General features: G+C 39.6%; 6 protein-coding genes and 1 pseudogene across 7 annotated transcripts in view; 2 read left to right on the forward strand and 5 right to left on the reverse strand.

Moving 5' to 3' along the window:
- The window catches only part of LOC126783244 (probable mitochondrial import inner membrane translocase subunit TIM21), a 3,572-nt gene extending 2,784 nt beyond the window's left edge, over positions 1–788 (reverse strand). The window contains exons 1-4 of the mRNA XM_050508674.1: positions 646–788; positions 448–557; positions 288–353; positions 172–190 (exon numbers count right to left, since the gene is read on the reverse strand). Of these exons, the coding sequence (XP_050364631.1) occupies positions 172–190; positions 288–353; positions 448–557; positions 646–649 (199 nt within the window). The 5' untranslated portion in view covers positions 650–788. The remainder of the gene's footprint in view (positions 1–171; positions 191–287; positions 354–447; positions 558–645) is intronic.
- Positions 789–5,322: 4,534 nt separating this feature from the next.
- LOC126784091 (protein FAR1-RELATED SEQUENCE 5-like) lies at positions 5,323–8,546 on the forward strand. The gene is made up of 2 exons (XM_050509588.1): positions 5,323–6,908; positions 7,379–8,546. Exons 1-2 carry the CDS (start codon positions 5,323–5,325, stop codon positions 8,544–8,546), a joined length of 2,754 nt encoding a protein of 917 aa, XP_050365545.1.
- A 19,669-nt stretch (positions 8,547–28,215) lies between these two features.
- Positions 28,216–32,539, reverse strand: LOC126782250 (uncharacterized). Of its 2 annotated transcripts, XM_050507465.1 has the most exons (11): positions 32,300–32,539; positions 31,935–32,044; positions 31,763–31,823; positions 30,463–31,611; positions 30,168–30,343; positions 29,702–29,786; positions 29,513–29,584; positions 29,320–29,430; positions 29,066–29,206; positions 28,751–28,930; positions 28,216–28,662 (listed from the first exon to the last, which is right to left on the reverse strand). In XM_050507465.1, exons 2-11 carry the CDS (start codon positions 32,039–32,041, stop codon positions 28,471–28,473), a joined length of 2,274 nt encoding a protein of 757 aa, XP_050363422.1. In that variant the 5' UTR covers positions 32,042–32,044; positions 32,300–32,539; the 3' UTR covers positions 28,216–28,470. The 2 variants fall into 2 exon arrangements, with proteins under 2 accessions (XP_050363422.1, XP_050363423.1); XM_050507466.1 differs by lacking the exon at positions 32,300–32,539 and having other exon boundaries at positions 30,463–31,649; positions 31,935–31,947.
- Positions 32,540–33,226: 687 nt separating this feature from the next.
- On the forward strand, positions 33,227–36,283 carry LOC126782249 (FT-interacting protein 4). Its single transcript, XM_050507464.1, has one exon. The coding sequence runs from the start codon at positions 33,227–33,229 to the stop codon at positions 36,281–36,283; it is 3,057 nt and encodes a 1,018-aa protein (XP_050363421.1).
- A 487-nt stretch (positions 36,284–36,770) lies between these two features.
- On the reverse strand, positions 36,771–37,502 carry LOC126784092 (probable ribonuclease P/MRP protein subunit POP5; annotated as a pseudogene).
- A 395-nt stretch (positions 37,503–37,897) lies between these two features.
- LOC126782173 (uncharacterized) lies at positions 37,898–44,354 on the reverse strand. Its single transcript, XM_050507363.1, has 13 exons — positions 44,242–44,354; positions 44,104–44,161; positions 43,904–43,993; positions 43,731–43,808; positions 43,556–43,630; positions 43,080–43,132; positions 42,536–42,686; positions 42,295–42,405; positions 41,907–42,033; positions 41,669–41,766; positions 41,285–41,423; positions 40,701–40,753; positions 37,898–38,171 (listed from the first exon to the last, which is right to left on the reverse strand). The coding sequence occupies exons 1-13, from the start codon at positions 44,346–44,348 to the stop codon at positions 38,088–38,090; spliced, it is 1,224 nt and encodes a 407-aa protein (XP_050363320.1). The 5' UTR covers positions 44,349–44,354; the 3' UTR covers positions 37,898–38,087.
- A 514-nt stretch (positions 44,355–44,868) lies between these two features.
- On the reverse strand, positions 44,869–50,461 carry LOC126782172 (receptor-like serine/threonine-protein kinase ALE2). The gene is made up of 9 exons (XM_050507362.1): positions 50,025–50,461; positions 49,797–49,856; positions 49,453–49,563; positions 49,262–49,369; positions 48,369–48,737; positions 48,035–48,289; positions 46,853–47,245; positions 46,123–46,363; positions 44,869–45,904 (listed from the first exon to the last, which is right to left on the reverse strand). The coding sequence occupies exons 1-9, from the start codon at positions 50,098–50,100 to the stop codon at positions 45,196–45,198; spliced, it is 2,322 nt and encodes a 773-aa protein (XP_050363319.1). The 5' UTR covers positions 50,101–50,461; the 3' UTR covers positions 44,869–45,195.
- Between the last annotated feature and the right edge of the window lie 10,184 nt (positions 50,462–60,645).

Consider the following 60,645-nt stretch of genomic DNA (forward strand, 5'->3'; position numbering starts at 1 on the left):
GAGGAAAGAAATCAACCCACCATCACACACAAATTTCCTAATTCATTCAAAGTATTACAGGATCAACATTCACCAGCAAAAAACTCTCTAACAAGAGCGAAAACAAATTGTCTAATATATAATCTGATTTTAATTGGATAAAGAACAAATGCATAGATAGTAATCACTCACCATTGGCTCCAACTACGCCCTGCAGAATCGAAAAGCAAAGAAAGCCATAACAAAAAATCAGCTCACAATGCGCAAGAGCAAGAGAGGTGAAAACCAACATATCACAATTACCTCACCCTGGTCAAATGACTTGAGTCAGCAGCAGACTGCCTTGTCACACCAGATTGCACCATTCCCAGTAGCTGCACCATTGCCAATACAAACTCCAGTTCACAAAGTTGAAGCCTTTAAAAAGCCATAGAACACTAGTGAAAGAAAAGTAAATACCATACAGACCTGATCTGAATTCGCCTTCTGGGTGTGAAAAACCCTCGAAATCTTCGGCAAAATCCCAACGAAATCTGATTGCTTCCTCCTCCATAGATGCAGAGCACACTTGTACGACCCTGAGAATCAAAAAAGAGCATGGAGTCAACTAAACCCTTTCAACAAAACAAAACAGAAAGTCGAAACCCTTTGAGATTTAAAACATACCCATGGCTGAGAGTCTGGTGGTTCGGTCTGGGTGGTTTGAGACTTGAGACAGTCTAGGTTTTGTACTCTTGTTCAATCTCAGATCAATCTTTCTAAAACCCTCAACTGGTTGCGCTTATGGTCTCGGGTCGGTTTTGATTCTTTTAGCATTTATATGGGCCTGGTTTCCTTCAAAACTTGATCTTCATAGTGGCTTGTGCAGTTGTGCTTGTGGGTGTACTCTTATTTGATATTTTATTTAACAAACAAAATGTATTTTGTATGAGAAATTACTCTTTATAATCTTCACGTGTCTTTTATCTTAATTTATATAGGTTAGTCTAGTTTTACGGAATACTTGATGTAATACTTATGTAAAAGTCTTTTTATCAATGAATAAAGATGATGTTTTTCCCATTCTAATGCATATTACATTATTTTTCTTCACTTCTCCCCATTTCCTTCATTTCTGGAGTTTTTTTTTCTTCAGTTTCTTAGTAAAAATCAAGGTTCTAAAAAGCGCTAGGCGGTATGCAGGCGGACAGCCACCTCCTAGCGCCTAGACGGTTAGGCGGCCTCCTAGGCGGCGCCTAGGCGGTTTTGAATTATTAAATATTTATTTATTTTTATACATATATTTAAACAATTTTAATGATTAAAATATTTAATAATGTTTAATATTAATTTTAAAAATACTTAAAATAGTCTAAATTCACATAACTTAAATAGAAAGTCCATAAAAAAGTATTTGAAGAAAAGATAAATAATGAAACAAATGTAATAATATTAAATCTCAATTTCTTTCTCTCCAAATTGTTTCCTAACTTATTCAGTATCGGACTCAAACTTAATATTCATATTTCTTTCCTCTTCTTTTGTTGATGAGATGATGAGATTCAATTTTCAGAAAATAGACAGAGTGAGAGCTGCAGCATCTTTTAGTTTTTTTTTTAATGTCAAGTGATGGTTGACCGCCTATGACTAAATATGCCTGATTAGACCGCCTATGACTGAATAGGGCCGCCTATGACTGAATAGGGCTGCCTAGGACCGCCTAGGCGGCTGCTTAATTCACAAAACGCCACAGATGACCGCCGAGGCAAAAAGCGTGGCGGTGGGTGACCTCCTAGCGCCTAGACGCCGCCTAGGCGGTCTAGGCGGCCGCTTTTTAGAACATTGGTAAAAATAAGTGACGGTATTCTACCTAAATAGTGCATAGGTAATAAATAAGAGAATACTAAAGATTCGAGCCATAAAATTTCTCAATTCCAACACAAGGTACTTAATCGATCTAATAAGTACATTAGATCTAATAGAATTATTTTGTTGTATCCAGCCTAATACCAATCCAACCCATTTCACGAATAAAATGTGCCAAATTAACCAACCTACAAAACTACTTGTTACAAAAAAACAACTTGTTATTGCATCGAAACATATAAATGTTAGTTACGGTGGAAAATGAAATAAATCATTTATTGATCAAAAAAAGCTTGGAAAAGTATTATAGATTCTAGAGACTTGATCATCGCTCGTATGTGTTGGATTCTTGGAAATAACATTAAATTTGGATCTTTAATTGGGTTTTCGATTATCCTTTTCTTGAAGTTGTTTTGCCTTTTTTCCTTTCAGGTGATTAATGTGAATGATTATGTTGCTGATTTTATTTGTAATGGTCAAGGGAATGTAGATAAACTCAATGTTATGTTGGATACGGATATTGTAGAGGAGATAACGGTAATTAATATTCCTCTAAATGAATATGAGGATGAATTTGTTTGGAGTCCTGTTCCTAATGGAGTTTTCTCTATGAAATCTACTACTGATATGCAATATGATGTTCCTGCTCATTTGAAGACTTGTCATTTGAAAAGGATTTGGAAACTGAATATTCCCCCTAAGGCTAAAAACTTTGCTTGGCTTCTTATTAGGGGAAGATTGAAAACTCAAGCTTTTCTTGCTTGTTTTATGAATATCGATAACTCATGTGCTCTTTGTGGTTCAAGGATTGAAGACTTGGACCATCTCTTTTGTTCTTGCACCATTTTCTCAGTTGTGCGGAATAACATCAGTCATCTCCCAAAACTTGCCTCTTTTACTACCTTGGAGGATTGGTCCGATGTTATCTTCAACTCAAACCAAAGTCAGATTGTTGAAGATTGTATTCTTCTTTGTTGGTATATCTATAAAGCAAGGAACGACGCTGTTTTCCGATCTATTACCCCTACTTCTCCATCTATTGTCATTTTCCGTTGTTGCTCTAGGTTTGGCCTACTATATTGCCAACAAGAAAGAGAAATTGTGTGCCCTGAAGAATCAACATGCCATTAAGTGGATTTCTCCTGCCCCCAACTGGCTCAAGCTCAACTTCAACGGCTTAGTTTCGTCGGATTATGCTGTTGTTGGTTTTGTTCTTAGAGATCACAATGGTTCTCTGATAGTTTCCAGTGCCCGTAAGCTTGTTTTGAACTTAGTTCCTGAAGCTGAATGTTCTACTTTACGGGATGGTTTGGTTGCGACTTTGTCCACTGATTGTTGTTTTTTGGAAGTTGAGGGATATTATTCCCTCATAATTAGATGTGTCAATGGCTCTTGTGTTGTTCTTTAGAAGCTCAAGTCCTCGGTGAGAGATGTAAAATCGCTCGCGGAGTCGTTTAGTGAGATCTCCTTCAAGCATGTCTTCAGAGAAACAATCTTTTTAGCTAATGTTGTTACTTTTATGAGTCATTCCCACATTATCGATTTAAATAGTCACCAACGAGAAATATCGATCAAAGGATAATATCCCTCTTCAGTAGTCATTTTCACCGGTTGATTATGCCGTGTTGGACAAATTATGCATCTTGCATATGGAGCACACGATCAAGATTTCGTTTTGTATATATAACGCAAGGCAAAGGTAACTTGTGTATTGAGAAATTTGACAACAACAACTTGTTAACGTATTTAGACCTTAACATGACAAATGCGCTAGCTAATTAACATATCTATATCAATTGATGTGTTGGTTAAATGTTACATTTTGGATTTTAACGATGAGTTTCCATCGAAAGCTCTCAAATATTTTGGGGTATAATCAGAGAGAACCCTACCTCTTATTTTGGGGACAAATGAAGGTCGCAGTGATGCTCAACGGATTTGTAAGATGACAAAAACGAAATCCCCACCAATCTATGGTGTCATCATTCTCCAAAATCCAACCAAATCAAAGGCATTTCTTCAATGCATGCTTGCCACGCGTTGTGCCTGAAGCCCTAACGGCAGTTAAACCCTAAGCCCAAAGACCAGACCAAGGAATTTAATAATACCAAAAACAGTACCATTGTGAATATCCACGCGTGTGAAACTAATGGACCCGACTGCACCACCACCGGACCAGTGCGCCACCGGGGACCGTGTCACACCCGCCTCTCCCGACGACCAAACTCTTAGATTTACTCAAAATACTGAAAATTACAAAAAAAATAATAATATATATATATATATATGGGATGAAAGCGAAGAGACAAAAGTTGTTAGTTCAGAAACCTCGGACTTCGAGACTTTGTTTATTATATTTGTCGCAGTTGCTATTCTGACACACATTTCTCTTCCTATCTGCTCCGTCGCGTGTGGCAGTGGACAACCCGACCCGTTTCCTATTTCAAATCTTCCGGTCACTTACCATGATGCTATCATTTTTTTTTTAATTTTCAAAATAAAGTTTAGGTATTTAACTCATCTGCATCAATTCTCGCACAGAAATGACTGTTTTCAGTAGCCCAAACTCTAATTACTTTCTGCAGGCTCCCAATAACAGAAATGACGGTAAAGATTAGGATTTAGCAAGGGGAACGTCTATTTCGCGCCGGGCGCGAAGATTGCCGGATGGAAAATTGAGGTGGCATGTGTTCATTGGCGGGGAGAAAACGGAGGGGCCCACAGTCTGTTTATGGTTGAAAATCCAAAAAATTGGCCAAGGCGCACGTGTGGGAGGGTTAAACGGAAAATTTAATTGGGGTGGGTGAAACAGTAAAGTTGGGCGGTAAGTTGTTTTAATCGATGTTTGTTGAGGTGTGTTGGGGAAGCTAGGGAATTTTTCCTTCAATTACAGTAGAGGAATGCAGATAACAGCGGAGGTCGTCGGGAAAAATACTGTGATTATCGACGTTTTGGAAAGTTTGGTATGTTGATTTATACAGTTCATCCTTAATTTTCGTAGTTCGTTATGGTTTTATGCCATAGATTCTCCTAGATCCAAACCTCGTAGATTTGCGTCGATTATATTGATTTCGTTGGATGCAGGTGTTATATGTCGCATACGATATCAGCGCAGGATGTAGGATATTGGGCTGGGTTGTGAAGTTGTAATGTATCAACGATTCGTATTTTGAAGATTGAAGAGATTGGTAATTGGTAATTCTGGCATTCAAATTCCTTCTGTGTTTTGTACCGTATTTTGTGCTAGTGTTGGAGTTCTTGTGTAGACGTATCTGTGGAAGTGAATGTGCGTGTTATTGTTTTGAAAAATTGTGAATCGATGGGTTTAATGTCTCCCTCAATTGTGTGACATTCCATGTGTTGTGTTATTTATGTAGAATTTCTCTACCAAAGAGTGAGAGAGTGAGGGTTGGGTAATGATATTGTGTTAACACCATGATTTGATACGTGGAATGGTTAATTGATTTGGTATTTATGACTTTGTTGTTGTAAGGTTAGATGGAGTTCTTTGAAGGGCTGGAGAAGGAGATAGATGACGGTGGTTTACGATTCAGCGAGAGATGTTACTCGACTTCGGAGGAATTGCAGTTTGGTGACAGTGTTAATTGCAACGTTGTTGAGGAGGCGAAAAGTGTTGGACATGGTGGTTGTAATGGGAGTGGAATTGGTTTGAATGGAATATATAGCAGTGATGGCAGCGGTGAAAATGAAATTGGTAGGATGGTCCGGGAGTTGATAGACAAACCCGGAGAAGACAATTATTTGGAAGAAGTACGTCCAGATAAACACAACAGCGAGTGGATTAATCATTTGAAAGGGAAGGATTTGACGAAGGTATCTGTATCAGACCTACATAACATTTTATTTAAAAGTGTGGATGAGGCGGAAGAGTTCTATGCTTATTACTCCTTCGTAGTTGGTTTCAGCTGGAAAAGGGGGAGAAGTGAGCGGAAAACCTTAAATGGCGATGAGATACTGTGGAGGAGGTGTTGGTTGTGTTCGAAAGAGCGCATGTACAGGGGGGAACGAAATGGTACTAAGAAAGGTTCAACTTGTGATGACATTACATGTGATGATGCTGACAATGATACGTTCCAGGTATTTGGGAAGAAGAAGAGAAAGGGCATTAAAAGGGGACAAAAATACAGTGGGACAGATTGTAAAGCCCATTTGAACATAAAGTATGATAAAGGCAGTGGAAAGTACGTTGTACTGTCGTTTGAACCCGCTCACAACCATGGACTGGCCGAGGTTCACGAGAGGCATGTGCTGCGGTCGAATAGGTATGTTGATAGGCAGGATATAGAAGAGGTGAAAGCCCTACTGTCGGCTAATGTGTCTATTAGCGGTGCTTTTGATTTTATGGTGAGGGAAATGGGTGGCTCAGCATTTGTAGGATTCAGTCAGAAGGATTTGTATAACGCACTTCAAAGAGAGAAAAGACGAACTGCAGTACTTGGCGATGCTGAAACTGCAATCAATTGGCTGCGTATGAAAGGCGCAGAGGAAGAACACTTTTTCTCTAGATTCTGTAGGGATGAAGAAAGAAGGTTGGCTCGTCTATTCTGGAGGGATCATGTATCTCTAGTGGACTACCGTAATTTTGGCGATGTGTTAGTATTGGACAGCACATACAAAACCAATGTATATGGGATGCCTTTGTTGGTGTTTGTGGGTGCTAACAACCACCGAGCTAGTGTTGTATTTGGATGTGCACTGTTGGCTGATGAGAGGGAAGAAAGTTTTTGCTGGGCCATTCAGACATTCCTACAGTCAATGGAAGGAGTTGATATGCCGAAATCAGTTGTGACTGATGGCGACGAACGATTAATCAATGCCGTAGAGATCCACATTCCAGAAGCCAGACACCGGCTATGTTCATGGCACATTGGCAGAAATGTTACTCAGAATGTGAAGAACGCGGACGTTCAAAAATTGTTGGGGAAGATGATATTTGCATCGTATACTGTTCACGAGTGGGAGGATGCATGGAATACTATGGTCGCGAAATACAATTTGGAGGACAATTCATGGATCAGTTCTCTCTATGGAAGGCGTAAGAAGTGGGCGGAGGCTCATATGAGGTAACTGTGTATTACAAGTTAATTTATCTAAGTTGTAAATAATAATTTATCATTTAGGGCAGTCTGTCTATGAAATGGTGAGCCCAAAAACGTATATTAATGTACAGTAGATCACACATGATACCTTGTTGCATTTGTTAGTATGTTTTATTGCAGCAGGTGGTCTCCCCGTACGTTGTCATTGACAACATACCAAATTTACATAGAATACACTATTTAAACTACTAGTTGCCGTAGATTGGATAGAAGATACCTAATAGTTTCCATGTATAATGGTATATGCGAGGGTAACTACGCTTTTTGTGTACTCTTGTATGCCTGATAGAGTGAAAGTAGTAATGTTAATAATGAGTTGTTTGAGATGAGGCAGAGCCCCCATGTTTTAATTAATGGTGATGGATTTATTATTTTCCTTTACCTTGTTAGTTGTTTGGAAGTTTGATAATAAATCGGTGTTTTTTGAACTTTAGGGGAATCTTCTTTGGAGGGATGTGTAGTACACAACGTTGTGAATCGATGAACCGAGTTGTGAAGCTAAGTGTCGGGAAATACACTACTCTGACTGATTATGTACCTAGACTGTACCATGGTCTTTCTCGACTTAGAGACCGGGTAATTCTTGACAATTACAAGTCGCGAGACCATGCAAGGGATTACCGTACTCAGTTCAAGTCAATGGAGGAACAAGTGTTTAATATCTTCACAGATGATGTATATCTTGTCATCCGTGGGCAGATGAAGTTTGAATCGAGTTTTATTTTTTCACACCGTGTTGATCTGGATGATAGCTGTAGTCATTCATACATAACACAGTACGAAAAAGAGGGAAGGTGCTGGATTGTTTCATCTATCCGTGATAGCACAGATTCGGACAGTACGTACTCTTGTTCATGTAAGTTATTTGAATCTGATGGAATAGCCTGCAGTCACATTTTTTGTGTTCTTAAAAAGCAGAAAGTTACGGATTATCCTAAATCCCTCATTTGTAAGCGATGGACCAAATCAGTGGGCACCAATACAAGCGTCCACACAGCATGTACTGGAAACAGAGATGGATCCGAATCATGTAGGTTTTTAACTCTGATGAGCATTGCGAAGAAAGCCTGCGCAAATTTGGCTAAATCCGACGAAGGTTACGAGAAAGGACTGTGGGATCTAAATAAGCTTACAGAGGAGTCACTGAAGTTTAGAGCTGTCAAAAAGCGAAGGCTGAACACGGGATGTAGCGATAATGTTGTTCTCAACCCTGTGAAAGCGAGAACTAAAGGCATGCATGGGCATACTGTAGAGGGTGGTAATAAAGGTGGAACTTTCAAAGGTAATTGCTGTGGGCATTGCCAAACTCCTGGTCACAATAAAAGAACATGTCCAATGTTACATCCGGAACTGCAAAATGGCAATAGGAAATTAACAATGTCCGGTTCCAAGTCAGCAAACAACGGTCAACAAGGCAACAATGAAGTGGACGAATGTTTTATTCCGAGCGGCACAGGCGAACAGCCAACAGGTAATTTGGGTTATCCTTCTTCATCTGATTTGCTGCCTGATATGTCGGTAGGGGATTCGTTTGCAACCGAGAGGAACATGTTCATAAATCAGGGTTATGATGCAATTGTTGATATGAGCTCCCAGGTATAATAGATATGGCATAAAGCGGTGGGACAGATGGGATAATTAAATTCGTGACAAAAAATTGCTGAAATGGTTATGAACTTGTTTTGTCATCCCTCCCCCTGCCTGGGATCCTTTTGCGTATGATGAATATGATGTCTCCTGGCTCTATAATTGTTGTAATTTATACACATACCTTTATGAACACTGAACTGCCCCTTCCGTGCAATGTACTGCATATATACATTAATGTACTTATGATCGATGTCATTTATTTTGCGTAAGGAACATGGTGAATTCTCCACAGAATTGATGGTCATCCCGACAGTTAAATGGTAGCTAACCTATGTTTAATGTCTCCTTTCGTAATACTCGCTAATAAAGATGTTAACATATGTCTTGTTTGTTTCACAATCTCTATAAGAGTAGAGTTCTATTACATAGGACTTACCGACATATATGAAGCATAATTCAACCTGGGGGACGATAAGCAAGGGATTCAGATAACCAAATATTTCCAACACGGCGGACCAAAATATATTACACTTTTTTTTTGTTCAAGGGCGGTCCATATGAGCATAAACTGTTGCTCTTTAGTAAATGCCTATGTAACGGCACCTCATAGTCAAAAATATACACGAACAACAGTTTTTGCTCAAAAGACTTGATTCAGAGACCCTAATTCAAAAAGTACCAAGCCACTAACGATAACAGTTTTACGAAGGGATGTAAATTGTGTCCAAAAAGACAACCCTTTCGTGACGGTTGAAGTTTGGCCCAACATGTTTTTAACAGTTTGAAGCCGCATAGTCCACAATTCTCCAACATTGTACTATCCACGGACATTCCTACGAGTTGGACTTCTCCCAAAGTGAAAATCTTCCGCCCGCTTCATCACTTCCAAATGAATGCTACTTACGGGCGACTTCATGCATTGCAACAGTATTGTTGATCTATGTTCGTCGGAATCGTACTGCGTAGAACGATTGAGAAATTTACAATGTAATCATACATTTGATGGTTTAACATGTAAGCTGATGTCGTATTTGAAAATATGATAGTTTAATTGGCTGATTTCTTGTACCTGGTTCCACCAAACTGTCCCATAGTACTGCATGTGTTGCATGACATACACAGCGCAGTCGTCCACTCCTCGCTGATCAGGGACATTCGGTGGTATGACTATTTTGAAGTCCTCAAACGGGTGGTAGCAGTATTCACCATCTTCCATTGTCATGTATATTGTGTTTCTTATGTGTTTCAGCTGCAGTTAGAGAAAATAAAACATAACTGTCAATTATTTTTTAAGAACTCTTGTACTTCCTATAATCAGCCGAAGTAATACGACTTTCTTGCTTACCGCATTTCTTGCTGTTGTTTTTGAATCATCATAACTTGTGTAGCCTGGGATACTGTCCCACATTTCAGCAGTTTGTTCCTTAACATTAACTACCAGTAGCCACCAATGCCCTCGACCCTTGTCCACATGGATTGGAATCAAAATCTGAACGGTTTTCGGGTAGACAACAAAAGGCTTGTACCTCAATAAATCGGTGTTAGAAAATTTACATAATTGAAAGAATTTATTGAAGACAATGGAAACCAGTACCTGATTGCAGCTGTCCATGCGTCGATCAAACCTGTGTAGGTTGCAAACACTCCTTGTTTGCTGCATGATATCGAGCTCATCTTCAATACTCTTTGCAACCCGATTGGCCATTGTCTGGACATAGTTAAAACGTAAATGGTATAAACAACTTAAGATTCTAATTTTACAGTTCAGAGTCATACCGCAAAATGTGTGGGAAGGTACCACACATTTCTATTTTGTGCACTAAGAAATTCGGCAAAGAAGTTTATGACCTGGACAGACACAATTACAAGGAATTTAATGTTGGTGCCTGCGTTTAGCGGATGAATTCACGCGAAAGTGTATATAACAAGAGGACTGAAATGAATATGTACGTTGCAACTGAATGGTATTGTCATTTACACAATGCGGTTATGCACTGACGGTGAAACTTACTTCCATGTCCACTCTCAATCCCGGAGCGAGACAGCGAACGTCTCTTCTATGTAAAATTTCCCTGCCTTCACCACACTCCGCCACTCGGCATCTGTATTACAGATACACACCGTTGGCATGTTTGATGGAGAAACAAAATACGGACAGACAAATTGTTAGCTTAATTGTAATGATTCCGCTTACCCGGCTTCCTCATTGGTCTGAACTTTCCCGTACATGTACGCATAGTTGATCAACATGGCATCTGATGTTGGGAGGGGTCTTCTCAGCTTGAAAGGCCCATATTTGAAGCCTAAATCACTAGGCAGAGGGTTATGGACATTTATTGGTACTTTTCTGGCCGCCCGTGCTGCTGCAGCCCGGATGGAAGCTGTGTTATGCATTAACTTCACATGGGACCTTGGAATTTTAGCCCTACTAAACCTTGTTGGCCTCTCTACGGAAGACCTAATATTCGGTTCCGCCGAGTATCCACTCGGACTGCTCGAGGCTTCTGAAATAGGTTGGCAGTTTTTTACAGGCGTTGGACCTCCCTTCTGAGATTCCATCTACAAAGAAAGCCATTATCATGGGGTGAGAAAAAAACCCTTGCTCATTTAAGCAACAAAACATTTTCAATCGTATATACATAACTGTCCATGATTAACGAAAGAAAAATTAAAATACAAATGATATTCCGAGGTTTTCTTACCGAAAGCCGTCTAGCACAATTAGGCTTGTTCTTGTCCTGTGGTGTTTTTTTCATTAGATGTTGTGACCCATCATTAAAGGATGTTCTCACACCACCAGCCACCCCGGTATCTGTTCTCATTTCACGGTTTCCTCCTTCCAATATAGTGGCTGATTTTCTCTTTCTACCTTGGGGAAAACTACTTCCCGGACCAGCCTGTTTAAGTTCTGCCACCACCCTCTTGACGACATCATCCATTTGATTTTCACGTTTTTTTCCCAATTCCCGTACAACTCTTGTTGCCTCACTGCAATCAGGCAAATAATCATTTAGTATTCCTGCAATTTGTGTAAGCATACTGAGAACGGCTGACATTGTCATTTTTGTATCGTATATGTCCTCATGAACTCCCCTCCCCAATCCTATTGCAAAGTTATCTTCACCGTACTCCGCCCAAGAGGCTCTGTTGCTTCCCCGTTCCGGGCCTACAAGAACTAGAGGAGCTCTAAATCCCCCAAGTTTGCTTATACCATTGACAATTTTTTCCACGGCACTATTTTTCCACGCCATTATAGGGGGAACACCTTTATCGACGAAACCGAATCCCTTACTGACCACATCTAGGTATAACAGCTTCAAGAATAACATGCTTCCCGCGACGCAGTCAGTTTCGCCAGCCTTGAACCTGGCCACACCCTGTAAAATTGACTTGATGCAATAAGAGGCCCAATTCTTATTCTTAATATGGTCCGCCATATCCAGACATTCTAGTACTGTGGTGTCGACAACACTGTCATCCCGGGGAGACAATATGGTTGTCAAAGCAAACACTGCGTACGCAATCCGGAACTGCCAATCAGCCTCCGGTCTAGTTTTGATTATATAGATTAGGCCTTCAATTAACAAGTTTCCCCTATCGTCGCAGTAATCCGGTGTGAGTAACCCTGCCCCATACTCTGCAGGGGCATGGATGACCTCCGAGCCTCCATCCCTTATTCCAAGTACTCGGGAGAATTGGGCCGCATCGATCTTGTGTTCCTCATTAAGTATCGTAACAGATTGTTTGTCCACGTCGAGCGATCGAACCATGTATGTCCAAATTGGTTGGCTCAGGTAATCTATGCCTAGCTGCTGGAGACTTCCCATCCCTATCTCTTGAACTTCGTGAACCTTGTGTGCGGGCAAGCCGGATACGACGTTGCAGAACATCAGGGGGTTGCAGTTTGTTTTTGGAGTAATACGTTCCTGCATCCAAAGAAGACAAAGATGTTTTCAGTGTTCAACATGGAATGAAAATCGATCAAATAAATGGCGGGAGGGACTCCATATTTGGTTAATATGTAAAATAATGGAGGCAAACGAGATGGGCCAATATCAAATAAAGGAGACCGGTGGGCCATTCCATCTGGCCCAAACAATCTTGTTCGGTCATCCTCACCTCATGTCTGCAATAACTTGCGTACGATCCAGTCCCCCTGCACCATAAATATTGGTTCAGTGAGCAGAAGCATATTTGGTTGCGTTAATAGTAGGTGAAAATAAAGTCCAGGCCCTCATTTCAATTCTTTAACTCACCTTGGGACTTCAGTGGGTATTGTTCGATCGGCCTCGTAACCCAACGAATCCGTCTGTTCATCCATCTGCGGTTCGACAATGTCAAACCCCATTAGCGACTATTAAGGACATGCGACTATTATGTTAAACCCCCCTGCAACATAAAATTTTTGTATGTAACTATGAGGATATCCTGAAATCGGTCTTTTATATGGAGATGTTGTTGGGAAATATAAGAAAAAAAACTTATTTGTGTAAATATAAGGATTAGGAAGGCACGAAGGTCCTATGTGGGTTTATAATGTGTGGAGCTTTCAGCTCCTACTGTGTGTACAATGTCATCTCCCCTAAACAACAATCAAAGTTGGAGACAGTGACCGAGATTGATGCAATCCTAATGAGCCCCCATCCTAAAACATATGACAGAAGAAAGTTTTCAAGGTCCCCCTAGAGCAAAAGCAAACCGATATTTGAGGTTGATTAGAAACTGCAACCCTTAACCCCCGGCCTCCCTTCAATCGGGTCATTCGAACTGAATCCCCTGCCCTGTCTTTATTTGTTCATATTCAGATTGCCACTCACTTGTCTAACAGTGAAAGAACAAACAAATTGGAATCACACAACAGGCCAAGGACAATAACAACAAGAAGAAAATTGAATCCCGGAAATCGATTCCCTTACCTTTTACTCGCTTTTACCAGTAACTGTACCTGAAAGGCTGAAACACCCAATCTAATTAGATAATAATCTTTTCTGAATATCTTCGTCTTCTTCTCTTACAGGATCTAAACGGATTGAATCGAGTAATGGATTCCAATATTAACACTGACAGCCCTGTAAACACTGGCCTCTTCCTTCATGCGTTTGTTGAACGGAGCTTCAATGACGTTTTAGTCTTCATATCTCCATGACCAGTTGGCAGTGCTCATTAGTTCAGGGTTTAGCAATGCAAACTTCCCAATCACTGAACGGTATGGTTAGTATCATACATCCCAGTGATCCCACCTCCTTTTGTCCCTCTACAGTACCAATTATAATAACTATTTGTTCCCATTCTCCATTACCTCTTCATCCCATCCGTCCACTTGTTTCTACAGTGTTCATTTCCCCCCATCTAAAATGTAGTCCGTACCCACTACCCTGCCATGGAAAAGGTGATGTGACGTGAGTCGGGATGTCTTCGTCGGAGCCATGTCCATTTGCTGAATTCCTATAATTATAGTTGTTGGGTAATGGGGTTCTGGTAGTTCTGCCTCTTTCGGTTGTGTTAACTGAACTGGATGCACTCCCCACTGTGAATTACTCGTATCGTTATGAAATCTGGTTACACCAATATTAAATAACGGCCTCCCTTTCAGTGGCCTTTCCAACCTCTGTACTAGGATATAGTTGTCCATCTTCACACTCTGTTATGGCCCAATCATTTTCCTTGTTATGGTCGATTGAAGGAATTAATCAACAATTAAACAACGCATCCTTAAGCATAATAGTTTTTACACTTCAACAAAATAAACAACTCTGCCCCCATATGCTAAGCATGTGTAAATATGATTGTAATTTTTTTCTGGTAACAATTCCTAAAAATAAAACAATATTCTTAGTAAACAACAAAATAGTAAATCACATTTTTATAAATGAACAAAAAATTAATTGCATTAATTTTAATTACATAATATACTAAAGAAGGCAATGTTTACATCAACGTTTTGAAACACACAATGATTATTTATGTCATGTAAATAAATAAATTAGAAACAATATTTGTTTATGCTAAGACAAAGAAAGAGTTTGTCGATGATAGTTTATGTGTATCATTCTACTACGAGTTCTTCTGTATAATAGTTTATGCATGTAAGTCGACCTCCTACGCTAATTGTTTTCATGTCAATACATGGCATCCCTAAATACATATAGGGAAAAAAGTTGAGGAACCCGGGCTTCATTTAGATATATATAATCAACTTCGTTATTTTATAATAACCCATATTCAATTACCGTTTCCTTTTTCATGATCGGAACTACTGAGTTTTTGTATATGGCCCAATGAAAAAAACGCCACACACACTGAATCTTCTCTCTCTCTTTCTCTCCTTTCTCCTTTCTCTTTATACTCAACACATACAGTCTGTCTATAGAACCCAATAGCGCTGGCACATTTTTGTTCGATATGTTCATTATGATCCCTAACTTCATTCTTTTGCTCCATTTTGCTCCGCGGTGAGGCTTCATCTTACACGACCTTTGTTGTCGGTCCCAGACGCCTCTTGCGACCAAGGTTAGATATTCCCTTAGTGAGAGGTAAACATATACAAATATTGTACTTCTTCAACATTGTCCACCCACGGCCCACGTTATGGCTAACACCTTTGTATCATGGCTTGTATCATGTAGAATAGAATAGGATCCTTCGGTCTTCGGTTCCGGACTATAGGGTTGGCAACGTGAGAATGGCCCATGTACGGCTATTTGCTTGTCCTCTCTAGCGTCGTAACACGTTATCATGTTGGGCTCGAATCTTTCTGTCATGATACCACAATCTTGTTAAAAACCGACATTGCCCTTACAATAGTTCATGCCAATAATTCATGAACGGTAACTGGATATTGCCGGTCGGACTCTAGATCCATATTAACCAATGACGTGTGTTCTATATATTAAACTAGACCATCTTCCCACTTTTACAAAACAATATGTCCGGGCAATGAACAAATGGAGACAAGTACTCCGCCACATTCGGTGAAACTATAGACTACAGCCATATCCATCTTGTTGAGGTTCACAATACATCTACCAGCCTTGTACCGGATACATTGAAATCGCAGGCAATTCGAGGTATGTGTGGGTGGTTTTATCCGCCCGTTTTTACCTATTGAACTACTCATTTCATGCATCCGTTGATTTATGTAATAATCTAATTATCCCATCATCATGGGTGTAGTGTTGTTATATGAAATTTCTGGTTGTCTGAAAATCCTCTATGGTCACAAGGAATGGGATTTGCATACTACGTTGTTTGGGTGGGGAAAAAACCAGGAATATATTGTACTTGGGTCGATTGCAAAAAAAACATTGAAGGGTTTAATGGTCGTTCTGTCTACAAGGGATATCATTGTTTGAGCGGGGCAGTCGAAGCAATCCGACGACCACCCCCCCATGCAGTGGGCGTCTCACCCCCAACTTGGCCGTTTCATTTTCCACCTGAGGCTGCTCTATTGTTATCCGGATGCATGGAATTGACAGCGGACGACACAACGTCTCCTTCATCGTCCACAGTTAAAGCAACGTACGAGGGTAATGGAAAAAAGTTGACTCTCGAGGGGAAGGCCGATGACATTTCAAAACTTCTCTGCCGGCTACAGTTATGAATTATAAATGTCAACAACATTTAACTACAAAAAAACAACTCCAGCGATCCAGCGATGTACAACGATTCATATGTTGTATTCCCACCTTGTTAGTTGACACAATTCTATTAATCATGTATTTTCAATTATATTTTGTTCAATCCATGTAGTGTATAAATGGTCTGTTAGGTACGAAGGTGAATATTACGTTACTCAATGATTAAATCGAATAACATTTAACAATTTTTTCGTACAAGGAAAACAAGTTCAAAGAATGTGATAAATCGAACAAGATTTTTTTTTAAAATTTGGACAAAATATTTTCCTCCCTTATCAGGTGGTAATATAATATTATAATACATACCGGCATAATGAAAAAAAAAATGGAAACACTGTGACTAGTTGAATAAAAACTTATTTTGTTCAACTAAGGTGACGGTCAAAATGTCTCCGTCTTCATAACCACTTGCATCGTTAAACCCACTGCCCTCGGTTATTAGGCACATTGTGTTCATCGAAGGCACTACTTGTAAGAGGTGCTACTGACGGTCCTTGGAGAGCATTTATGTCCTCCGGTCAATAATGTGTTCCCTCAATAATGCTATTGTTAGACATGTCACCCGGACACAGTCACCAACCCTCATCACAGTAAGTCTGTGACCATGATTCCCATCAAGTTTCAATATTCCCACATATCACAAGATGAATCTTATTTTCACGCTTCATGTATCAGTGATTAGACAAGTGATACACAGACTGATGTTTTATTTCAAAGGCAACTGATTCGAAAAGACAAATCAAAGCCCCTGACATGAATACATACTTTTGTCTTTTCCCCGGATTCTCCGCCATTAACCCGATGTGATTTTCAGCCTAGAATCTTCTGATACGTGGGAAAATTAAGGACGAAGTAGAATTCTTCTCTGTTTCTATATATTATGTTGGGAAATGTCACGCTCCCAAGTTATTATGTCCCACTTGTTTATACAACTTAATCTAAAATCAAATATTAAAAAAAATTACATATTGTTTGGGTTCATAAGCGGAAACACTAATTACACTAACAAACTTTAGAAAGGGTCAAAAGTTTCAAAATAAAATGAATCTCATTAATATCAATCAATTCGCGATATGAAAGAAAATTAAAATGATAAATAAATAAAACAACACAAGGTTAAATAAAAAATTAATATGAAATATACAATACCACGCGGACTAAATCAGAACTGGTAATAAGGTAAGAATGGTGGTCGTCGGGACGAGGAATGAAAATATTGCGGACAATTGTAGACGAGTGGGAGAAGGTTATTTGTGTGATTTTCGTCGGCGGATGTAAATATACATATGTATATATATATATATATAAATGTGTTTATATAACTGATTGCCTGAATAACAAAAATTTATCTTTCATTCAATTAAAACACAATCACTCGCTACATGTTACCCCACTGAAAAAAGCATGTGGCAGAAAATTCATCGGTATTAAAAAAACACACTATATAAATAAGTACAACCCCGTCAAATACGTGGGAGATATACAATCAAAAAATATATGTGGGACATAATCTTTTGTTTATTTGAAGGGGAATAACTTCGCATGAAATGTGGTAATTCTTCGCTAACCAATGACTTTTGCTTTCACGTGTCTATATACGGTCATTCTGACATTGTCATTCTAGTAAAGGGATTATTCCATTATATAAATTAATCCCTTGATGGTTGAAGTAAGGATGGCATCATAGATATAAATTATGCCATTTACGTTTTGTAACAACACAAAGTAAGTATTTACTACGTATAAAAAAAGAAACATTTATAGTTACGCTCGATATTATTTAATTATTATAAGAAATTAGAATAAAAACCAGTTCAAATACTAAAAAAACACTTCATTATGTTAACATGAGCACAACGATGTATTACAACATTTGTACTTGAAACACATATGACCTGCCTTAGGAATAGCTTCTAAAGTTCTTGACTATGTTACCAAAATGAAAAGGCCTGAGTCATTTCTACAGCACAATGCATGGTGAAATTGGGAGTTTATTGTGAAGCAAGCATAGTCACGAACTGCCGTTAGAACTCCGTCAACGGGGAATTTTAGTAATACTAAAAGTCAACGGCCCGACAACCTTCATTTCAAATCTATCACCCTTCTTTATGTTGTACGTTTGCTTGAATTCTCCCCAACCATTCCCAAATCTCGCACTAGTGCCGTTCCGAAAAGTGGTGACGCAGAACGGTACCCCGTCAACTCCGACAATGGTGATTTCTCCGTTCGCCCTTCTGATATGACGCACAAAGAACTCTTTTGGAATGGTCTGGAAAATAAACTCAAATTTAATTTGACAACACATCGATTTTATAATATATGAACATAATTTATGCAACGTTTATTGTGACACACTTCATTAGGGGTTAATACGTATAAATATAGAGGAAAACCAATGACAAATACGAACCCCATCAACTCGGTTAACAACTCTTCCCAACCTAATTCAACACATTACTGACATAACATGCATATATCATTTACTTCCATTAATTACTAGTAATACTTCAATCAGGCAGTTCGGGCTTTCGAATACAAAGGCAACTATTTTCTAGACACGTAACGTACCGGGATGCTGTTTGAATGTCTCGGAATTGCCATGATGCATGAATCCAACGGTCCGCCCTGCACATTGTGGAAGGCGATGTCTGTAGCCGCATACTCCAATTCAACGTGTTCCCCGGCCTCTTCTTTCACTTCTTCCTCACCACCGTCTTCGTCACTTGATATGGTGATAGGGGAAATTGGGAGTCCACTGCTTGTGCCCGCACGAGAGGTAGTCTGAAGCTCTTCGTTCTTCAACACCTCGACATGCAATTTAAGGTGACCAGTATGATACCACATGACTGTCTCACCTTCCTGCATGGCTGTTTCTTGCACAAATGATTTCCATCCCGGTCCAAATTTGAAATGTGAACCATCTCTAATTACGAACAGTGTGAAATTTCTACCTTCAACTCGTCCCCCGGTGACAGTAACAAACCCACAAATATAGGAGTCATCTGTCTTCATACTGCATTTAAAACAACGCGCCAAGTCTCTAGGTATTGCCTAGAAAATCAACCACAACTTAATTAACTGATATGTCTGTAATGTTTATGATGTGGTACAACAAACACATACAATTGACAGTATTATTACTGGGTATTATGCGTCATTACACGTGTGTGGTTTTAAAGATAATTTCTAATCGGTTATATGTTGAGAAAATACCCATTCTCTTCTCATGTAACTGCTGTGGACAACCTCGGAGTAAACCGGAACATGCACGTAAGTCATGGTTCACTAAATGAGAGAAAAGAAGATGTATCCCTACAAAAAATGGTTTACAACAGGTCATTACAGCTAAACGTAAATTGCAACATGAAACATATGTTATCAGCGTCCCCTCCCAAATGCGGACAGTTAGACATTCATACCCACCATTGACATCCATGTGTTTTAGTGCAATCACACTGTTTTCATGCACCTTCATTTTGATGTAAATAACATAAAAGAAACGTAATGAGAGTGCGATATTTGTACCTGCTTAGACAGAAAACCTATCAAAAGTTTCTCTGGGGCGGTGGTTTGAATTGCAGGGCGGATTTTCGATTTATAGTTGGAACCTTCGTTTATGTGTTAAGTGATGAAGAAATGGGGTCACCGAAGAAAGGGATGGGTTTTAGTAGTGGTTGGGGAAGGGAAGCCGTGTGAATGGATGAGAGAGATATAAAAGCATAGATGCCTCCACATTTAAATTACTTTCTGACAACCCTTTGTAAAACCGGTCCTCCCTATTTCCCTTTTCATGTCTTCTTCTGGCTAAACTAAACGTCCTATCAAGGAAAACAGGATCTGTTAGCTTTCACTGACGTTGACTACATCTGTTAGCTTAAAATAACAATGTAATGCAAAATAACGGCCACACAACATATTCTGTAATGAAGGAAGGAATGGGTGATTTTAGTTTACGTTGTATTTTTTATGTTGTTGCCAAGGAGTGTGTGTAGCGCCCTAAAGTCATAATTGTCATTAAAATTTATATTATTGGTGGGTATGATAACATAATCAAACAGTTGGTACAAATCTTATCTATTCATATTACTAAGGATTGATAGGTGATAATATACTCTTTGTTTGGAAAAAACTAATTCCCGCGACCTATCGTAACTACTCTTTCAAACGTGTGCAAGACTTACAGTAGGGTACTGTTAAGTACTACTTATTATCTATATTTAACGTGTCATGTGATTTTCCAATTACTGGTCTTGTATTCGTACACCATATGATTACTATGTATTTGGTATTCATTACATTTATACCAAATTTGACAATGTCCCTTGCACCACCAAATGTTGGAATCCAAATAACTATATCAGGGGCGGAGGCATGGTACGCCATGTCCCTTGCACCACATAGATTAAACTTCGATATATTACCATTAAAATGAGTACAAATACTTTGCCTACTCGCCATTACTCAGTAACAACATAGAGGATATTTTAAGAGGTGCTACTATTCCCAGTATCATCTCCTCCCTCCGTCTTCTTCAGAGCATTGACCAACGCGCTGATTACGTCTATGGTTCGATTCATCCGTCGGAATCTTTGTAACATCTCGATGTGTCTGTCGGAGTAATCGGATTCATATTCTTCATCCACCAACTCTGGCCCGGGATGACGCTGTCGTGTTGGAACGCCGGGTCGAAGTTCGATCTTCCTCTTTCGTGCCGGAGGCGTTGGTTTGGCAGGCAGTTGTTGTTGAGCACGTCGAATTTCCTCTGCATTATTGGACGAAGAAGAGCCCTCCATATGAAAACTTCAATTGAAAAACTAGAGAATGAGGACTACCTTCTATATAGTGCAGCAAAACACCAGGAAGAGTGGGTTTGCAACGTGGTATGTGGATACGGGATTTATATACCCGTTCACACCCTCCATCCTTCCAACCGGGTTTGTTTTCACATGTGGTGAGGGATGTCAATGTTTGGAATATGTTGAATTTTTGAATTAACAATAGCTTCATGGATTCCCGTGAATTGATTGAAGAAGAAGCAGCCGGTCAAGTACGACACAGGGAACAAACACATGCATGCCTTGAAATATACAACGCCGAATGACCCATGATGGACAATTCACTTAAAAAGGGGTTGATGGGAATGCATTTCCCAACGTTACTTATTAACTTACATACCTCTCTAATTTCCCATCGTCAATTACCACCTCCACTGGATAGGAAACAACGAAATCGGCCCCACCCACCGATCCATTGTGTAAAGATGTGCCTCCTCTGTACTGAACTCTGCGCATTTCGGAAAGCTTCCGAATTAATTCTTGTTTGAAGTCCGGCCGACATCGGGTGAGAGACAATAAGGGATAACAACAAAGATTTTTTCTCCTACTAATTAATCAACATCACCAGGAGCATACACAATTCTAATTGTAGGAGTCTTCTCAACCCATTTGGGGTGGGAAGCAAATTAATTTTTCCCCTTGCTTGTGCACATTACATGCAAATCGTTTTCCGTAACGTTATGTACAACAGTCAATTTGTAAATTGGAAATAGTTTATGAGCCCACCATAAGCAGAAATAACCGGTATTCAAAAAACCCACCGGACCTTAAAAACACTATCTGACAGAAATGTTTAGTTTGATTTTCATTTTTTGGTGTTAAGTTACGTGATGCCGAACAAAGAAACCTATAAAAAGAACTACATTATAATCTCATTAAATTAGTCCTCCCGATTAATTTTACGTGATGCCGAAATAATACTTCTTGCCGGTCCCGACTCGGATGTAACGTGCTAAATGAATATTTTGCTAAATTTGTAAGATAATAAAAATTAGATAATGTATATAGACCTCATCGAATATATAAATTAATAATTATATAATTTATATACATTTACGAAGATGTCGTTGAAGACATTTATTGATTCATTTCTCATTAAAAAAAGACAATATATCGATTTTCAAAATTATATGATTATACAATTATAGTTATATATAATTATAAATGAATATGATTATACAAAATATATATATTTCATTTATGTAGTATGTAGTATGTACGGTGTAAAAATTAAAAAGTTAAACCGAATACCGTAAACCTAATAACCCATTGCATGGTACATATATATACATTATAAACTAGCTTATGCAATCTTGTTCGGTTATTTGAAACAAATTTGAAATTTAACAATCTTTAGGATAACTTAGATGTCGAAGAAAATATACAGTTAAAAGCTAAATATAGGTTTTAGTAAATAGTCTAGCTAAATCTAGTTATACACTGAAGGAAAACTATGTAAAAGCTAAATATAGTTTTTGCTAAAGTACACATCTGAAAAGTGATATTTAGACATGGTAAAGTCAAGATATGTTTTTATTAGTCTCGCGCAGGCGATTGCTCCGCAGTTGCTGATAAATCTCTAAAGTTCGAATTACTTATATACAACCGGAGTTGCTAGGTACTTTTCACTCCACCTCAAGTAGATGACCGATCTTACTTTTGACCGCTTGGAGTAAAGCAGAGCTTATACTGTGTCGTTAATAGCAGGACTCTCTCGCGAATTAAATTTGTTGACTAGTGCAGGCTTTGGGTTTGCTATAAGGTAGGGTAGCGACTCGAATTGACGAAGTTAATCGGACTTGTTGATACATGCAGCGCGAGGCGTGCATCTGGGTAGCTCCGCTCCGATGGAAGACTTCGTTGCCGAAGTTAATCGGATTGTTGCTCCGTTGGGAGACTTTGACTATGCGGTTGCGCAATAGTTTGTTTGATGTTGACGTTGCCTTTTTATAATTTATCCAAGCCGGTTGTTTATAAGGGGGTTCAATCATTTATTCACTACAAAGATTTAATTTTATAGCCGAAACTTTGTGACACAAAATTATCGTTTCGTGTAGTGAATGTGGTATGTATGCAAACCTCTTTTGGTCATGTGAGGAATTAATCAACGATATTACCTTAATAAACGTTAAAGGACACGTTTGAGGTGAAACCGAAATTGAAAACAACAGTGAAAGGGATAGGTTTGTTGTTGACCAAGACATTATAAAACGATACTAATTGTGGACATTACCGCCGCCTCTGAGAACCACCATAGTAGTAACCCAGATAGAGTTCGGTCTGCAAACAAACGGATCTGGCCATCACCACGTTGCCGGCCAACAAGCCATCGCCTGACATCAGTTTGCTTTTCGGTCGGAAATCGGTATTGTTCAGTTGTTGCAGTCGGATCCGGGTTCATCTTACCGTTATCCTGATATCGGACGACATCGACGGTGCATTGCACCATCAAGGGTAGCCACCACCGACATATTACCAGGTAAAGAGAAAATGTTGTCATCATTCGTAATGCAACTGTATTCATCACTTTTTCCATATTGGGGACATATTTTGGAATCATTAGTCGCCACATTGTTCGTTGGTAATTGCTTAAAAACTGGGTTATCCAAATAGAATACAGGGGACAATCTGTTATTTGTACTTACCAGAATCAGTTTTATTAATATAGTACAATATCTTTTACGAATTAATATCACGTTCTTTGCATATCGACATGATAATCGAATAATGTAGGAAGTGCCGCCATTGTATAGCGAAAACTAACATTGAAAATCTCCTCCTGGATCCTGTGACAACTTTGTCTATCAGTGCCAACTGCGTCTTCGTGGTGGAGTCCATATCAGTATATGTTCTTGGACCACATACCCAGAACCAGGTTGTAACAATATTTCCTTACATCGTGATGGAAATGGTACTGCAATACATTTAATTAGTAACCGCCAGATGTGCTCGAAACACGGCCAAATTTTATAACTGGTTCTTCCAAATAACGGTGTTTTCAGTATCTTATTTGATTATTGTCTGTAGGAAAATGAAAATGAATTCAATATAAACCGACTGTAGACTGACTATTGAAATTATGTGGGATTCTTTGCAGATATATATTACGCGGATAATTATACTGTAATGGCAGGTCGGAAGGATTATGTTCATGCAATGACTATAGAGCGGAGTTCGATGGGAGAGTATATGGTATTATTTGAATATTTGAAATAGTACCATATCATTCCTCACATGTTATAGTATGTATTGTTATGTTCACTATTACTGTCTTGGTTACCACGTACAAGCAATGGAATGTGGCTGTTCAAAGTACAACTTCACTATTGTGCAGGACATTCCTGACTGTTTTGCGGAAAAATTTCGGAGAGGCCTCATGGCATCAGAGGACAAATTCGCTCAGGTCATAGAAGTGAGTCGCGAGGGCGACCATTGGTACTTCCATATAGTGCAGCAAAGAAATGGCCTCCGTTTCGAAGAAGGTTGGGGGAGGTTCAGAAGATTCCACAAAATTAAAGAAGGGGATGTGCTATATTGGTATTACGACGGGAAACTTGAATTTCATGTTCAGATTGTACGTGGGAGGAACCAGTCAAGTAATAACCCTGGGCAAAAATCACCTATAATCATATCATCTGACGAGGAGGAGACACACATTGAGAGTGGAGCACAAGAATTGGAGGAAGCCATTTCAAGTGACGGAGAAGAATCGGGTGACGAACCCGAAACTGAGGAAGAAGAATCGGGTGATTACACCCAGAGTGAGGAAGCAGAGGTGCACGATGACTCTGGTCAACAAGGACACAATTTCCTTGATTATTGCACAATGAAGGTACCGCGAACAGGGAGGACTAACCCCGTAAGTGACGAAGTCTCAATTATTTATAACTTATTTGAAAATTGTGGTTTGTTACGGGTTATGGATAAAACATCGTCCGCCTTATGGGTTTAAAATTATGAATTGTTGGACATGGATGTATGATCTGATTCACTACAAAATGTGGATTAATCATTGTCTTCTTATGAACTGAAGGTGGGGTGCGTTACATATGTTTTCTCCCTGCTTTTTGACCTAACACATATGTTCTGTGTGTTGTACATCTTGCAGAACATACCGACCTTTTTCTTTGACAAACACATCAAGGAAAAATATACTGTACTGCGGTTGTTCGGGGACATTACGTCACGTAATGTTTCGACTCACGGAAACGGGCACAGCGCGAGATTTGGAACAGGCTGGGCGGAATTTAAGAGGGCAAATAATTTGAACAAGGGGTGTACATTTTTGGTTAAGGTGATTGGCCCCCTTACGTTTAGGATTACTAAAATTAGTGACTGAAAGGAAAGAGGAGGTAATTGCAGTGAATGGTTGCGGAGGGATCATGTGAACTATGATTGCGGAATGTTGGTTTTGGCTCACCGAACCCGATCGTGATGTTAAATGTGTTCACTTACGAAAATATTTCAATCAAACAAACCTTTCAATTACATGTATGCTTCATTTTGTTAAACAAGAAGTTGTTGTGGATGTATTCAGGGAATATTGAAACAGAACTTGGACCTGGATGTCTTCTTAATGCTTTCAGCCATTGTTTAAGCAAGCATCGTAAGCTTTATTTATTGAAATTTATGTGGATAGAGTTAATAGTCGTACACTTTTGTTTCATGTAATAAGATTAGTTTCAATTTCATTTTATTCTCTGGAAGCCATAACTACAATGAACTCACAAGTAAAGTAATATATTCGGGATACCGAATTTTTAAATTTGGCTATGTGTTTATATATCGATAAAGTTTTCATTTATTAATTTATCTATTAATTAAAAATTTATTAATTTACAAAGGTATAAAATATATTTTGTTTCAATTTTACAAAAAAGTCAAGTTTTTACTTGGTTTATGCAATATATTGTTTAATTTATTATGTATACCCATATTAAATTTACTATTTTTTCTAATGTGTTAGAGCAACTCCAGTAGCCTTGTTATTTGCAAGATGGAGGGCCAACAGCTACAAAAGACACCCCAAGCATTTGTCAGACCCGTGTGTTATATCTACGTGGATACATCATATATTTGACATTCGCTGAGACACTGTCAAATTTGACAGCCATACAAAATATTGTCTTTTGTGTTTCACTTGCTCATTCACTGTAAATTTCACCCATCTCGCATCCTCACTTTCTCGCCAAAAAATTTCCTGAAACAAGAACTCTTCCACCTCTAATCTGTTTTTCAAGTTTAATACCCTCAGTAGAAGAAGTTTACTAGAGGTAGTAAACTGTAGTTAATTTTGACTACCCCCAGTAAACTTTATTTGTTTGCAACTAAGTTGATTTTCTCCGTTTTAAGGTGTGTTATGGCTTTTAGAAATACTGTTTTTCAAGTTTAATACCCCCAGGTATCAGAGTTATTAATCATATTTCTTAAAACTAGGAAAAGCTATTAAACTTGCCAAGTGTACAAACTCAAACTTCATTTATGAAGATGGAGGACAATATGTAACATAGTAGCAATATATAACAGCAGCTCATATCTATTCAATTGTTATCTTTACTTATTTACATGTCTTATTGAATCCCTTATTCCATGATAAATATTTCAAATTTAACATCTCCCTTGGAGATGAGATTTGTTAAATTAACTTCTTGTCATATTTGACATGTCACATGTCAAAATTCAAAATTAACAACAAAATTTGACCTCTGTATTGGAGTTGCTCTTACTGTTAAAATATAAAAAAATTTATGATTATATTTATAAAATTATTTGTCTAGTATATATGGTTTTGTAACGTTGTCCATTTAGTTGTAATAAGATACTTAGTTGTAGATTAGTACTACATAAAAAAACGAACTACACACATCTAAGAAATTCACATATACCTTACGAATTCTATTTAATACTTTTTATGTTTATATCCAATTGTCAATATTAGGTTCATAGATTGAATATTTGTTTTTCCATATTCATGTTCAAATGTTATTTGTGATTTGGGTTTTACAATATATGTAGTGTCATCGATGTATGGAACAAAAGTACAACGATATTTCAAAAGGACGTCGGACGGTTTACTGACAGTGAGGCATGACAGAGAGAAGCAAAGGTTATGGGTTGGTTTAAAAGGGATTGGTGTTGCTGGGCTGTTATGGCCCAGAATGTTTGTGGCTCGTAATGTACCATTGTTAAAGGTCTGGATCAACCTAGGAACTAAAGTGTCCCAAACACCACAAGTAAACTGTTTCCTGGGTGAAGTTGAATCCCCACGAGAGCTCTTGTGAAAATTGCCGAAAGGTAACCACTTCGAAATTGAGACATCGGTCCGACGTCAAAACAACCCGGCCCTCCGCTTTTAGTCCTGGTTTAAGAAGGTGTTTACACATTCCAAATGCAAAGTTTTGAATATGTGGCTAAAGATGCAATAGGACGGGGGAAAATGTACAATGACGTAGAGACAAGTTATGAAATGGTGCTCTAAAGGACATGGTACCCCAGCGGTAATGAATCCCATAATTTTGTATATGTTATAGGACTATGGGGGAGGGGTTGGGGTGAAAGGGTTCGGTGATTTTGACCCACCTTTGAAACGGTTCTTTATTAGCCTAGGTTTCCTTTTCAAATGCAAGGCTGAAAATTCGGTCCCAGAGGAAGCAGACGAGTAATAGGCACTGTGCTTATTCAAAGCAAGATTTTTGGGAGGAACAATTCCAGCTAACAGTAATATATATTCTAGATTTATATATATAGGCCTCGTGGGCAGGCCGACCTATGTATAATTTAGTGTACTTAGAAAATAATTACAATAATAAATTCAAGGCCCATCATATTGTTGCGGTGGTCCATACAAAAAACGAAACACTTTTCATTTTGGATGAATTTGGTTATCTATCCACCATTTCTGTCTACTTATTCACCTTGTTCATCTTAGTCAGCCTTCTTTTATGAAGCCTTCTCCTAGCTAGTACAAAGACATACCATAAATCGGTTAACCACATCCGGAGACGTGGAGATCCAAGGCTTCTGCCAGCATGAGGTTCTGCAAAACTTCATAACATAACGGGAAATGGACACTTTAGGCACTTTGTATTTTTATGAATTATGCATAACAACACCTAATATCTATAAATAGGGTACTGCTAGATCAAACCCTCTGAATAAATAACCCCTAACATAATATTAACATAACTTGGCAGTAAACTCAGAGTCTAGCATTACCAAATATTACAGGCAAATGGGGTTTCCCCGTTAATGTGTTGGACAACTATATTGGTTATAAGATGGTCAGGTTACAACTGATCACCCGATTTTACACAACACTTCATTCCTCCACGGGAATTGTTGAAACTGTCCATAACGTCAGTAATAAAACAAACGAGTGATGAAATACTTGGCCCGTTATTACACCGAAACAGGAAAACAATCAGGTCAAAGTAGAACAGTTCAAAAGTCATTTGCCAATAATGATCAATTGCGCCGAGCAACGCGGGGTTTAAACTTGATTCCCCCAGCAGGGATAGATGACGTTACTACTCCAGTGTCATTTATTTTCTCTTTTAGTTCGCGGTACACCGAGTCCCACACTGATTTTGCCCGGTCGTTCAATGGGTGGTTAACAATTTCAAGGCCAAGCCTAACCCTTTGATCCCCTGAGTTAAACTGCATATAATATATAACAATAAATTTCCATTCTATCTCGTTAAAAGAATCGTAATCAACACCAAAAGTAACATCATAAAGTACTCACCCCTTCATACCAGCACTCCCTGTAGTATTGGATATTCCTAATAGTAAATATCCCAGAATCATAGTTGTGAATCTGAGTGGGGTTGTCTTCAGGATAGATTACAGAAAAACTGGCAAATTTTTTAACCAAGATGGGATCGCACCGTATGTCGCCCTGAAATACCTTGGCAACAAAATTGATCTGCAATAATCAAACAAACAAACAAACCTTGGTGACATTAAACTCTAAAACAAAAAGACAACTGATCTAAACAAACTAAATTTTTAACATTTTTCTAGTTAACATATCTTATGTCTGTTTACAAATATAACATACACATGAGTGGGCATATCCCAGCCTGCGCTGTTCGACCCGAGGGTCAGGTACACTGTCCCATATCTCACATTCACCGTCCTGCACTTTAAGCACAACAAGAAACCAGTGATCCGCGGCGACATCCTCAACAGGGATGAAAATCTGCAACATGGGATAATATTTTTTTACATGTATGTACTTAGCCACACTACACATTGTATCAGAAACAACCATAAAACAACAACTATTTCTAAAAAAAACAAAACTAAACATACATTGCTGCATTCGTGTAGTTGGCCCTTCAATGTCCGCAAACCACATACGGTGATGGTGCTGGAAATATGACTCTCCTTATTATGGCCGCTGGAAAATTCCACGGCACGCTCCTGCATGAACAACAAATAAAGTGATTGGCCAATTATATGCCAAAACTTTATAATTTATCTATTCATCAATTTCTACACTTACAGCAAAATAAGTTGGCAGGAACCAGAATGTACGGCTAGATCCAACAGAATAGCCTCCCATGATGTTGATTATCTGAAACAGGTTACAGAACAGAGTCCGGCATTATGGTCACAATTTTGAAACAAAAGCCATACTATAGATTTGAACAAAATTTACAACTGTCTGTTAGTTATAAAAAATCACACATACCTCGCTACTAATGGACTGTTTTGCAGAGAGGCACTTTAAATCCCAACGAGTTACACTATACAGACCATATCGACCTATTTCATCGCTGCATGATGTATTAACGAAATTTGAGCTTTTACAATCCACTTTTAGTATGGAAACTTAACAACGGATCCATTCAATCACTAATCCTAGTAAACTATTTGACAGATCCCGGGCAATAAAAATAATGAACATAGACCCGAACTTAGGGTACATCCGATTTCCCTATAAAAAAATTATATCCTCAACTACCCCATCATAAATCTTTGTCATATTATAAAAAACTACTCAATTACCACGTTTGAAATAGTATTGTTTTCAAATGGCCTACAGAATAACGTCAGTCAATATAATATTTCCTGAGCAAGTCCAGTAACTATGATCATTCCAAAAAACAAGATAAAACAAAAAATTCTAAAATGTTAATACAAAATCTACCACCAACCTCTCTAGAATCCCTTCGCTCCGGCCTTTGCGGCTGAATAAGTAGGACAACAGGTCTGATTCTTTTGCTGACAGGTCAGCTATGCCATGGTACTTCCTCCCTCCCGGTTTTTTCAGTGGCTGGGTTCTATCATCTGCATCCTTATTTGCTTCATCATACCCTTGTCTCATTTCCCTCTGAATAACATCAAAACATCTCATCACGGTAAAAAACTAATGTCTCATAGAACACTGCACAAAAGTATTGACAACAAATTCCACGAAACTCTAAATATGAATAATTGTCATTTACTTACATTAGGCGATTGCTCAACTCCTAAATCATCCCCCATGTCGTCCGCTCTCAGACAACCACCTCCTTTAGCAACAACAGCTTCATTTACCTTCCTCACTAGCACGGTAATCTCGTCCTCAGATAACTCCTTACAGGCTGACCCTTTTAATGTGCAGAGGGCCTCCCTTAGCTGCAAAATTTCTGGCCCTAGTACACACACGGCGGACTGCAACTTCACAATTAATTGTTGTATGTAGTTCATGTCAGACCTCAGGTCAGCCATATCATCAACAACGTTGGCTTTAAGACCCGTGCTACTATCATAGGAACCTCCAAAATCAGTTGATCCGGTGCCCATGTACCTCTTCGACACCCACACACCTTTCGGTGCATAAAACCCACCTAACTCTTCTACCCTCTCATACATCCTGCAACACATCTTCTCATCCCATGACCTTACTGGCAATGGCATAGTGGGAAATAAACATGTTCTTTCGCGCAATACAGTGAGATAAAAGAGTTGGAGAAACAATACACATCCCTCTACATAAGTGGATTCGCAGCTCTGGTACATCCTGACTCCATCAACCATCTTTCTGTAGCCAAACTCAGCCCAGTTATGCTTCCTTATGGCAGTTGGGTGGGTCAGCGGCACCAACAGTGACATATCAACATACCCTAGCCGCGAGGGACATAACACAGTTGATAACATAAACAGTGCAAAACATACCATCCACAGTTCTTCATCATTGTATGTGCCCACCACCATGTGCCTAAGCTGCTGCAGACTAATATCACCATCCACGCCACATAATTGTTTTTTCCAGTGATTAATCTCTAATTCCTTTGTTGACGAGTTCGTATCAACTATAGTCCCCCAACACTTCACGCCCATCACACGATGGAAGTCCTTGTACGTGATAGACAGGTTCCGACCATGTATGTTAATGGTTGAGTTCTTCACATCAAAATTTTCTACCAGCATTTTGCACAGCGAAGGGTTCACCTCAATGCCACGCCACCCTAGGACACAACCAAAACCCATCTCTTCTATCGCAACTATGCGATCATTCGGAATGCGTGCGGCTACACGTTCTAACTGTTTTGTATCACATGCTGATATTTTATTCATCTCCATTTCAACATCATTCGTCCTACGACTCCCATCAACCTTATACAAAAAAAATCACCATCCATCACAACTATACACTATAAAAACCAAAGAACTACATATAAAATTGACATATGATATAATCGAATTCAATTCACTGTCTCAAATGAAATATACTACTTATCAAATTCACGTCTCGCGATACTGGTACCTGATCATCATGTGCGGAGGTCATGCTGTGCGATTGGAGTGCATAATCATCACCAGAAACCCTGTTAATTCATAAGAACACGATTAATACGATTGTTCTTCAATTATCGATAACATCTTCCTTCTGTACGAGTTTCCTCAGTTCAAAACCAACTACATTTTTCGACACTTACGAACGCCTTCCAGGTGTGCCGTCCGATCCATCTGCCTGTTCCACGCACATTCTCTTCCCACCAGAAGAAATACAGCTTCTTTGTCGTTCATGTTTGCTCCCCAACATCTCCTGCAGAAATAATAAACCGGTACAAAATCAGGATCTAACCACACAGGACCCTGATCACGGGATTTCTACCCGTTCATTTTCCAATTCCATTCATCGCTTCCCTTCGCTTGTTTATCAAATTAACAGTCTATCACTAAAGCCCAAACCAAAATAACATAAACATTATAGAGTTTGGGAATCTACAAAATTGAGATGCGACCTAACCTACACCTCCACCGCTTCAAATCTACATAACTTATTAATACAGGTGTTTACCTTGCTCGTCTCCGATATAAGAAAAATCTTCTTCTTCAATCCTCAGATATTGTCCTCGTTAGACCACCAGTTGCGAAATATGTCGATTGCAATATTAACAGATCGACATCAATAATCCGCTCCAAATAGAATCTCAACACGCCGCCAATCTCACACCAATGATTTGGGAGTCGGTCCTTTCTTTCTACGTGCTAGATCTCCGAATTTTCAGAGGACAGATAAAAGGAGGATTCCACGAAATATAACCTGCAAAATCATTCGAACATTCGCACGTGAGAGAAATTCAATCGGCTGTAAGAAAATATTCACAGGCCAGCTGGCGAATAGGACAACTAACGTTTTCCATCCGGCAATCTTCGCGCCGGGCGCGAAGTAGAATTCTCCTTAGCAAGTGCTTTAATTTTTCACCAAGACAATTTGTAGCTATTTAATTAAGGGAAGACAAAGCTGGTCTTGGTTATGCTCGACCCGAGAAAAAGGTCCGTTTATCTTCCCCAACGTATTCAAACCCCATTTAACAAGGGTGAGTTAAACGTTTTTTAAACAAACCTGCGGGTCCCACTAAATCCACTCGGTCGCACACTCTTTTCGTTTATCCATTGGTTCGTGGTGCTCACGCGTTGAGTTGAAGAGTGGGATTGTTTGACTGTCTTTTGCTTCTTCCAACTCAGCGAGTGAGCTCCTCTGAAACAGAGCACTCTCTCTCTCTCTCTCTCTCTCTCTCTCTCTCGCTTTATGTTCATCTCTATCTCTGTGCTGCACGCTCTTCTGATTCCAACAGTGGTGAAGAGGCTTTATTGAGCCTCCGGATTTGTCACATTTTGTTCCCCCATACAACTCTCTCTGCTTTCTTCTGTTTTTTCTATTCCTCTGTGTTCTATCTCTGCTTCATCTTTCATTTTTTCTGTTTATTTTCAAAACAAAGCCATGACAGTGAGCAACGCAACCGGAAAAGTACGCCTGGTGGTGGAGGTGGTGGCGGCCCACAACCTCATGCCAAAAGACGGCGAAGGCTCATCGTCCCCATTTGTCGAAATCGAGTTCGACAACCAGAGGCTCCGAACCCAGGTGAAGTACAAGGACCTGAACCCGGTCTGGAACGAGAAGCTAGTCTTTCGTGTCAAGGACGTGGCTGATCTTCCCTACAGAGCCATAGAGGTCAATATATTCAACGAGAGGAGGTCCGGCAACAGCAGAAACTTTCTGGGAAAGGTCAGAGTTTCAGGGTCTAATATTGCTAAAGAAGGTGAGCAGATTCCTCAGCTTTATACACTCGACAAAAGAAGCCTCTTCTCTCATATCAGAGGCGAGATTAGCTTGAAGCTTTACCTTTTGACGAGAGAAGAGGTCAAAGAAACCGGGGCTAATGGCATAGTGAGTTCCTCTGTTTCCAACTCTGCTTCGTCTTCTGCTTTTTCGAAGAAAAGCAAGAAACTTCAGGGCCAAAACTCGGTCATTGCTTCGCAGAACCAGCTGGTTCAAGAATCAAAGTCATCAGGGCAGGGCCAGAGTACCAACAGTCACTCAAAACCTGTTGAGAACAATCAAGGAGTGATGATGAAGCCTATTCTGATAAAAACAGGCCCTGTTTCTGCATTTTCCGGCGGCGGCGTCGGAGTTACCGGCGTCGGAGGTGCTCTTGACGTCAATGGGATGACGGAGTTTTCACTGAAGGAGACGAGGCCTCAGCTCGGCGGTGAGTCTTTGAAAAAGGATAAAACTAGCTCTACTTATGACCTTGTTGAGCAAATGCAATATTTGTATGTGAAAGTGGTTAAAGCTAGAGACTTTTCTGTTTTTGGTGGAGGGGAGGTTGTGGCTGAAGTGAAGTTGGGGAATTACAGAGGGGTAACAAAGAGGGTGAGTTTAAACTATGTGGAGTGGGGTCAGGTGTTTGCTTTCTCTAAAGATTGCATACAGTCTTCAATGGTGGAAGTGTTTGTGAAGGAGGGGAACAAAGATGACTTCTTGGGGAGGGTGTGGTTTGATTTGAATGAGGTTCCGAGGAGGGTTCCGCCTGATAGTCAGTTGGCGCCGCAGTGGTATAGAATGGAGGATAAGAAGGGAGACAAGTCGAAATCGGGGGAGGTGATGATTTCCATTTGGTTCGGGACTCAGGCAGATGAGGCATTTGCTGAAGCTTGGCATTCCAAGGCTGCAAACGTGAATTTCGATGGGCTTAGTTCTATTAAGTCCAAGGTTTACTTGACACCAAGGCTTTGGTACCTCAGGGTTAAAGTGATTGAAGCTCAAGACATTGTTCCCTGGGAGAAAGGGTCTGCAATGATGAGGTTCCCGGAGCTTTCTGCGAAAATTCAGGTTGGGAATCAGATGTTGAGGACCAGGATTGCGCAGCCTAGCAGTGTGAGGAGCCTCTCAAATCCTTTATGGAATGAGGAGATGATGTTTGTGGTGGCTGAGCCAATTGAGGACTACTTGCTTGTCTGTGTTGAGGATAGGGTTGGCCCGGGGCGTGATGAGATTGCAGGGAGAGTGGTGATTCCGGTTGCAGCAATTGAAAGGCGGACAGATGATAAGCCTGTTGTTTCGAGGTGGTTCAACCTTGATAACAGCAGCCATTTCACCAATGCAGCTGGAGAGTCCAAAGTGATGACTAGGTTTGGGTCTAGAATTCATTTGAGGGTTTCACTTGATGGAGGTTATCATGTGCTTGATGAGGCCACAATGTATAGTAGTGATCTTAAGCCGACTGATAAGAGGCTTTGGAAGCCTCATATTGGTGTGCTTGAAATGGGTATTTTAGGGGCCACTGGGCTTATGCCAATGAAGATCAAAGAAGGGAAAGGAGGGTCTAGTGATTCTTATTGTGTTGCGAAGTATGGACAGAAATGGGTTCGAACTCGAACTGTTGTTGATAGCTTGTCGCCTAAGTGGAATGAGCAGTACACTTGGGAAGTGTTTGATCCTTGCACTGTTGTAACCATTGGGGTATTTGATAATTCTCGAATTGATAAGAGCACGGCCAACAATGCCGGAGTCCGTGATTCTCGGATTGGGAAGGTTAGGATCCGATTGTCCACACTTGAGTCTGATCGAGTCTACACTCACTCCTATCCACTCTTGATGTTGCACCCTTCCGGTGTCAAGAAAATGGGTGAGCTTCATCTGGCTGTCAGGTTTTCTTGTGCCAATATGGGTAACATGCTCAACATGTACACTATGCCACTGCTTCCCAAGATGCATTTTGTGCAGCCTTTGACTGTGAATCAACTGGAGACCCTGAGGTATCAGGCTATGAATGTGGTGGCATCGAGGCTTAGCAGGACAGAACCACCTTTGGGGAGAGAGGTGGTGGAGTACATGCTTGACCATGACTCGCATATGTGGAGTATGAGAAGGAGCAAAGCCAACTTCTTCAGGCTAGTGAATGTTCTATCAGGGCCTGTTGCTTTTGGAAGATTTGTGGAGTTGATGCGGAGTTGGCAGAAACCAATCTGCTCTGCCTTGTTTGTTACAACTTTCTTCTTGTTAGTTGCATTTCCGGAGCTCATAATCCCAATGATTTTGCTATATATGGCACTTATTGGAATGTGGCGGTTTAAGTCCCGCCCTCGTCACCCATGTTTCATGGACACTAATCTATCCCATGCTGAGAGTGTTTATGCTGATGAGTTGGATGAGGAGTTTGATTCATTCCCAACGAGTCGGAGTGCAGAGATTGTAAGGATGAGGTATGACCGTCTTAGGAGCGTGGCTGGGAGGATTCAGACTGTTGTTGGTGATGTGGCTACACAAGGTGAAAGGTTCCAAGCATTGCTTAGCTGGAGAGACCCAAGAGCTACATTCTTGTTTGTGATCTTCTGCTTGATTGCTGCTGTAATGTTCTATGCTGTGCCGATTAGGGTGGTTGTGGTTCTGTTGGGATTGTATGCACTCAGGCCGCCAAGATTCAGGAGCAAGCTGCCTTCTCAACCTTTGAGCTTTTTCAGGAGGCTGCCAACCCGGGCTGATAGCTTGTTGTAGACCTTCGAATTAGCTGCTTGATCATCATCTTAGAGGTTTGGAGCTTTTCATGGCTATCTAATTTAGGAGTTCAGCTATAACTTCTGGACATATATAGTAGGGAAGGCCTTTTGTGTTTGGCAAGTAGGATAGTCTTCCTTTTCAGTTTAGCTGTTTGGTATGTACTATGTAGGCTGTTCATTAGGTATTTAATTCAGATTTAGGTAGTAGTTCACTAGGAAATGGTGGTTCAAGGGTTAATGACTTAATGTAAGAATGTAAGCAAGTACTAGCTATCATTTCGTTTATTAAAAACTGCTTATTCCTCCATGGCATTATATAATGTGTACTTGCATACCTGACATTTTCGATCTGATATATAACTGAATATTGAAAGCTGTAAACATTATGGACATAAAAATTGCATGTATTACTCAGAGCAGTAAAGCTGAGAATTGATCCAATATTAATTTCGTGTTTGGATCTTATTTAATATATGATTGAAGCATCAATGTGTATAGACCCTTACTTTCAATAGCTTCAAAGGTCTAATCTGTATGATGGCCTTTTGACTACTCATAATTCCTTCCAATGCGTATGTCATTTTCTTCTCATGGATTTCTGTTGAACAGATGATAAAAACCTCAACAGAAAATTGTATTGGACTATGACTTCCGATTAATTTCTCCTCCCTTTGTTTTAGTAACAAGGATTCACTGTTTCTAGATGATCTGCTACTAGAGTTAAGCATAACCAAGTACTAAGCATGATAATAGAAGGATTAAAACCAAAGAGTCGTAACATGTCATAGTAAGATCTATTGAGGTTCTTGTACTCACCACTTAAGTTCAACAAATCAAAAGTCACTGGGCAATCAGCAATACTCCTGAGTCCTGACCTTGGTAATTGAAGACCATACTTTATGATGATCCTCCCTCGAAGCTCTTACAATACAAAGCCTAGTAATCTCATTGACATACTTGACTGCAAATTACATTGTGCAACACAATATGAGTCTTTTCAACCTTGAAATTAAAGATGCTCAAAATATGAACACAAGTATCATTAGACAACATAACTTACCTTGGAACGATCCAAGTGAAGAAGCCAGACCACCCTCCCCAAAGTTGACAAGAATGCCATCTTTGATGGCTTTTGTTACATCATATGTGGTAGTGATAACAGGATCTTTCTTTGCAAGTTCTTTATTTGGATCCAAGATAACCTCCAATGTAACCCACCATTATTCTTTACCTGTTCACAACACATCATTTGGTTTATCAAATATAATGTAGGAACGTTCAGGAGCAGAAGTATATATGAAGCTGCTATAAACCCAAATTTCTTAATCGCGAATTCAAAAGACAAGTAGTTATAAAGCTGAAACATGCATCGCAGCAATGTAATCAACGACGCAACATGTATAAGTCAACACAATGGGTTGCAAACTTCACACACCATGGGGTTTTGTACTGTTTAGGGCTTATTCCAATAGCTGAGAAAATTGTCGATGGACTATGCCATAAGCGTGGGAGATTCCATTATCAATACAAGACCCCATGGTGTGTGAAGTTTGCTGGAGCTGGAGAAGTAAATAATACTGAGAATTGATCATTAATCTAATTTTGACTGGATTTCAGTAAGAAGGAAATTAAACAGATTTACAAATTGCATTATTGAACTTTCTGTTGTTTACAAGGGGACTGTAGATGTCTGCATCAAGACTATTATCGTTTACAAAATTCTATCTCATGAAATGACAGGTCTCAACTTCTAGGCCTTGTGTTCAATATTAGAATTCTAAGTTCTACTGCTGAGAAGCTTTTTAACATAGAAATGATGCCAGCCGTGGATCTGTGCGGTGTGGAAGACTAGTTCGGGCTCCCAAACCTCTACAGCAGGTAGCCGCCTGCAATTGGAAGTGTATTATCAAGGTCATGAGCAAATACACGTTACAAAATACTACCACAAAAAACTATGATTTGTGTCAGTCAGCCATTTAGCAGTAACATATTTACTAATATAATACCCCGAAAATTCATATCTAATTTCCAATCAGTTCCCGAATATTATTAAGTTGGTCATTATCCAATTTTATTAGAAGAGCATGAAAACGAAAGGGTTCGAAATATTAATTGTGCGGAAACGTTCAATTTGACGAGTCTAAGAGTTGACTTTTGACTCATTGGGTTTCTTAGAAAACTTCTTGTATGAAAGTCGTAGAATTCGTCGATACGAATTCGTGGACATATGACACGCCTAAATCGGAGTTTGTATGAAGAAGTTACGAATCAAAAAGTTTTTGGACATTTTTGAAAAATAGTACAAATAGGGGAATTAAAGAGAAAAATGGGGAGAAAAATCAGAAATTCGAATCGGTACTGTTCACGGATACTGTTCACCCAAAAAAATCCAGAAAATTCTCTCTCATGAGCAGCCGACTTTGGACCGCCGGATCTCCGCCGTCCGGCCACCATAGAGCGGCGCAGCGGTCACGTTTGAAAGGTTGCTGCGTCCCTTGTCTATTGGTAGTAGCGCCACCTGCCATATCGCCGCTGTTTCGGAGCGGTAAACCCCGAAAGTTCTCCCGAAAAAGCATATTTCGCCGAACTTCAACTCATCGGATCTCCCTCCTCCGGCAACCAATCGGTAAGATTTTTGTCCCATTTTGAAGGTCTCATTCCATACTACAAACACTCCAAAAGATTTAACCTAAATCGTTGTGTGCTAGGAGAATCGAAGAAAAGAAATCCTAGGTTTTTAAATTGGGGCTTTTCGGGTTTTGTTAAATTGAAGTATTTAGGCTTAGAATTAGACTTTGTGGTGAACTAGGAAGTTGTTAGGAATGTCATTTAGATTGTGGTTGTCAAATTTGGTAGTCATTTATGGCGGCCGGTGAACAGTGGCGCCGCATGAATAGTACCATGAACAGTTATGGTAAACAGTGCTCTGTAAAACAGTAAATATGAACAGTAGTCTGTAAATAGTAAATGTGAACAATGTTTAGTAAAACCATGAATAGTGTTTATATGAAAAACATTTAGCTGTACTGAAAATCGTCACATGATATTTTACGTATCATTTTCTAAGCATTTTATCATGCTATTAGGTGACCGACGAAACGAGTGAGGAAATTACTTTCAGTGTCGTGGAAGTTGCACGCAGGAAATAAAGTGAGTAAACCTCACAATGATCATCATGATCGAAGTAATACTATAATTATTGAATTTAGTTTGAGTTGTCATCATAGTCGTTGCATCACTAGTTATAAAAATTATTTTAAAAATATGTTTTGGTTTAAATTACGTGAACTTGATCGTCTACGGTTAATGGGTAAGTGAAACGCTATTTTAATAAATGATGTAAAAAAGATTTTAGTGATTATAGACTATGGTAAATGTGAGTAAATCTCACTACGACGAGCATACCCTTGGTGGTGACTCATATTTACGTTTTCTTAAAAAAAATCGACTATAACATGTATATGATATAGTAAGTTGTGTATGTGTATAAAATGGTAAATACGATATATATATATGAGTTGCTATATTATATACTGTTACGTTTTTATTTCCAAATGAATTATACTGTGGCAACTATATATATTTTATTTGAGCAAGAGTCGCTTGTTGTAGTACAATAACATGGGTGAATTGTTATTGTACGTGGTTTTAACATTGAGTTTTGTTAAAACATTTTCTGTCTTTGGACGTGTTGGCATGTCGGAACCTAGCCTTGGCCGGGCGAAAGTTACGATGCAGTTAGAGCTCTAGTCTGTCTGCCGGTGTACTGGCATGAGACGTAACAGATGAGTTACCGGCTTATGAGTATCCATGTTTTTGGATATTGGGTAACAGATGGTTGCCCAATGTCTGGCGGCGTACTAGCATGAGAAGTAACAGATGAGTACATGAGTCTCATGCGTACCCATATTATAAATGTATTTGGGTAAACAGATGGGTTGCCCGATTCTCATGAACACTTATATTTTCAGATATTATTAGACAACCAGATGGGTCGTCCTGTAACTCATGAGTACATTATAATTAAATATTTTCAATATTTTTCTTTTGTATTTATATGCGAGTTATATTGTTGTGTTTCTCATACGAGTTGCAAAGCTTACCGGGTTTGTTTACAATCCTGGTGCACCTATTCGATGGTGTAGGGGATAGTTCTGCATGTGTAGATTAATATAATTAAAGGGCTTTCGCAGAAGATTGTCGAAGACTTTTTTATGCTGTTTGTGGTGAGGATTGAGTGAATTTTACATTCCCATTGGTTGTGTATTATTCAAGTCAACTGAGTCATGATGTGGACTCAGTTTCGATACAATGTTATGATAAGATGATTTCAATATATTTGAGATTGTTTTAGAGTTTTCATGGCTTTGAATTCGAATTTTTATCATTCGAAATTCGGGGTCGTGACAACTTACCACTTGAGCAGCAAAAGGGAGCATTTTCTCTGGTGGCATGTTGGTGCAAACAGCTGCAGTCAATGAAATGCCGGATCATTAAATAAAAAAAATACAAGTGAGAACAGCAATGACTAGGAAGACAAACTGAACTCTGAAACCAAATTGTTACTACTGTATTGTTCTTAAGAGGAATCGTAATATTGTATGATTGACTGAGGGAAAGGTGCAAAATGTAAAATTTGCAGCAGCATTTTAATTGAACTTTAGGAATCCAAGGAATACTTGGATCATTTCTTAAAAAACTAATACACAGAGGTTGATTTGACTTGAGATCCCGTATGTCATGGATGGCTTATCTAGTTCTAACTACTGAGTTCTGCTTGTAGCCCAACCACAGCCCCATGCCACTGTAACAAGATTAAACTAGCAATCCTAACTCTTAGGGCTTCCAAGAATGAAAAAAGTCGCTTCTCTTGAAGCTGAACAGATACAATTTTATATATGCACCAAGTTCTCAGTGAATCAGAAACCACATTTTCTTATCAATGATCAAAAGGTGCTGACAATCAGTTAAGCACGATAACAGTAAACAATTAACATACCATAAATAACTGCTCCAATAAAACTATCTCCAGCACCTGTTGTATCTACCAGCTCAGAGGGTGGTATTTTTTCAGCTGTTCCCAAAAATAGCCGTCCAGACACTGTCCCTATTCCGCTGGCTCTCAATTTTGTCACTGGCTGAGAGGATATAAATGGATAAACTTACAATAATAGACCTTTATAAATAGCAAATATAATCATGACATGCAGTTATCATATTTCAACTATTGTAAAATTCAATTGATTAACTGATGCTGCCCAGCTGTAACTCATTCTTATGATTGACTGCAGAATTATTTTCAACCCTTCTGGGCTGCTTTCATTTAATTTTGCCGAAAAAGCAAAAGGAGTCTACTCTTCATTGTCAATAGAAAGTGGCTTACCGATGAAATATAAGTTGGTATGGCTATGCTGTCATCCTTTCTCTGCTTCAGCACTTCAAATAAGCTGTCCACGTCCATTTCTTCAGTCTGAGGAGGCTCTGCAGGCAAGGAATGTCAATGAAAATTGTAAATTTTCTGATCCAAGGATTTTTTTTTTTTTTTAAACAGACCATGTGTACAAAATTCAAAGCCACATTATACGTTTCATACTGTTTCCTCCTCAGTAAGACATCAATACCTTCTACACTTCTCTCAAGCATTATGCATCCATCTTCACCCAAGGTCACAATTGCATACTTGAGCTTTGGCAATTTCAAAAGCATTGAAACAAGAGCACTTGGAAAAGATTTCGCTTCTGTCCATGCCTGTAACCCACAACAAGACTTAGTAATAAATGAGGACCAACTTAATTGTAAAATCAGTAATCACATATCATATCTTGAGTGAAATATATTCAATAAGTATCTTATTTTAACTAATAAAAGTATAATAGAAGAAGAGCAATAATCTTGAAAATCAATTATATAAATGAGTTAAAAAAAAAAGTTTCTTTGGTGGTTCTTTTATCAGCTGAAATGTATGGATAGAGAACCAAATGGTATATCATGGAGGAACAAATGACTTGCCTTTGGAAAATTTACTGAGCATATGGCATACTCAGCCAAGTTTAGAAGATCATCCAACCCTTCTCTAATCCTTTCAGCATCAATTAATATAGGTATCTTCCGGCGAGTAGCCTGTAAGACTTCAACTATGGTATTTATTCTTTATACTCGGTAACAACTTTCTTAAAAGCAAAAAAAAAGATACTAAAGATAAGCCTAAGAGTGAGAAGTTAGATCGTGGAAACATGAAGACAATACTTACCTCTTGTGCAACAATTAAAGCAGTTTCATGTAGACGCCCATCAAAATAAGCAAGTCTTGCTCCATCCAATGCAGATGATAAACTTGAAGGCGTAAGGTCCTCCGGTATCATAGGAGGGTATCCTGGAGTATGAATACAAGTACGAGTATTCCTGAAAATGTCAAATGGGGATCAGAATCCAAAAGAGCATTGTAAGATGCTAAACTTGTATATATTCCTGATTAAGTAAAATCATAGATAAAGTTGAACAACATTGCCAGCGCCCACTAACCACCACATTCATACACAAGTACGTGCAATTTTAAGGTTCTGTTTAAGTTGGTTTCTATCAAAGAGGTCATGAATGAAAGACAGTAATGTTTCTGAAATTTTGATTTTTTTTTTCGCAACATAAACAAGTGATTAGTTCTATTTTGATTTCTTCTTAGCCCCTCTTTATCTACTTTTGTTGTTGTTATCGTACATGTTCAACTTCCATTTATATCTCAATACGTGTGTGTGTGTGTAGAGAGAGAGAGAGAGAGAGAGAGAGAGATGTACGCACGTTTCGTTGTCAACAATAATGTAGGTAAATGGTGAATTACCCTCCTCGGCAACCTGAAACAAAACAAGAAACCAAAAATACAGCAATATTAATCTATGTACGACCAAATGGGAGCCAATAAATCATCAAAGCAGTATTACTTGGCTACCAAAGCAATGAAAAGTGACAGTTTCTAACAGGAAAGGAATTACAAATTCTCTTAATACCTTCTGCCCACTAATTTCACATTTATAATGAAGTTACTTTAAAATGCCCTACTAGATTTTGCAATGTCCAAAGCTAATCCGATCTTTCAACGACAAGCTCATCATATAGAGCTGCTAGCATTTTACACATTCATTCATTACAGTAGCACCAAGCTACATTACAAATGTGCTGGCTCAAGATTCCCTGAAATACTTACAAACGCACACATTACGGCAGCGTAAGCGCTAGTTCAAAATTATAAGACTGTAGTTTCCCTTTGAAATGCTCACCACAACAAAAGAAGTATCGACGCCATCGGCTTGTAGCTCCTCCAGTATACCCCTGCCTTGCGTATCATCCGCAACCTATCACATCGCAACGCTTACAAAAGTTAAACACGCGTCCTCAAAATGGAAAACCATCAGCTCTTCTGTATAAACAACATAGAGACCACAACGCAAGCACCTTGGAAATCACCCTGGGACTCAGCCCCAACCGAGCCACACAAGTCAAAGCATTGCTCGCATTTCCGCCTCCTTGAACCTTAAAATTGTACCAATTTCAACACCACAAATTTAGTAACAATACAGAGTCAACGCAAGTCGAAGAGTCAACGGCGGAAGAAACTGTAAGCAAACCTTTAAGCTGGTGGTCCTGATCTTATCGTCGGGCTTAGGATAAGAGGAGACGGCGGCGAGGAAATCCAGGCCCATGCTGCCGACACCGAGCTGCCATATCACATTTAATATCGTCATCAATTCATCACAGTGCTCATAACTCATAAGAAGAATAATGCAAAGTCGGAATCGGAGAAAGGAGTAGAGAGGTTAATACGTACGACGGTGCGGTTTTGCGGGAGAGGCGGAAGCGAATCGGAGGAGGACGACATTTTGAGCCTGAAATTGTGGTGGTTAGAAAGTGAAGCGATGAGAGTGTGAGACTATGGAGAGACGAGAAGATGGAGGAGGGAGCAGACCTGGTGTGGCGAGTTGTTGAAGAAGAAGAAGAAGAAGAAGAGAAATGAGGGGAGTTGAGGACAAGGGGGTTTGGGGTGGTGGTGGTGGTGTAAACAAGAGAAAGCATCTTGTCTGTTATATCAAGATTAGAGGGCAACGTCTCTGGTGGCGTCAGACTATGAGCTACACTTATTTGGATTAGTAATTCCTATATCAAGATTTGATTTTTTTGCCGACATTCGTCGGAATTAAATTTAACATATATTCTCGGTGATCAGAAAAAGAAAAGCGTTTATGATAAGATTCCGGCATACATTAGTTCGTAGTTGTTTGTCATTTACGTGATTTTTATTTGTGAGAATGTTCCATAATCTCACTGTTAAGCTTTCACATCAAAAACTTAATTTCTTTCGTTTCCATGACTGCCCAATTAGAGTTTTAGAAATACCTTTATAAAGTGTTTGAAGAAGATGTGATGTTTGCAAAATACATAACCAATATTAACTTGGGTATAAAGAACAATTTTAAAATATAAGATTGGTTTTGGATTAAGATGGGTCCATGAGAGCAGAAATTAGTTATAGTTGGAATGTGGATTCAAATCATGAGAAGCTGACAATTTCCTGACATTTTCCATCTGATAAGTTATATTTGGCTACAAGCAGGAGATGACTTACGGCCTCACAAATTTAGAATAACGGGAAGTTGTTAATCAACAAGGCATTGAACCCAAAAGGGAGAAAATACAAAGGTAGTAGTATCCAACTTACAACTCCATCCAGCTCGTATGTAATGAATCAATAACTCTCCAAAATTAGAAGCCATAGTCCTCTCTTTCCTTTTTGTTTTCTTCTCATCCTCCACAAATGGGACTCGGGCAGGAAGTTCAACTTCTAAACTACACCCATGGCTTACTTGAAACGCCACGGTCCTTTTTAAAACTGTACAAATTCAAAATATAAAATTAACAAGCTTCAAACCCAGAATCCATCGTTCCACGGACGCTTTCCAAGCAGACCTCCATGCTCACTCATACTTCCTCTCGCTCTGTAGAAAGTCGGCTTGCTTCGGATGGTTCTTAATGGCCCTGATCTATTGCCATGTCTAATTGGTAAGGATACCTCATTCCCCACCAAACTTGAAGCTGAAAACGGTCTGTTTTCCATGTCTTCAAGGGTCCCTGAGCTATACTCCATTGTAATGAAGGAAGAGGCTTGCCCGTAATTTAGTCGGGGAGTGAGTCCACCGGCATTCCACCAACTGCTATCGGAAGGGGCAAGATCACATTTAAAGGAGTCCGGGACAGAAGACTCCTTTTGACTATGGCAGTCCCCACCAGTCTCATCAGTGTCGTTGTATATCAGTTTCAGAGCCTGCACAACCTCACCCATAAAAGGTCTGTGAGTGACCTCAGGATGAACACACATGGAAGCAATGGCTGCCACTTTAGCCATATCATCAAAGTCATAAGTTCCAGCTAAGGCAGGATCCACCAACTGCTGCAAACCTTCTCTGCTGGTTAGCAACGGTCTTGACCACGTGACCAAATTCTCTTGGCCCTGAGGGTGAGACATATCAACAGGTTTTCTTCCGGAGAGAAGTTCCAGCAGCACAACTCCATAACTGTAAACATCACTCTTGACAAGTAAGTGTCCTGTCATCGCATATTCTGGGGCTACATACCTGTAAATCAATCGGCCATACTGTTAAATTCAGAATAACAAATAAAAGGACTATTAGTTTAATCTTGCAATAGGTAAATTTCAATTCATTTGGCATGTTTAGTACTTATCATAAACGATTAAAGGTTCTGGATTTCCTGAACAGCATAGCTATATGCCTCACAAAATATAAGATAACAGATCTTCAAAATGAATTCTTAAATCATGTTATGTGATTACCCAAAAGTTCCCATGACCCTTGTAGAGATGTGATGACTTCCTTCAGTTGCTTCCCTAGCCAACCCAAAATCGGAAACCTTGGGAGTGAAGTCGTCTTCTAGCAAAACATTACTAGCCTTGAAGTCTCGGTGAATAACACGTGGATTAGAATCTTCATGAAGATAGGCTAATCCCCTTGCCGCCCCAAGGGCAATCTTCATCCTTGCATCCCAGTCAAGAGGGCCATTTTTCTTGTCAACACCTAGAAATGAAATCATAAATAAAATTCGTATGAATTTTAAGGCTTCCAAGAAACCAGACTGAATATGAAAATCCTTGAAGAGAGGGGAAATCAAAAGGCCTATTCAGGTACTTTGGTAATATACATATATATATGGACAGAGAGGATTAGAAGCGGACGCATAGTGCGGATTTGCCCGTTCCGGCGACCGGCGACGCACAACGACGGCGCGGTAGTGCCGGCCGTGCTCTCCCCCCCCCCCCCTTGGTGCTCCTGTCTGTGCCGGCCGGAGCTCCAGCGCTATCCGTTGTGCGTCGCCGGAATCGCTGACGTCTGCACTTTTGGTGCACTGCAGACGTCTGCTCTATAACCAGCCTCTCTCTCTCTCTCTCTCTCTATATATATATATATATATATATATATATATATAATTGAGACGAGATTGGTTTTCTAATTCAACAAAACAATGTTAAGCCAAAGAAAGAGATTAAAGTTGAGAAGAAAGCATACCATGCAAATGGGACTCAACACTGCCATTGCGAATAAGCTCATATACCAAGCTGCGTGTGTGCCCTTCGATACATATCCCTATCAGTTTCACAAGATTACGGTGATGTAATCGGCTTAACATCTCAACTTCGGCAATGAATTCACGGTCTCCATTTTGATTATTGTCCCTTGTAAGCACTTTGACTGCTACTTCAGTCCCATCCTCCATGATTCCATGGTAAACACGTCCAAATCCTCCTTCTCCTAAAACCCTTTGAGAACTGAACTTATTTGTTGCTTTCTCAAGCTCAGAACGCGGGAATGTTTTAACAGAGAGAATACTGGTTGGCACGGTGGAAAATAGGGACACTGAAGTGGAGCTTGCAATGCTACTTGATAACATAGACCCAGTGCCTACATGATACACAGAAACGTCAATCAGTGTACAGTACACTTAATAGTTAAATATACTGTATCTGCAGCCACAAAAGGGGAATGCTTATGAAATGGAGTCAACATCTATTCTGTAAACAAACTCTATAAACCTGAACAACGAATCCCACAACCAGAGAACTGCTAACTGGCTTGCCAGCCTCAAGTCATGGTACTTTGGTTAATTAGTTTTTACAAGGTTATCCCAAGATACCATGATATATCAGGTTGTAAAAAAGTAGAGAATAGTAACAAAAACTGGAGAAAAAAAGGTTTTGGCTTTAGGTTATCCAGCTTTCAAAGGTTATCCAAAGACACCATAATATTGGGAAGTGAAAAGACAAAAGACAAAATTATCAAAAGCTGGAGATAAAGGTATTTGCTTTCTGAACTTTTAACACAAACACTATGTGATTACCACTATTTTATCCCAATACACGCTCGAAAGTTTTTGACAAATATATGCACCTATGTGAAAATTTTCACATAATTAGATCAAATTGATGTACAAGCAATGTAAGTGATTAGCCTAACAATGAGAACCACAACCTCAATAAGCAACCCAACTAAGTATGCTCCTGAGGGCCTGTGGGGAATAGAAGTGCATTGCTCTCCCTTACCCATAAAGTAAACCCAAAACTAAGAGCAATGACAATGGAATAGAAGTGCATTGCTCTCCCTTACCCATAAAGTAAACCCAAAACTAAGAGCAATGACAATGAAATAGTAACCAGGATCCAGGTAACTCTGAACATGAAAATCCATACTTACCATATCTTTTGTGGATTGATGATTCGCGTGCAGGACCGACAGCACTAGACGGTCTTCCAACTTTCCTCCATTTTATGAACACCAAGATTGCTCCAAGAATAACCAATAGGAGTACAAAGGCTGAGAGGGCAATAATGGCAATGGTTCTTATATTCATCCTCTGGTTCTTTCTGGGAAACTTCGCAGTGATAGGTAGGTTTTGAGGACTACTGGTTGGTCCATTTCCCTTCAAATATGGTGGTGAAGAAGGTATTCCTGATAATAATTGTTTCAGTCTCAACCACAATATATACTCAAATAATAAGCCAAAGAATACGAGATTTGGGATTGGTACCTGGGTAACTAATGTACAGCACTTCATAATTGCCAAAAATACTAAGATTGAGAGGCACTTTCTTGTGCTTAAATCTATCATACGTCAGCATCGCAGTGGTATTATCAAACTTCTCTCCTAAAGGAACCAAGTTAATATCCACTACTGTTCTTCCTTGATTTTGACTGTCAGCAGTTGCACCCGTTATTACAACTTGACTCTGTGCCAAATACGTGCCTTCAGCAACCTCAATCTCCAACTCACTCATTACTGGAAAAATATAATTAGTACCTATATCCAGTAAAAGTTTGATTTTCATGGGAAACACACAACCACAAGGTGAACCAAATGGAGATGCAGTAAGTGGATCCACACAAACTTGATCACAACCTGCAAATAATACCATGATAAAGAAGTAACTAACAAGGCACAACACAGGATAAACATTGTAAGAGATGAAAAAGGTTTCTTAGAGTTAAACAAACAATGTCTTCAGGTTTCCAAGATCTGAGTCCTAGTTTTGAAGTAGAGGCGGAGGCAGAAGTTGGACTAGCTACCCCTTTAACCCAGGATAGGAAAAGTTCAAGAAAGCCTCAACCTCATCTTACAAACCATGTAAATTAGCAGACCATTATTTTATTAGATTTTGATTACAGAAGTAGTTAAACCACACTAAAAAATTGCCTCAGCAGAGGAGTGGTTATAAGGCACTAAATAATTTTTGTTTAGAGATAATAAGCAAGGTGACACCCAACTAGCCAAATAAGGGTTCTTGGCCCTCTGAGCCAAAAAAAAAAATCTGAATATATCATTTGGTTTGAATATTCACCAATCTCAAAAATCTATTGAATGAGTAGATGTAGTAACAGGTAATGGCCCCTGACACTGACAAATTTGAGGCCCTATATTATTACCTGGGACTTTTGACGGAGCGGGAGCAACAGCATGGGGTCTTCCTTTCCCATGGTGATGGTGATGATGATGATGATGACGGAGTGGTGGTGCAGGCAAACTGCTGGGAGCTGAAATAGATAATTTAACATCAAGTCAGGTCACAGAAATGGAATATATGGTCAATATAATTTTGTCTTCAGGTGATATATACCTAAATAAACTGGAGAAGGTGCAGGTGCAAAGGATGCTGAAGCAGGCTTGGTCATTCGTCTTTTCGACAATTTTGAAAAATCATATGGAAAACGCATCAAAATTGACCTTGCTGCAAATGGTAGTACAACGATATATATCATAAGCTATACAAAGAAGTTAATTTAACCGAATGAGGACGCATAAATAAACACTGGCAAATAATTTGCAGCATTGATTTCCAACAAGAGTTTCTCTATATGAGTTCCGAAAAGTTAATTTACACCTCAACACCAATGTATTTAAGCATTTAAACAAAATATTGCCCCTGGCAAGTGGACTACACACAAATAGTAGCTCACTTACCGAAACCTCTCAAAGAAAATTGTTGATTCGAAATCTGAGGAGGAGTTAGTGACAATTGCCCTGAAATCATACGAAAACACGAATTAAATTACAGCTGCTAATTAGTACTATCTAGCATCACCAAAATGTGGAATATAAACTTCAATCACAAAACAAAAGATAATCAAACACAAATCCATATATGAACTTAAATTCAAATCCAAATTGCTGAAAATTGTGATGATATACCTGAGCAATAGAAAACCGAGTTGAGTTGGAGAAGAAGAACAAAAGGAAGGAGAAGCAGAATCGGTGGAGAACGCATTGTCTCTCAAATCCACAGAAAACACTATCAGAGGCAACGAGCTCCGAGCTGGAGAGAAGAACAGACTGGCCGGAGAATCCCACACTGTCGGTGAAGCAGCAGCGGCCGGCGGCGAGCCTCTCCGTCGCATTTCGAGACCAAACAGAGCAAATTCGTCATGGCTTTTTTGCGCAGGGCTGAGAAGGATAAGAGTGAGCGGCTACTGAAACAAAAGCTAAAACCCTAGGAGAGAGAAGAAAAAGAAGAGCCCGGACATTGCGGGTGGGCGGGCTCTTGCAGATCCATGAAATGCGGCAAAAGATCTAAGAGGAGCGGAGGGGTTTGTTTTAGAGAGAGAAAATGTGGGTGGCCTAGAGAGAGAGAGAGAGAGAGAGAGAATTGAGCTGAAGAAGAGATCTTGAGGTTGAAGAAGAAGAGGAGAGAGAGAGAGAGAGTGAGTGAGGTGAGGGACTTTATTGCTGCTGTCTGTGAGTGCGAGTGTTAGCTCCAGCAGGACCTGGTCATTTTGGGTAAAGAGGGCGGTGTGATCCACGCGCCAAGAGGAGGAGCGGGTCCCAATCTAAACGCTCTAAGGTTCGCGGCCGTTTCGTATCCCAGTTGGGGGAAAACCGTTTTTCTGTTGCGCTAAACGTTAATTTTTGAATGGCGTTAATTATAGAATACTACATCTCACCTGATTAGGAAGTTTCTTGTAATTTGACTGTCAGAATTTGAAATTTAAAATAGAGTATCTGCGTACTGTATTTGAAAAGAATTCTACCATCCCTTAGATTTTCGGGCCTATAGGCGGAGCGAAAAGATGGGGCTTCTTATCTTTTAACGTAATCACAATTTTTTTCTATGAATGCAACATAGTTTGCAAATTGAAATTTGCATACAAGACTTATCTACAAGTTAAATTCAATAATTTTTTTAAACAAAAAAGAAAAAAAATACAAAGGAGCCCTATAACATGACGGTTAGGGAATAAATCAAGCTGAATAGTTAAATTCAATAGTTAAATTGAAATTGTTCTTTTTCTATTACCCTAATTTCCAAGAATGCTAGAAACTAAAAAACAAAAAATTGATCTTTTTCGTAGAGGAGCAAATGACGAACAATTACAAAAAGATATAAATAATTATAGATATAGCCGACGAAAAAACAAGATCAAAGTATGATTGTATGAAACTGAGAAGAATTAACTAGAGTCACAGCCGAAAAGGAAAATTTAGAAAATCTAAAACTCTTTACTTCACTTTAACCTTATATACATAAATAATATTATTTTTAACTAAAAAATATACACGGCTTTTTTTTTCAGGGGCCTACCTAGGTAGGGGCTCTAGGCGGCCGCCTGCTAGGCCTAGCCCCAGGGCCGGCCCTGGTATAGACAGAGTAAATTTGATTCTGAAGTTTCTTGTAACCCTATGCCACATTAACAATAATAGTTCTTACCATCGAGGATAATGTACACCCTAAAATTGGGTTTTACGAGCACCTTATTTTTATTGTGTAGGTTTATTACTCTCTAGGCTAAATTAGACAATTAGTCATCTTCTTTCAGACATTAGTTGTTTTTACGATTGGGATATGTCGGGTCGGGTTTAGGCTTAAACCAAACTCAAATCGTTTTAAACGGTTTTACAAAAAAATAAACCACAACCGCATTTTAAATGGGCTTAGCCGAATTAAACGGTTTAACTGAATTTCAATTCGGTCTATATCAGTTTCGGTTGTAAAAATGGGTCATTTTATAATTCAGACATGTATTCATGCGCATTTTTCAGTTTCCAAGCCCAAATGGCTTCTCTTTTAACCACAAAGACCTAAAAGTTCCACAACTTACATATATCTCAACTCAAAAAACCTACATAAGTACTAAAGTTCATAGTTGCATCACATCACACTTAAAACATCACAACATAATTAGAAGTTCAACATACAGTACCATAAATCCATACCTAGCAGTTCAACATCACAATTCATAGATTAAGTTACAAACCACTAAAAACAAGAAATAAAAAATAACTAGCAGTCAAGTGTTCATCATAAATTAAAAAAATCTTCCATAGATTAAGTCCTAGTTGTTGCATTTCAACATCAGTAGAGTCAGCAACCAGCATCATCAAATCCCATCAATTTTCTTGTGCCATCACTCACAAACTGAGGAGGAACTATCAGACCTCCTAGTAACAAACAATAAGTGCACAAGTGTTAGAATAGTGAGAATACAATATTATACAAACTAGATTCAGTAGATAAAGAGCAAACACGGTTACTACCTTCAAACAAAGATAAAGAACACAAAGGAAATTAAAGCAAAAATTGCAAATCCCCAAATCGAAACCCTAAAATTGAAATCCACAATTGCAAATCCACAAATCGAGTGACTAAAGTAATAAATTAGAAGTAGAGAGAAGTGAAAGATCAAGAAATATATAAGAACTTGAGACTTGAGAGTGAAAGACTAAGGTGCATAGACGAAATTTCATTTTTATGAACTATAGAAAAATGGTTCTTTGGGATTGTATTAGGATTTATCTCCATTAATCATGTATAAGGGATTGTGTTAGAATATGATAAATTCCTCATATAGTACCTGATGTATGGCTACTTAGACAATTTGATACCTGATGTATGAAAACAGACAATTTGGTACCTGAAATTCTCATTTGTAAGTCAATTTGATACTTCTATATTTTTGACCATATTTTCAAAGTTATTTTCTGTCATTATAGATCTAAACTCTCTAAATCCACATTGCATTTTTTTCCTATAATTGCCTCTCTATAGAGATAATTAAATTGAGTTATCTCCTCCACTTGTCATCCCATTTACATATATCAAAAATAATATTTTCTCGCGAAGAAAATAAATTGTCTTTATGTAATCACAATTTTTTTTAAATTACATATAACTGATAATAAATTAGATGTGATAGTTATATCAAGAAAATTTAAATTTAGATATAAAATCATAACAAATGCTAAGTGGAGGAGTTATATCAAAATTTTTGTGATAATTTTTAAAGACAATTTGGAGATAATAGGAAAAAAAATGAAGTAGAGTCACTAAAGTGTGAATTAATGAGTTTAGATCTATAATGACGAAACTAACCTTGAAAATATTGTCAAAATTGATAGAATTACCGAATTGACTTACAAATGAGAATTTCATGTACTAAATTGTTCATTTTCATACATCATATATCAAAATTGTCCAAATAGCCATATATCATGTACCATAGGAGGAATTTACCCGTTAAAATAATGGCTCCACCCCGCCAGGTACACTTGACAGCCACCTTCCACATTTTGCCCACCTAGAATGACCTGAATCCATCTCTAGATCGAACCAGATTTAGGTGTCCCAACTCGGAACCGCCACCACAAGCCCACGACCATGTTGGACAAGAAACCTTCCAAATTGAAGAAAGCCCAGCCTCTGATCTGACTTTATTAATTGAGTAGTATGACCTCATCTCAATCCCATAAGGGAATGATCAAACCTGTCTAACGACAACAAAGAGGCTCGCCACCGGACAGGGCGGCAAAAAACTTTTTTCGAAACACAGGTGTGTGTAACAGTGTAAGCACGTTTCCAAAGTTGTGGAATTTTTCCTTCATTGAGTAGTTGGTAATATTGAGCTTTTGCTCTAGCCTATGTTGTAACGCCCCATACTAAGAATTTCTAGTATTTAATTTTTTTTAACATCGTATTTGAATATCCACTAGCCTTATCGTTAGATTAGCCTATTTTATTAGGGAGTAAAATTTTACTTTATCAAAAAAAAAATTTCATAGTATAGAAAAATAGAGTTCGACGGTACGAAAGCATAGCCGCTAACGGTACGTTATACAGAGTTAAAACGAGCAAATGACAACTATTTTGATGTGAGGGGGCACTTTGGTCTTTTCCTATGTAAAATTATGGGTTTAATTAAGTATCCCTCTCCCCCCTAATCAGTTTTCCACGGGGAAAAACTGAGAATAAGAGAGAGAAGGAGAAAGGCACGGCCTCCTTGGTGCCACCGTGAAGACCACCTCGCCGCCGTCAACTCCGGTCACCTCCGGCCACAAAATTGGTATCATTCTCTTTGTCTCTTCATCCTTTTTCTATTCATACTAGCCATATAGTTTATTTCTCCTTGTGGCCAACAAATCGGATTAGAGAAGAATTGAAGCTTTTCCAGTGAAATTCGCAATTTCCGGCCAAATGGTCAAGAGTTTGGAGAAGGCCAAGTTATAATCTTAATCTATACTCTTGGGTAATCTTTTAAGTATAGGATTGTATCTATATTTGAAGTTTTTGGTGATTGAAAGTTTGGCCACCATGAACCACCGCGGCTCCGCCGCATTTGGTGGTGTTCCTTGATATTTTAAATCAATTTTAGGCCTTATTATACCTTCCTAAGTATGTGGGAGTTAGTCTAAGTGAATCGTTAATTTTTGGGTGAGGAATTAGAATTTGGTGATGAGACGTAATTGGTGAACGATAGGTTTGGTTACTATTATAGATGCTTGGGTGATCGTATGTCGGGTTTCGTCAAAGAGTGAGCGGCGATTACTAGGATGCATCCATGATGTATTGACTTAATTTATCTAAATTTGAGTTTAAATTATTATTTGGTTAGGTGATTCGATAGTGCAAGCTTCCGAGGACGATCTCGAGACGGGACACACCTAGCCACCCTCATTGTGAGTTGGATTTTGTTTTTTTTTAAGAAATGCATGAAATTAATCATTTAGCTTTAAATTTCTTGACTTAATTATTTCATTTGCATGAGAATCTATTATGCTCAAAGTAAATTATTTATACTTTAAAAGCAAATAAATTTCCTATGTTTTAAAGAGATTTTTATTATTAAATCTACTATTCATGGAATTTTATTAAGTTCTTCCGTAAATAAATTGGTTATATTTTAATAAGAAGATTTTTATTTTATATTCAGTTATAATAGTTATTGAGTTTCGAAAATTTCGATTTTTATTTAAGTTGTTATATGGGAATTTGTATTTAATATTAAGTTGGTTATTTACTTCTTCTCCACTAAACTCTAGCAACTCGACATCTCATTTGAATCAACGAGACATAGGCAAGCCCTATCAACTCGGCTATTCCATTGAAAATAAATAAGATATAGGCAACATATATGTTCAAATAAAAGAAGGATACTTGTTTTCAATTATCTTACGAGTACCCAATCCCAGCAACACATCAATACAATGATCCAATTTATTCCGTTACGTGCACGTATACCATCACGCTCTGCTTGTATATCGGCGGACGCACAAGTGCATGACCAGTTACCCCCGTTCTACCTGATGTGCACAGGTGTACGACCAGTTATCCCTCACTACCGCTTTGCTTATGTTGAGTACGAATTCAACATAAGTGCACGACCAGTAGTTCGCCACACTCTGCCTAATTTTTAACTTAGTCATATTAGGTGTATGACCAGTTTAGTTTTGGGTACAAGTTTGGTAGTAATTTGAGTTTTTCCCAACTAAAGATGCAAGGAGTGTTGTTATTTTTAAGCTCTTCCTTTACTTGTGAGTTTATGTTATGACAATGATATATTTTGTTATGAGTTTTATCTCTTGAAATATAGTTTTATAATTATATTTTTGTCCTCTCACTGAGTTTGTCTCACGTTTTCCATGTTTTCTCGGGGATTTTTGGTTTTCGTTTTGCCCAGGTAGTAGATTTCGCTGAGGTCGGACCGCACCACGTTGAGGCATCCACCTTATCCACTGTCATCCTTTCAGACTTTTAGGATTTGTTCCTTTCGCACTCTTTTGCTTTTATGTTCTTCAATTGATTTAGTAGTTTTATGCTCTGGTGTAACTATAAGTTGGATACGGGAATTTTAGTTGTAATAGTTAGGCTAGTGACCTCATATTTTAGGTTGGTGGTGAATGATTTTATGAGGGACAAGAGGTCCTATTTGGTAGTTAATACTTACGTATGTTATTAGAAGTGCAAATTTTTGAATTTTAGGTTTGGGGTTAGTCAAATTATAGGGGGGGTTATGCCGAATTTTCGACATAATTGTTCTCTAATTTTGGCTACACAGGTCCATCTCGGATTTCAGGGGGGAAATCCGGGAGTGGGTCTGTCATATGTTGTCAATTGATTTAATTCAATCAGTTTTACTCAGTTCGGCTTATGTATCGATATTGACTATGATTACACATTTACCATTCCTTGATTAAACTAGTTTGATGTTATTGATGTTAAAGCGACATGTTGCATAGAAAATATGGGGAGCACATCACCTCTCCCTAAAATGATTGTGTCAAACCTATGACACCCATAATAATCTAACACATGTTCATTTTCATTATAGAGACTAATTTGTTAAAGTTATCAGTTTAATATTTTTTCTTGTCTGTTTAACTAAAATTCTATCTCTCTCTTCTTCTCTACCCATATCAATTTACATGGTTGGGGAGTTTCCTTACTTGATTTATGGAGCATATTTGGCCCTGTGCTCAGCATTCCGAGTTGTTGAATGGCGCGGCTGCGGAGCAAGGTAGGGATGTCGCCCGTTGGGTGGCGGTGTCGAAGTCCTAGATCTGGGGCAGATCAGATCGGTAGTCTTGGATCCGGGGCGTCGTTGCTGCAATGCTATTGGAGTTTTTTGGCGGCAAGGTGGCTTCAGTTGGTGTGATGGCCTTTTCTGGTTCCGGCGAGGTTAGTGATGGCAAGCCATCGGTCGTTGGGTGGTAACTGGCGGTTGCGGTGAGGCACCGTTATCGTTCAAATGTGGGTTTTTTCGTGGTGCGTTGCATTCCTTCGACGACAACACATGGTGCTTTACTGTGGGCTTGGGTCAGTACAAGCCTAGGTGGAGTTTGGGATTTGAGGCCCCTTCATTGTTGGGTCAAGATCTGGGATCCTGGTGGATGGTCCTTGTTTAAAGGGTTTTTCGCCTATCTGAGAGGCTCCTCTTGAGGATGACTCCTCAAGATGATTCGAAAGCGCTCTCAACGTAATCCAAATAAGTGAGCCTCGTGTCACATCCCGCCAAACTTAAGCAAAATTTTACCTTGAGCATTCTAGGCGGGTCCGGAATATGGTGGAACCCTTTGGAAGAACCTAGAAGATGTTAGAAGTCTCAAGAAGCCTTGGGACATTTCCGGAAATCTCTAGAACCTTGGAGAGGCTAGTGGAACTAGACTATTCAAGAATCCTCTAGAACACTCAAGGATAATCTCAAAGTCTTATAGATTTGGATAGACTTAAGGAGAGTCATCTAGAACTCTCTAGCCTTGTAGATTTGGATAGACTCAAGGAGAGTTATCTAGAATATACATAGTCCTAGAAGTATCTAGAACTTGTAAAGTAGGATGAGGAGGCCTATAAATAGCAAGGCACCCCTCTCATTTACACCATCAAGTAATCAAGCAAGCTATCAAGCATACTTGTAAGTTCTCTCTTGTTCAATATAAGTTCTCTTTCGAGATATTCTTCTTTGCCTTTCAATTGTTCTAGCAGGGCATTTGCGAGAGTAAGGCTGACTTAGCATAAGGGAGCTGCTAAGGCCGCACGAGTTGCATAGCAAAAGAGTAAGCTCGTGACAGTTGGTATCAGAGCCGAAGTTCGATCAAGAGGCTAGCTCGACACAATGGCAAAGAACGGCAATCCTGTTGGTAGTGTTTCCGACGACACGCAAGAGAAGGGTCATGAAGAACTTGTCAACCCGACGGTTCCAAAGAAGGAACGAATGAAGGACATACTAGCTGCAATCGACTCACGACTAACCCAAGTGGAAGAGAGCGTGAGTGGCATGGGAGCCCAGGTGGAAGACTTGGAGGCAGAGGACGCCGCAATCCACACTGCGATCAAGGGCATGATGCTCAAGCTAGAAGAGTCCTTGCAAGGCGAGATAGACAAGGTTCGCGAGGAGTTCATGGGGGAACTCGCCCGGATGCGTGAAGTTCAAGAAAGGGAGCACAATAGCATGCTTGCACGCATGGAGGAGATGCAGGCAGATTATGCACGCATGGAAGCTATGCAGGCAGACCTTGCCCTATGCAAGCGCGCACTAGCCGCGGGGGCTAGCACCAGCAGCAGCGTAGAGGCCAAGCGGATCGAGGCGCCAAAGCCAAAGAGCTTCGGAGGCATGCGCAACGCTCGAGAAGTAGACAACTTCTTATGGGGGCTAGATCAATACTTTGGGGCCGTAGGCATCATGGAGGAAGATGCCAAAATAAAGACCGCGTCTCTTTATCTCACCGACACCGCCATGTTATGGTGGAGGAGAAGGCGAGGAGATGTCGAAAGAGGTACGTGCACCATCTCTACCTTTGATGACTTTGTGAAAGAGCTTAAGAAGCAGTTTTATCCCGAGAATGCCGAGGATGAGGCAAGAGCTCGCTTGCGAAGGCTCAAGCACACCGGGCCAATTTGTGATTATGTTAGAGAATTCACTAACTTGGTGCTTGAGATTCCCGACCTGTCCGACAAGGATGCTCTCTTCAACTTCATGGATGGTCTCCAATCATGGACCAAGACGGAGCTAAGGCGACGAGGAGTGCAAGACCTTGCTACCGCCATAGCCGTGGCCGAAAGCTTAGTTGATTTCTCAAGTCCAAGAGAGTCCACCAAGCCCAAGGAGAAGAGGAGCAGCTATGCCAAAGGTGGGGGAGACAAAATCCAACGCAAGGAGGAGCCCCGCCGTGAGAGCCACTCGGCAAGGTTCAAGGATAAAGGCAAGTCAAGAGACATGCGGAGCTCGGACAAGCCAAATGACAACAAGTGCTTCTTATGCGATGGTCCGCATTGGGCTAGACATTGCCCACAAAGGAGAGCACTAAGCGCGCTCTTGGGAAGTCATCAAGGCGAGAGTGAAGCCGAGGGTGGCAATGGAGGTGCACATTTGGGGTCTTTGCAGGTGCTTAATGCTATCCGCTCAACACCCAAGGTCCAAGCCAAAGGTTTGCTCTATACGGACATCACCATATGTGGGAAGCCAACAACGGCGATGCTCGACACGGGGGCAACTCACAACTTTATTTCCGTTGAAGAAGCACGCAAGCTTGGACTTAAGGCAACAAATGGAAGAGGTTCCATTAAGGCGGTTAACTCACCTGCCCGCCCAATACAAGGAGTAGTTCGAGGAGTCAAGACAAGCGTGGGAGCTTGGTGTGGGAACCTAGACTTCTCGATTGTACCGATGGATGACTACAAGGTAGTCTTGGGGTTGGAATTCCATGATCAAGTCAAGGCATTCCCGGTGCCATTCGCCAATAGCTTATGCATTATGGATGGCGAGAGGTCGTGTGTGGTGCCAACAACCCGAGGAGCAAAGCAAGACATCAAGGTCTTGTCGGCACTACAATTCAAGAAAGGCATCAAGAGGGAAGAGGAGAGCTACTTGGCCATCCTTAGTGAGTTTGATGATGAGGAGCCAAGGCCTCAAGATGACATGCCCAAGGAGGTAGCAGCAGTTCTTGAGGAGTTCAAGGATGTATCACCCGCGGAGCTGCCCAAGAGACTACCCCCAAGGAGAGAGATCGACCATGAGATAGAGTTGGAACCAGGGACCAAACCACCCGCCATGGGTGCATACCGCATGGCGCCACCGGAGTTAGCAGAACTAAGGAGGCAATTGAAGGAACTTTTGGACGCGGGGTTCATTAGACCTTCGAAAGCCCCATTCGGTGCCCCGGTGTTGTTCCAAAAGAAGAAGGACGGATCTCTACGCATGTGCATTGACTATAGGGCGCTCAACAAGATCACGGTAAAGAACAAATACCATATCCCTCTCATTGCCGATCTCTTTGATCAATTGGGTCATGCACGCTACTTCTCAAAGTTAGACCTTCGTTCGGGGTACTATCAAGTGCGCATTGCGGAGGGAGATGAGCCGAAGACCGCATGCATCACAAGGTATGGATCTTATGAATTTTTGGTCATGCCTTTCGGTCTAACTAATGCACCGGCGACATTTTGCACCTTGATGAACAAGTTATTCCACCCCTACTTGGATCGGTTTGTGGTCGTCTACTTGGACGACATAGTGGTATATAGCAAGACCATGCGGGAGCATGTGGAGCATTTGCGGGAAGTGCTCAAGGTTTTGCGGGAAAACCAACTATACGTCAAGATGGAGAAATGCTCATTCGCGAAGCCGGAAGTGTCGTTCTTAGGACACAAGATCAAGGACGGCAAGCTTATGATGGAGGATTGCAAAGTGCATTCCATCCAAGAATGGGAATCACCCACCAAGGTACATGACTTAAGATCTTTTCTTGGGCTAGTTAACTATTATCGCCGCTTTATCAAGGGATACTCGGCGAGGGCTGCACCATTAACTGACCTTCTCAAGAAGAACAAGGCATGGGAATGGACAACAAAGTGTCAAGAAGCCTTTGAAGACTTGAAGAAGGCAATATGCGAGGAGCCCGTACTTAGCCTACCGGATCACTCCAAGCCATACGAAGTGCACACCGATGCTTCCGACTTTGCCATCGGTGGAGTCCTCATGCAAGAAGGACATCCAATTGCTTATGAGAGTCGGAATCTCAATGACACGGAGCGGCGCTACACCGTGCA

Source organism: Argentina anserina, chromosome 2 (assembly GCF_933775445.1).
Source record: "Argentina anserina chromosome 2, drPotAnse1.1, whole genome shotgun sequence".
NCBI lineage: Eukaryota > Viridiplantae > Streptophyta > Magnoliopsida > Rosales > Rosaceae > Argentina > Argentina anserina.

Excerpts from the sequence above, each read along its gene's own strand:
- LOC126782250 (XM_050507465.1), bottom strand. The coding sequence starts at position 32,041 with ATGTTGGGGAGCAAACATGAACGACAAAGAAGCTGTATTTCTTCTGGT. Across the intron at positions 29,787-30,167 it reads AGCGAAGGGATTCTAGAGAG|CGATGAAATAGGTCGATATG; the intron begins GTTGGTGGTAGA and ends TACATCATGCAG. Across the intron at positions 29,431-29,512 it reads TCCTGCCAACTTATTTTGCT|GAGCGTGCCGTGGAATTTTC; the intron begins GTAAGTGTAGAA and ends TTGTTCATGCAG.
- LOC126782173 (XM_050507363.1), bottom strand. The coding sequence starts at position 44,348 with ATGCTTTCTCTTGTTTACACCACCACCACCACCCCAAACCCCCTTGTC. Across the intron at positions 43,994-44,103 it reads TCCCGCAAAACCGCACCGTC|CTCGGTGTCGGCAGCATGGG; the intron begins GTACGTATTAAC and ends GTGATATGGCAG. Across the intron at positions 42,034-42,294 it reads GCTCAGTAAATTTTCCAAAG|GCATGGACAGAAGCGAAATC; the intron begins GCAAGTCATTTG and ends TGTGGGTTACAG.
- LOC126782249 (XM_050507464.1), top strand. The coding sequence starts at position 33,227 with ATGACAGTGAGCAACGCAACCGGAAAAGTACGCCTGGTGGTGGAGGTG.
- LOC126782172 (XM_050507362.1), bottom strand. The coding sequence starts at position 50,100 with ATGCGTTCTCCACCGATTCTGCTTCTCCTTCCTTTTGTTCTTCTTCTC. Across the intron at positions 49,370-49,452 it reads ACCTTCTCCAGTTTATTTAG|CTCCCAGCAGTTTGCCTGCA; the intron begins GTATATATCACC and ends TATCTATTTCAG. Across the intron at positions 46,364-46,852 it reads TGTTGAGTCCCATTTGCATG|GTGTTGACAAGAAAAATGGC; the intron begins GTATGCTTTCTT and ends TTTCATTTCTAG.
- LOC126784091 (XM_050509588.1), top strand. The coding sequence starts at position 5,323 with ATGGAGTTCTTTGAAGGGCTGGAGAAGGAGATAGATGACGGTGGTTTA. Across the intron at positions 6,909-7,378 it reads TGGGCGGAGGCTCATATGAG|GGGAATCTTCTTTGGAGGGA; the intron begins GTAACTGTGTAT and ends TTTGAACTTTAG.